We start from the raw sequence: 53,920 nt of genomic DNA, 5'->3' as shown, positions 1-53,920 counted from the left end.
CAACAAGCTGCACAGACAGCATGGCCAGCGTGGTCTGACTGCAAGAGTGTTCACCCGCCGAGCGGCCAGCGGGAAGTCTGCTGGCAAACCCCTGTGCTCAGCGGGCCGTGCGCTGACACTGAAATTATCTGTGCTTTGCACTGACAACTGCTTCCTTCCGCTGGGGAGCTCTCAAATGATGAATCTCTAACGGTAATTGCTTAGTCTGTCATCTCCCAGCTGTTTCTGTTCTCCTAGGCACCAAATCCTTGTCCTATTTTTATTTTATCCTCAGTCAGGGATGGCTGCAGTGGAGCTCTGGTAGTTTGCACCTTTTTCAACTGTGCTGTTCAGCTTGAATAAAATTTGTGCCTGAGCAAGTGACCAAAAGTGTGTGCAATTTAAATATGCATGTCCTGCAGAGTACTTGGTGTCTTGGGTGTTTAGAATAGAAGTGCAGTTTTTGATAACCTCTTGCAGAGGTTCCTCCTCATTGTCCTCTTCCATAGATTCTTAACCAGGGATTTCTGACTCTTCTTGTTCTGTAATACTTTGTGATGGCTCTAATGAAGTCCCTGTGACTTCCCCATCTCTGAGTAGTAGCTTATTTCAGTTTCTTCTACCTGCAGAGTTTTTTTATGAAGCCAGGCAATGATCTTATAATTCAGAGATCCTTCCCCAAAATTGTTCAAAGTCTTTCTGCAGTTTTGCCCCACCTTCATTTTCTTCAAGAGTTGAGTCTGTGACATAAGAGCAATGAACTGATGAACTGGCTGATAACAACTAAATAGGTAAAATGTCAGTTGGGCTAGATAACATTTATGATTACTCCTCTAATGAGATGTTACATTGCTGCTGCTTTTTCTTATGCCCTTCATTTATCTCTTGTCATCTGTAAATTCTTCAGGTCACAGTAATAATATTTTCAGAGACAAATGTCTATTAATATGAACCTATAGCTAATTAAAGATGTGTATTTAAATTCTCTGAAATGTGCAATTTTACTGAGTACTAATTGAGAGGAAGATAGTGTTACACTTTTTGAATGGTTCTTTAAGTAGTTCCTTATGTAGTAGAAGCTGGAATTGATTTCACAGTTCAACTTTAAAAAAAAATATATTTTTTTCTCTAGTAAACAATAAAGTTGGATTCTGACATTTTCTACCAAATTCCCTTTTACTTGTACTGAATATGAGAATGTGGGTTTGGAAAAAAGGTATGAAGCCTCTGCAGACAGAAACTGTCAAAAATCACTGAGTAATAATGGGGAAATAAATAAATGGTGGTTGCCCAAATGTCAACTTGTGTGAGCTTCTCAGCTGAAGGTGTAACAGCGCCTCTGTTTTTTTAACTGTATGTATTGCTCCAACTGTCAGTTGCCTTCAAAAATGTCTTAGAAATAGAGTTTCAAACCTTTTCCCAGCATACAGTAGCTTGTGGGCAAAATTGAATGATTTATTACAAGCATTTTCCAGAAAACTCATGCTGAGACACTTCTTCAGCAGTGTCTTATGATTTCCAAGAGTGCTCATTATCAGGTGAAGTCATTAAAAATCTGCCATTGCCTTCTGATAAATCAAGTTATAGAAGCAGTTTTTAAAACCTGATTTTTCAAAGCATAAATCAAATCTGAGTCAAATACTTAAGGTATTGAATGGAGTTTTATAAATGTCTGCAGAGTGCTAAGAAAACAAAGCGATCATGTCAAGTATTCTTGCAGTGGGTAAATGCCCAGCTGCCTTACACATGGCCCCAGCTTCCCATAGCCAGGTGAGAGAAGCCAGTGGCACTGCCTGTGGTCTGAAGGAAGAACTACACGCATTTTAAGAGCTTAAAGAGATTGGCTCCTGGTCTCATGTTTCAATTAATCTACAAGAAAATAGTTACTTATTCACTGATATTCAGTTTAAATGCACACAACAGAGAAGATGCACTGTTCTTTTTTCAGACCGTTTATGTTCAGTGCCCAGATGGATCACGTACAGCTTTGAACACTCCTGTAGCTGTGGAAGAGGTGAAAGAAACAGATTGATCTGTTGGTTTAGGAAGAGACACAGGAATGCAGCATATCACACTCTAGGGGCATTGCTCAATCCACTTGCAGAAACTTAAATGCAGTACATTAAATTACAGCCTATTTATGGATTTAAAGGTGTCCATGTGATTAAAGAGTAACTCCAACACAGTGAACTTTGAGATCTGATCCCCACAGTGAGGGAAAAACAACACGCAGTTCCCACACTGGTTTACCCAACTCCAATGAACTCTGCTTAACCCAGCATTTTCTCAGCAGAAGCTGTGTGTGAGAAGAAAAAACCCAGATTTTCCTAGTGTAAGGCAGTTTGTGTGTAAAATCTAGTGGATAGCTATTTTGAATAGAATTAAACGGGGATTTGAATGATTGTGAATGATGTAATTGGCTGTTGTAGGTTGTAAAGCCAGAGGGGATTTATACAAGTTAAGGACCTTCTCCCCAGTACACTCTACCAGCTGTTGAGTCTGTGGGAGATGCAGGAGCAGAGAGCAGCAGGAGTGAGAGGAGTTAATCACATACCTGAGCTGGCTGTGTAATCCAGGCTTTGGTGGCTGGCAAGACAGACTGCAGATGTGCAGTCTCCTGGCTCATGCATTCAGCAGTCTCTGTTGATGGTTTCCTTCTCATTCCTACTTGTGGTGTTTAGTTGAGCATGGAATTATTAAGTGCTGGTGGGCTTCATTCTGTGTGCTGTTGTAGCGCTGTTAAACCAGGAGTTAGAACCAGTTCCACTACAATAAAGCCAGAACAGTGACACTGGGGGGTTAGGCACTTCCTGTACTGTCTCTGATCACAGCATAGATTTATTGGCTGTTGTTTAAGTCTACCCATTGGAAAAGCAAGAGAGCTGTGCCTGTGATTGTTTGTTTTTATGTTCATTTGGCACTGTGTTTTGCTGCTGCAGTTTGCATTCCTCTCTACATTGGCTCAGAGTACTCACACTCTTCCAATGTCTGACACTCTTCCATTCTTATACTCCTCAATTTCCCATACATGAGAGAGTAAGAAATAGAAGAAAATGCGCTACATATCCAACTTTCATGTGAGCCACTTTTAAATGGCTATTTAGTATTCAGTAACTGCTGTTTCAGCCTCCTCAGAGAAAGTTTTGGGAAGTGAATTGGACAGCAATGCTCTGGCAGCTTTTATGCCACCAACTATTTCAAAATTATATCTTGATGAAACATGTTGGCAACTGCGTGCATTTGACCTCTGTTTTTTCTTCAGCCAAAAAAAAAAAAAAAAAAAAAAGCTGGTGGCAGCCTGAACCATTGTTCTTCGTGTTTAGAACAAGTCTTTCAACTGGGAGCCAAAAAATTGCTTTTCAGTACAGCTTTGAAAAATCATCAAAGTCCAGCAGCTTATAAAAATTTTCCATTGCTTCACTATTCACAAAGTAGAATAGAAATTTTCTGTAGTATCCAGACAATTTGCAGCTCCCGAAGATTGCACCTTGTCTTGTCAAATGAGCCCAATATTTAATACTTTTTTTTTCATTTTTATTGGTGTCTTGAGTAATTTATAATCTTGGACCTTTCTGATTATTCCTTTTTTAACAATATACATCCATGTCCAACCCCTATCCATAAATGAGTAATTTCTCAGTCTTTATTATTTCTGCTGTCCATCATTAAAAAGTTTTTTTGGCATAACATGAGGTTAACATGAGGAAGATATATCTTCCTTCAGAAACCTCTCACCTGCTCAGTTGAGTTTCTGCCTTTTAATGTAACTAAAGTTTTCAAACCAGTGGTTTCTATACTATGGCATCAATTGTCTCATTTAAATTGGGGATTGTTAGATGAGCAACTTTTGCTGTTTGGTTGAGAAAGAGAAGGACAAACTTTCTGGTTAGTAGGTGTTAAAAAAAAATGGCACCTTGATCCATTGTGTCTCAGTGCATTTGTGGCACAGTGCTCTCTGAGCAGGCAATAACAGTAACAAGTAGGCTGTTCAGATACAGGTACTTCACAATTTCCAGTGCTTCTCAAAGGCAATTTATTATATGGCATTGCACAAAAGCCAGGCTGAAACTAACTCTGGTATTTTATCAGCCAAAATTAGTAGCCTGCCCAGATCTTAAAAAGCTTTAGGAAAAAAACATTGTACACATTTCTGATGATTTCATTCACTCATTCTGCATCATCTCACAGATCTAACCTTGAGTACTGTCCTCATGCCTGAACTGGAGGCAGACATGTACATTTCTTGGAAGATCTGGAGCAGTCTGTCATCTTGTATGTTTGAATCTGAGAGTGGCAAAAGATTCTGGCTAACTGGCTATTTATTTTGCTCTTCTGAAAGTCAGTATTTTGCTGTCTTTTTGCTTATACAGATCTTTCCCCACTTAAAATTTAGCTTTATTTTCAGAGGTTTCTGAATTTCTTCATTAATTCTTTTAAAACTGCATCTCCCCCTAAGCTGAGGGTGCGTATATATTTAGTTTGTTCAGATGTCCTTCCATCATCTTTCTGTTCAGTTCTTGTTCCTCCAGCTGAGTCTAGTAATTTTCCTGAATTTTCCTGTAAAAGGTTCTTTGATGTCCTCATCTTCATTGCTCATTTTACTGCAAGCTGAGCCAAAGTGGTATTTAAAATCTTGGTATTTTGTGTAAGTATGATGTAGTGTATTTTGTCTTAGTGGAAATATAGAATCAAAAAACAATTTACATTTTAGCCATGGTCCTGAATATTAATGAGACTTCTTTTACTCACAAACTGGAGCAGTTTGACAGCCTGGTATTATTTTTATCCAGATTTTCCCAGGAAGTTGGCAACAGTATATGGTGGAAAGCAGTTCTTCAGTATCTCATTCACTGAAATTGGTGGTTCATCAACAGTGTCTGTAATTTCTGTTTCGCTTGCACAGCAATAGAATTCAGTGTGAACTGCAAATAAAAGGAATCTCAATATTATGCAGATTTTCGGCACATGTAGTTGAATTAACTCTGCTCGGTTATATAATGTTTTTCTATGATGTAGGAAAATGTAAAGAATTTAGGCCCTTACCTAAGACTGATCACATGTTGTCTGAAGTTGAAGTTTTTCCTCACTGTTCCAATACAGTTAAGCAAAGAACCAACATGGTAAGAAAACTTCAATCCAAAATAGGTGCTTTTGAACACAGGTTTTAAAAATTGTAAAGTCTTAATGTAAAGTGCCTGAGATCAGGTTCTGCCCCTGGTGAAGTCTATCAGTCTGGTAAAAGGGGAAATATGGGTGGCTTCAAAACATGTGCTTGGTCTTTTAATGTTCTTCTCACAAAGCAGCATTTCCAGAGGCCCAGGGGCTACTTCCATGGCCAAGAATCACCAGAGCATAGATAAGCTTTTCATGCCAGGAGCTGAGACATGGGTAAAGGCCTTTATTATTTTTCTGTACAATCTAGAGAATTTGTCTTGGTTGATTCTAATTTCAAGGGAATAATTCCACTTATTGGCCCTTTGTACATTACAGAATTTTAAGTATCTTAATTTACAGTGCTGCAACAGGGTCTCTGCTGCACACAATTTAACTGTGCAAAACCCATCTGTATCTTTCAGAATATGTTCAGAGTTTATTTTGTCATATACTCAAGTTACAATATACTTAAATCTGTAGGAGAATGATGATTTTCTTGAAAACTTGGTGTTACAAATACATGATATTGGCGATATGCCTAAATACATTAAGCAGCTAGTTGCAGATTTTAGTTCTAAGAAACTCATGGGTGATTACTTGGTTTGATTTTCTTAATTTTGTGACTGGCTTAAGTATGCCTGCTTTGCTGCATTCTGGCATATTTTTTTAGAGTATTTTCAGAATATCTTTGCAGCTCTTCAAGGTGTGAATTTAAACGTTCTTCAAATTCTCTTTCATGTTTCTCTTCCTCTTGAAGGAACTTTTCTGTTGTTGAAAGGAAGGACATCTCAGGGGGAGACTGAGCAATGAATAGAAAATCATGGTTAGGAAAAACCAACAAGTGCTACAACGTGTTTGCATTATTAAATTCTAGATGTGAAAAACATATTGACCTACAGCAGCTAATAACACTATAATGCTTTACACCTCTTCAAGCAAGCACCATTTTTAAAGGCATGCATTTTTAAAGGCAGCCATGCCTAAATGACATGAACTGAACATTGTGTTTGATTATCTCTGATATTCATGGCATTAGGATGTAGCTTGGCCATTAAAAATTTAAATATCCCACTAGACAGAATTAAGCTGCTGCAGAACCTCCAAAATCTATCAACTACAGGCTATGTTAGTTATTTGTATAATATAGACCAGGGCAGAGGACAATAATCTTTTTTGGAATGACATTGAGTATAATTATGTTGGATACTGCTGATTGTCTCCTGTAATTTTAGCTCTCTGCTTCTGTGGTATTATACTTTCTAAGGAAAGGAAGAAAACTTGAGCTCATTTCAGTACTATTAACTCCAAGCTCTGACATTCTGGCGAATATACTAAATTTTTGTTCACTGCAAGTAATTCGCTGAAAAATCTTCTTTTCATTTCATGAGCATTTAGTAGACTCAGACACAAACCATACCAATAATCAGCCTTTAGATGGTTGTCATGGGATGCAGAGCTGTATGAAAATGACATGTGTGAATCTTTGCTGGAACAAGGTCTAAATTTTTCAGCACCAATTTTTGTTAATTTTCTTGCTAATACCTAAGATGAATTCATTGGAATATCTTTATCAAAAGAAATATGAAATAATTTTTCTTTTACTAATGACACTATGCCTGTTTAAATACATTCAATGCTTTTTTTGTAGAGATAAATGCAATTTTATGACATGAATTTTTGAGTTTCGGCTGAAAAAAACTTAGTATAGGGGCTTTAATATTAAAAGAGAGGTAATCTTCTATTTTTATATTGTCATATATTAAGAAAAATGATTGACATCTTTAATCTTAGTTAAACCATATCTTAAATAGTTTTAGTTACTGGTTAAGTTATTAGTCTAGAATTTCAGGGTTTTTTTCTAGAATTTAAAAATGTTTGAAGTTTATGTGTTAGCACATCAAACAGGAATTCAAATATTCAGATTGTCTGTGGAAAAGGCCAATTATATTACATCCAAAAATTTTTACTCCAGGCTCCACCGTGTCAGAATGGGGTATTCCCTATTTTCACAGCAACTAGAGACAGATTTGGACTTTGTTTTCAACTTCATTGAAAACTGCTCTCTAGCAGCTTTTAAGGCTAAAAGATACTAATTGGAAAAAATGCTCTAAAGCACCAATCCATTCAAACTCTTTGTACAACTCTGAGATAAAATTTAGAGAATTCCTATAGGAAACCCACTTTCTTTTCAAAGTGCAGAAGTGAGTGACAGCTGGAAATAAATTCTGAGTTTAATACCATCCTTCTTGAGTGAGAGAGGCCTTCTGATGTATAGGGCTCCTAAAATGAAATTCACAGAAAAAGCAGAATCTTCCTTTTCTCAATCCCTCTAAAAGAATGATTTAAAATGATGGGCAAGATAAAGTGACTTAATTCGACATGTATGAATAAGAAACCTAAAGATATTGGGTCACTTTTTGCCATAACACCCCTCTCTCAATCCTTGTACTAGCAAGAAAAAGAATGCCAATCCTCTAAAGTTTAAGAAAATGGAGGGATATCACCTGCCTTTGATTTTGTGATTTCCCATTCACAAATTATCACTGTTTCCATATGAAGAGTTTTCTGAATGCCATGGCTATATGCCATTCATGGGCTAGGTCACAAATACGTCTCCTTGTGTTGTCAAGATTCAGTGACAGAATTATTAGTACTATTTTGAATTATTTGAAGAAGGCTTTTGTATTATGAAGAATACATTGGATTTGGAGGCTTAACTTAAAAAACCACTATGTGTCTCCCTTACTAGATACCACCTATAAAATCACTGATTCAATGCTGAGCAAATAAAACACTTTCACTGAGAAGCATGAGAAACTGGGATAATCTGAATCTGAAATACAAATTTAACAGGTGTCATCACCTAGAGAAAATGTCGTGTTAGACTTTTCCTTATGGACTGCAGATTTACACAGGTACTAGTCTCAGAAACTTTACATCAAGTTAGAAAAGATCCTTAGAAATTCAGGATAACAATGCTAAGAACTACTGACTTCTCATTGGAAAAAGACTGGCCTTACAATCAAGCTATCTTCCCAAACTGTTAATGTTCTTTGCTTCAACTGGTACTTTGATGTGTTTCTTCTTGAAATACACTGTAAACTCTGAATGAGATATTTCATCTCTCCGAGTAGAGAGAAGAATGTTTATCACTTAGAATAAGCAGGTCATGGCCCCCCACAGCTCCTTACCCGAGGGTCAAACATCACAGACTATGATTTTAGATAGGTCCCTAATGCATTGTTTTTCATGCACTTTGAGAGAAGGTTTTATGTAAGCAAGTCTAAAAGGCAACATTCCTTGTTAGCAGCATTTTGCATTCCAAGCCTCTGGTCTGTTCTTTCATTATGTTCTTTATTGTCTTTACTTTTGGCCTCTGAGGAAGAAAAACCACAAAGAAAGTGCTTTAATCCATGTCTCAGATGAGAATCATGGTCCTTGGTTTTGAATTTCTTTTTCTCAGATATTACTGCTTTTATGTTTTTTGGTTTTCTAACTGCAGCTGGATAGGGATGGATTCATCATAAGCTTTCCATCTAAATTGTTTGGGCAATAAGGCAAGGAGGACTCTATTTTTTCATTTCTACAGTGCCAGCTGATCTTATATTTCTTTGGTTTATACCAGTAATGAAAAACACCTTTTTGCCTCATCATTTGCTGGAAATGAAGGAGTGCACCTGATAGAGATGCATATTTCAATAGATGAAATATGTTGTAAGTATGTCTTCTCCTTAAATAAGAGCTACCCAACATGGTCAAGAATTCATTCTGGATTGCTGGGGGGGAGCCCTTCAGGAAGCTAGATCTCTCAAAGAGAGAGAGAGAGACAGAACTGCCTAATTAATTGCCTAGAGGCAATCTCTTACTTGCCCCATGAGTTGACCCAGCATTCTTGGATACACCTTCAGCAGGGCAGCAAGAAAGCTTTAACATGTGGGATATTTTAACATTTGCCAGCTAAATCATAAGCGGTCAAACCGCAGTGTTAGAGTCTTCTCATGCTGAGCTGCTTCTACTTTCCAGGGAATATTTCATAATACCAAGAGTAGTCTGGCTGGATAGTCTTAGTGGTCTGGCTAATTTTAGTCTCATAGTGACTAAATTTGGGATGTTTAGGGACCAGTTTCCTCTAACCCTACACTGCAATACATCTTAGACAGAAGGTGCTGTCTTAAACTTGCTTCTGCTCATATATGAAAATTAAATTTGAGATGCTTAAATTTCTGAGTGACATAGGAAGATTTTTAGACGGCCTAAGTAATAGTAATACCTAAGAGTGAGAGGCATGGACTTTATAGCTTGCCTCGGGGTAGTATCAAGACTGTCAAAATAATTCCTAATGATGTCCAGTGGTAGAATTTCCACAATTTTCCATTGCAATCTATTTATTAAGCAAGTTCCCATACTAATGTTAGAAAATTTCCTAATGTTTATTTTAAATTTAAATTATTAAAGCTTAAGTTTTGTATTTCCAAGCCTTAAAGCCAGAACAAACAACTGTCTATCATCTGAAGAGAAACATGAGAAACTATTTATGACTAAAAGATCAACCAATCATTTTCTGAAGTTGTTCATTTCAGAGAGTGCAGCCTAAAGTACTGTTTAGAAGAAAAAGTATTTCCCTAGATTTGGAAACCCTTGAAACAGGAATTTTTGGGGTTATGGGAATTTCCAATGAATCCCAGCTGAGCTTTCTGGCTTATTATAAGGCAAGAATGACTCTTTCTATACATGTCACCTCTAAGTAAGAATGTGAGAAGACAGAGGTTGCAATGGAACATTTACTAATCTTCGTCTGAAGATTCTTTACCAGGAGGAGAGATATAAGTCACTGTCTAAAGCCCTACAGATTATTTTCTCTCTTCCCTCAATACCAAGAGTTATTTTGGTAGGTATCTGGCCATCACCTGGAAATTTGATGTTTTCAATTTGAAGTACAAATATTCTTCAGCAAACTAGTGCCTTATAGGATTTTCTGAAGTTTTGAACATAGTGGAGATTTCACACGAGTCCTGCCCCTGTGTTCTATACCCCTGAAGACCTCAGAACTCTGTCAAATAACTCTAGTTTAACATATTGTGTATTTCCCTCCCTCCTTCTCCTCAATGGAACAGCTTTGCATTTGAACACAGAACTCTGGAGTAACAGACTGTTGAATGATTTCTGCACTAAAGCTGTGGGATCCAATGTCAGCCTGAGTGATGATTTAATTTCAGAGGTCTGAACTTGTACCTGCTTCAATTGCACTGATTTGGACCTAGACTCTGCATGAAAAATATCTCTTGCTTAATAGTTTTGTTATGTGTTTGCCCACACACCTGCTGTAAAGTCTTGGCATTGATGCTGGCCTGAGTGCCAGCTGGGAAATAGTTTCTCTGCAGCTTGTAGTAGTGTCTCAGAAGGGACTTTTTCCCCAGGCTGTCTGGAAACAGAAGCTTTGCAATTTGGTGTCTCTGTCTGACACTTCTGACAGAAGAAAGAAGAACTGGTGTTTATCAGACTCATCTGAAAAAGTCCAATGACTCTTTTTATGATTAGCAGTTTAAAGAGGAAAACTTTCAAGCCATAAGAACCCAAAAGCTGTTTACTTAAAGTTCCTGTGAAACATAAGAATATAAAAATGCAAGTGAGGTCAAACACCTGGGACTACATGGTTCTCACTGTTCTCAGTCCACTGGGACAAAGCTGATGGGACCACAGTCAGTGAAGGGCTGCACTGCAATCCCTGCTTCCCAAGCACACCATCATTACAGCTCCTCCTATCAACAGTGAGATTCTGGACTATGGAGATAGCTCTGCAGCAGCCATGTCTGTGACAGGAAAGGCTGTGCCTTTGTTTCTGAAGTGGACAGCAGAACCGGGGTACAACAACCACAGGTACAATTGCCTGTCAATCCCCCCAGTAAATGCTGAAGTCTTCCCGCTTCTCTCTCTAAAGGTTCAGCCCGAGCCCTGCAGCTGAGAATCTCCTGGTTACAAAGATCCATGCATCACAGCTGGACAGAGGGAGGCCTCTAGTTCATTCCTCACTTACATTCTTAGTTTCACTGCTTACTGATGGTATGGTTTCATGGTTTGAGATCAGGAAAGTGCTAATTGTCAAGTGCAAAACAATAGTTGCCTTTAGTGGAGGCCTAAGGAAGAAGAGAAGATACTAAGGAAGAGGATAAATCTCAAATTTAAAGGGAGGTCTAAAGCCAAATAATTATGGAAAATTTTTCCTAAGTAGTCCTAGGCAAAGTGGGATTTGTCCCACTTGTCATGGAGGGTGATAGTCTCCAGTCTATGAAGACAAAAAGAAAGAACGCTGTCCTATTACTCTTTCACTTCAAGAAAAGTAAGAATCACAGCACTTATAATTTCTGTTTCTTTTCAAATACAATAGCTAACATATGGAAAATAGTTGCTATGATTTTTCTGATTTCATCCATCAATCAAAGAGATGTAGATCAAATAAGAACTTGATTTGTCTAACAGCACTTAAGGCAGTAAGTTTGCAGGCATTATGGAAATACAATTGAAGCAGCGTGCTCTTATATAGGCAATACACAGCAAAGTGCCCCAATATAGAAGCCAATAAAATGTAAAAATCTTTCTCACAGTCACATAATGGCAGGTAATTACCACCACTGTTATTAGAACAGAGGTATGGCTCAGTAGGGGATGTTTAATCTCCAGAAAAACAGAATTTGTGTTAGGATAAGCTATTTCCATTTTTGCTGGGCTGGCACTGTATAAATAATAATGACAACAAGAGTGATCTAATTTTTGGCTCCTCCAAGGCTACATTTGGTCCACTGATGGATTTTTGAGAATATACGTGTTATAGGAAAATAGTTACTTACCAATAATTTGATTTCTTCTGCATTGTAAGCAGGGCTCTGAAAGCTGCCTGTTCTGCCCATTGCAGGAAATGGCTCAGGAAGGCCCAAAGGACACCCCACTGGTGGTAATGGAGTTTTATAATCTGTTTTCTTTTCATGGCCTCTGTGAAGTGGATGAGAAGATAAAGTGCTATCACTTTTTGAACCAGTGATATTGCCTTGGTCATACAAAGCAGGACTGCAGTTTCTGTGGCATCCACCAGCAGTGAGCATAGCAGGCTGTTGACATTCCACTTCCCATGAATCTTTATTTTGGAAGGATCTAAAAGAAAAAAAAATCTACTTATGAAACCCAGTTAAAACTCTTAAACTATCACAGCAAAGCCAAGGATTTTTCATTTTACTTGTTTACATAGTTTCGATTACTTAGCTGTTCAAACTGCTTCATGCATGAAGTTATGGGCATAAGATCCAGCATTACCAAATTGCAGCAATTTACCAGTTTCCACCTAGGTTGCTGTAAAACTCTCTGTGTGATTCAGCTTTGAATTAAACCTCCCTAATTTAAACCCTTTGCCTGGAGCTTAGGTTGAGGAACCTTGCCTTGCGTGGTATAACGTGACTAGAACGAGCTAAAACACATACTCACTTCAGGTATTGAAAATGCCAATACTCCTTAAGTGCTTGTTACTTATCCTTTGCTAATGGCCATCATTTCTTTTTCCAGTGGAAAAAGCTATGCAAGCAATCTATGGCCATGTCTAGGGACCAGAGTGAATTCAGCCACACAAACAGAGGAAATGAAATATGCAAGTATGAGAGGAGAGAAAAAACCTATTATTAGTGATTGGAAAATTAGTCAATTTTGATCTAATAGCATCTTAAACAACTACATTCAAGTGGCTAGAATTTAGAATAAATACTTAAACAAAAAATAGTACAGGAATCTTTGATTCTGCATTTTTACTGCAATGATAGTTTTGCCACTGATTTAATGGCAACACTTTGGAGATTAATATAAAAAATTATTAGCTTTTTAAAATGCACTTTTTAAAAAATTGTACAATAACATGCTTTTGTAACAATAAATGAAATCTTCAATCTTAAAAAAATAATTTTTAAGCACATTATTATGATTTTCCAAAACTCTTGTATCTCACTGATCAGAATTGATGTGCAAGTATGTATTTCTAATAATTTGTATTTCTGTAAAGCAAAAGCTATTAGGGTTAATTAGCTATTAACACCTGAAAAATAAGAAAAAGAAAGCCATTTTCCTCCCATTTCCAAAATAGTTAACTGAACAATTCAGATACTGTATTGATAAAAGCAGACAATTTTGAGACTTGCTTGCCCAGATGTTTTCAAAATTACACTAATTTTCAATTGCAGCATTCCTTGTATTATATACCAATACATGCAAAAAAACTTATTTCAGATTCTATTAATTTTATGTTACAGTATTTTTAGCTGAGATAAAAATTTCCATTGTATTGAGGTCTTTGCTTATGATGAAATTTTAATCTTGGGAGGTAACTACTAAAACATGACAGCAGTTTGAACAGATTCTATCATTGCAAATATCCTAAAACACACTAGTAATTTGAAATGCAGCTATAAAAGCTTTTTAAGAGCATGTTCTCTGCCAGTAAAATATAATTTAATAAATATTCAAGAGTATGCAGTGCTACTCAGTGCTATCTTTTTCTTTTTAAATACGAAGAACTTGCCAAGTACAGGGAAAAGAAAGTATTTTCTGCAGAAAGATCCCACCATCATTTTCTAATCTTAATTTAAATATTTGGTGTTTGGAGAGAGTGGCTGTGGAGCCTTGGTGGACCTGCTTTTACATAAACCCTTCTGATGGTTTTCACAGAGACAGAGTTGATTTTCCTCACAGTAGTCTGAATGGGGCTGTGTTTTGAACTTGTGCTGGAAACAGTGTTGGTAACACAGGGATGTTTTAGTCACAGCTGAGCAGAGCTTACACAGAGCCAAGGCCTTTTCTGCTCCTCACCCCACCCCACCCCACCAGAGAGGAGGCTGGGGGTGCACAGGGAGTCAGGAGGGGATTCAGCTGGGACAGCTGATCACGGCTGACTACAGGGATATCTCAGACCATATGGAAGCATGCTCAGCAATAAAACGCTGGGGGAAGGTTGCCTGGGCATCACATGACAGGTGGTGGGCAATTGTACTGTTATCACTGGTTATCACTCCTTTTGTATATTCTAATTATAGAATTTTATTATTGTTGTTATTGCTATTGTACTACTACCTTCCTTTTCTGTCCTATTAAACTGTATCTCAACACATGAATGTTACTTTTTTAAAATTCCAATTCTTTCCTTGTGAGTAGGGGAGTGAGCAAGTGTGCTGTTTACCTGCCAGGTTAAACCACAACAGCCCCAAAAGAGGAAACTGAGTATTCAGTACATGGACTATGCAGAACAACTCAGAGAACTAGTGAAGAACATACTTTTTCCTCTGATTTTAAAAGAAGCTGTGATTAAGATAATCTGAATGTTAAAGCAAAGCAAATAAAGCATGATGCTTTATTATTATTTGTTATTCTAATTTTATTTTTACTCCAATCATAATAGTATTATTATACATGTTAACATATTCTCCAAACCTTCCAGTTTTCTAAATCACCTAAAATGTTTACCTTTATGGATGCAGAGTTTTCTCCTTTCTTTCATACTTTTCTTTACATGAATATACTCTGCTCTTTGGGCACTGAAGAATAATTTTTTCTTTATTTTTCCCCCTATTTTAAAATCCATGCTATCTATGGTTTGGATGAAGAGCACTGTGAAAAAAAGCCTGACACAACTGAAGATAGATGGGATGAATAATAAAATCACAGGTTTTTAAATTTTTTTTTAAATCTCATGTTTTGACCTTTTTGGAAGTAATTTTCTCTCTAAACCCATAGTAAAGTCTATGTGATCTGTGTTTTTTTTTTTTCCCAGAACTGGTTATTTATGTATTTAATACAAATTATTAATGTTGTGTTATAATTCCTCTAAGATCAGAATTTTCAGACTTGAGTGCCTACTTGACTTGGGTTATGGTAGCCTTTAGATAATAAAAACAGATATCGCACCTCCCCTCCCAGAAAAGTAAGTAAAAAAAAATAAAAAAAGGACTGATTTTTAAAAAGGGACTCCCATTCTCCCATTCCTAGTGTGATCCATAGTATTGCTGAGGCTTCTTGGTATTTTGGAAAAACATGAAACCTACATCGAGGTGCTTTGATAGGGATACTTGGCCTTTACTTTGGATGGTGTCCACAGTTGTGGTTTAAACTTCTACCAGTTCTTGTGCAAAACAATATCTAAAAACATAGATCTACTTTAAATACAATCTGCAAATTTGTGAAAAGCTGTCCATTTGTTAACACTACCAATGCAAATACACTATTACTGCAGCTGAACAAGTAACGCTTTTGGTGGGGTTAGTCATAGAGTATTTAACATGTACACATGCCACACAAATAATATCACTGTTGACATGGTGACACAGGGGACAAGTAGTGAAAGAACAGTGCTCTCACAAAGGCAATTTAAACAGGATCTACTTTTCCTGACTCACACATAAAATCAGCCTGATCTCTGTGCAGTCAATGACTTCAGTGATGCAAAAACCCCAAATTCCTTACTCAGCTTTGCTGGTGACATAACCAGTCTTGAGAAAGAAAACTACAAATCTTTAATGACAGAATGTCTTCAAGAATTTGAGCTGTTGCTTTTACATGGCACGTATAACGGCTAGCTTGATTTTAAAATGGATAAAAAGCCATTTCCTGAAGAACTGTTTTTACTTTTTCCACTTTATCTGTTGCAATAACTGATACAGTGGTGTGACTAAGAGTTGTATGATCTCCAAAAACCTCCTTAACACAGATACTCACTGCAAACACACATCCATTAAACGATCCCCAGCTACCTTAGCAGGCATTAAATCTCAGAATTTACCCTTCACTTTCCCCACATGATGAAAGTGCACTTTGGCTTGATCAGTTATCTTTTTTGTGCATGTTTTTGTGGAAAATAAATAGCTTTTCATTTCAAAACTCACAGGCATGTTTTAATTTTGGAAGAAACAAACTGAAATGATCAGCTTCATCGGAGAGTCCTCTTCGACAATGCAAACTTAAATCAACTGCATACGGTCAAGGTCTAAGTAAAGGATTGAAATCTTGAGAGTGGGGAAAGCTTATGTAAATGGCAATTAGAAGTAAGATAATTAAATAAGAAAACAGTAATTAATTAAGGTGGTTATAGGTAGAATGTGGGCACAGTACTTTTTGAGCAAAAAGATGCTACTTTTGCATATCTTACTTTCTAGTATTTAGAAATGCCCTGTATACTGAAAGAAGGAAGAATCATGCTGCTTTTTGGATTGCCAGTATAACTTCCTGCAATTTCCTGTGTTTTCTCTAGAGGTCTCTTCTCTAAGACATGAGGGTGCCTGTGCCCAGGATTCCAGTACTGACTGAGAGACACAACTGAAAAATATTATAAATTATACACCCATCCCTTGCACAAACACCATGTTTTCTAATTTTTTACCCTATAAAAAAAGTCTTTTGTGCCCTTTCTCCAGTGCCATAATTACCATGGAAACAGAACTGCAAATTAAAGCAGAAATAACAGGGTTTACAGTCAGAATAAAATAAACATACCCCAGATTTTAACTTAACCAAGATCAATTTCCTACTTTATCTGTGATGATCTGATGGTTGAAATTTTAATTTTAGTTTTCTGGAAAAATCCTGAGGTAGTTTCTTGCTTGGGAACAGAGAACTGATAGTACAGAGAGGGCCCTATCATAAAAACACTGGCTAAGTGATGTGCATACACAGTACATGTCAAATTTGCAAGTTTTAAAATCTGTTTATTTATTTATCTGAATAGCTTTACATTTAGAAATTCTAATGAATGATTTAGATTCTGAAATCTAGGTTCAATATATCTGTTTCATCATATAAACTACAATAATAATAATAATTTATATTGTATTCAGTAGTCTGGCTGAAATTTCTGTTGGGAGAAAGGTCAATTCTCACAGGTGTCTCTCTCACAGTTTTGATTGATCTTCCAACAGCTATGAAATCACAATCCTGCAAATTACATGCATAATTCTATTGTATAAAATATTTACGTTCTCATAAATTAAATTTCACAGTCTCTTATGTACAGCGAGTGTAAATCCTGAGAAAATGGGAAAAAAAATCTTACTTCTTCCTGACTTTGGAGGAGTTGAAGCATGAGCAAAAATGGCAATGACCAATTTGTGAAGTTATGAGACCTCCTGGTGCAGAATAATATGTATCTTGGTTTACAAGTATTTGTTTCAGCAACATCTTCAGCATAATTTCAAACTTCATAGGAAATCAGCCATACCTGCTACTTCCAAAGATAGGTGTATGTGTGTGTGTGTATATATATATATATATATACATATACTCATGCATTATGTATATGCATATATATATATAAATACATATATCTATTTATTTTTATATACACATGAATGTTATCTTCAACACAAAACAGCACACTTTAAAAGAAAATTTTAGGCAAAAATGGAGCTACATTTACTGGGACACCACTCTATTTTGCAGAAAGAAAATAATTTTAAGTTCTGCCAAAACCTAAATGTATGAGTTTGAAATCTTAACACATTCGATTTTGGCTCCAACTATTTCAACTTTACTTCACAGAACTATTTCATGTTAGTGCTACCATGTCAGTTCTTTATTACAAATAATCAACATATACTGTTTAGCAGGGTGTTTATTTATTTTTTTTTTTATTGCAATGCTATGATTATTATATGTTTGAAGGTAATTCAATGGCTCACTGAATACAGGGAAATAAGAAGAAAGTCATCACTACAATGATTTTTATGAGTCTGAATATTCTAAAGTTTCATTATTTTTCCCTAAGAAGGAGTTTATTGTAATAATGATTTACTCAGGGCATCTGAAATTATGTTTCTGTTAAAAATCAGGTCACCCAAAACCACTGAAACCAGACAAGGCATTAAAATACATTTAATGAAACTCCCAACAAATGAAACTGGAGGACACAAAGCTTTTCAGCAGGGCCTATAGTTCAAACTGCTTATTAAGAAAACCTCCCGTCGAGAAGTTTACCTCTCATGTTGATTTTTCTAGCCTTTCCTTGTCTTGTTTTTATTTGGTAATAAAAATAGAGTCTGGTCTATCTTGCAAAACCTGGAACTAAGAATAGCTTAAGTGGCACATAAAAGATTTTTTAAGTGTCATGTGCTAAATACTATAACAGATATTAAACATTTCTGAGACTTCATTTATTGTCCATTTCCATTATCCATCCAGAAAAATGTAGGAAGTCCTTACAAATATACTAATTAGGTCTGCTATTTATATTGATGGGAGTTCTGAATGAACAGAAACAGCAAAATACTGGACAGTTTGGCCCTGTCAGACCTTCCAAATCACAAGAAGTTTCATAAATGTGTACAATCGAAATATTACCTACCTCTCTTCCTTTTTTTGCATCTTTGAATGAGTTTGGTAGCTGTGCTCTGTTTCTCTACATGTATCCATGCAACCCAGTATCGATGTTTCTGTGTAATTTTGTGGTTTAACAAGGCTATTTTGTAGTCTTAAATTCTCATGTTTCATTTTGTGAAGAGAAGCTGTGAAATTTCCATGTTCTTTGTTACATAAATCTATACACTGTGAAAGGAGATAATACCATCATTAAGTAGTTATTTTTTCCAGAATAAATGGGTATATTTTTAACAAGCAAACACAAAACAATGTTCTATGCTAAAGAAAAGACCTAGCTACCATATATAATCATGCACCATTTAGAGCAAACCAAGAGAATTGCCTCCAGAAAAAAAAAATCACAGTAGATAAATGGAAAAGAAGGGATAACAGCCTTTACAACACAATAAAACAAATTAAAATTTCTCAGCAAACATGCATTCAAAATATTATTGTTGTAAATTTATCGCTTGCTTTGTAAAACTGATGACATAAAAGCGACCATAACAGCTATAGCTGCAGACTGTATTGCTCCCTCCAGTAACAATTCCTTCAAAAATAACAAGCAAAATTGTAGGAGTTCATTACTACAGTAGATATAGTATATGTGTACAGGCACAGTTTAATATGTGTGTTGACACAGTCACCTTCAGTTTCAAAAACAATGAGTAAAGCCACATCAGCACAGTGCTCTCTGTCCCTGTCACTAAACCCCAGTTATCAGCTGGGTTAACCCACATGGTGTGCAAGGCAAAATACTGCAAGTGCAAGCCACAGGTGCACTGTGATCAGGGGCTAAATACCCTTATCCACTAGGATATCAAGAAGGGAAGATGGAAATTCGCTCTGGAAGTTGTCTAGCCAGGATACTCTGCTCCTTTTTTTTCCTATCACTTAATCCATGAAGCCTATGCTGCACACCTGAGCCAACTATTTTGGAACTATCTCTCTGCAGAGTACTGCAAAACATTGTGTAATATATTTGCAATAACAGTATACTGTCATCACCAGGAAATTCTCAAAAGGTTAATCAGATTACACACAAAAGACTAAAACCCCTTGCATTTCATTAAGTTGTGCTTTCATATAGTCTTAGATTTACCTCATTCTTTTGGAACTCAGTAAATCATTACAGATTTGGTTCTCAGTACACTGCTGGCACAATTGTGCTCCTGTATTTGAAAGCTTGTCTATTCCGTGCACTGGTTTGATACCATCTCTTTCCTGTGAACCTCACCTTTCTCAGTTTTAGGGTGAATTTATGAGCCAAGCTGGCATGGAAATGCCAGAAGGTATAATAAAATTTAATATTTTGTGCAACTATGGGGGAGCAGGGGCTCAGCTATGTCTCACAAGTGGGAGGAGTGGCAGGAGAAGGAGGGCACTAAGTCATCCTACCACTAATAGCTGCAGAATCAGCAGTAAATTATAATGGCATGAACTCCAAAACTGAGCTAGCCCAGCTACATTTCTTTTGATATCTAAACCCTGAAAGTAACCTTGCCTGACTGACTAACCTATACTGACTTAGGCTGGCAGTGGTCTCAGAGGTCTGTGTAGTGCTCCACTGTACAGCACAAACATGTCCATAAAAATCTCTCCAGTCCCTGGAATCTTAATATCAAATATATCACAATCTCTAATGTTTAGATCCTCACAATACATTAGTAAAGCAGCAAAGAATTTTTAAGTCCACAAATCTACTGAAACATGTATTGACCTTGGTGTTTGTAATAACTGGATTTTACTGTTAAAATATAACAAACATGTGATGTCTCCAAGGACCCTTGTTGGGCAGCTCTTCTCAGTCTTCAAGAAAAGTGTCACTGCAGAGTTAGACATGCATACACACATCCATCTATGCTTCCACAATGATATATCATATATACACACAGAGAGATCCATAATAGTGTGTCTGTATGCGTAGGTAAGACATCACTGACGGCATCTGTGCTGTTTTAAGGGTGTGGATAAATGTAACATTCTTTCATGACAATTAACAGGCTACAAATCCCCCCAGAATGTATTTACATCAGTATTTCCAAACAACATTCCAGTGGGATTTTTTTTTAGTGATACAGTAACTGCAGATGTTCTATAAGCAGGGGATGTTTTGAAGCTTTTTGTGGAAAACAGCATATATACAATTTATTATATCTTCATAAACCATAGTTCTAGATAATCTTGTGGCACACTTTTTATCAATTAAATGTTAAAGCTCCGTTGTTTGGAGAGATATAAATACTAAACTCTGAAAATAAGCTGGGTGGGAGCAAAATGTGTCAGATTTTTACACTGCTATTTAAATGCCATGTGAACAAAGGGGTAAGATATTTAAAAAAAAGGGATATATTTTTGTCTGTGAGAATGATGACTGTTTAAACTTAAATAAGTGATATCACTTACAAAAAAATAAGCTCCTGGAAATTGTTTCATGTCTAGACAGTTACTGAAAAATTTAACTTACCTGTAGTTTAATACAATTAAGGTAAAAATTACTCTTAGCTATACTCATCTTCAGGTTGTCTGTGAATACCACTTGGTTTTGATTATGTTGCACACCTTATTTTTATTTACTTAATTAATGAAAGCAGAAATCTCTATATCTGCCATAATCTTAATCTACATCTACAATAAGTATAAGTAACTATTCTTGCATACTATACATACTTCATAGGTTAAAAAAAATTACCATGCAACTTTCACACTCCTGGTTTTCCACCATTTCTTTTAGATGTGTGTTTTCAGATTTGATAGCTTGGTAATGGAATTCCAACAACTAGGAAAAGATTAAATTCTTAGTTAAATACAAGAATAGTACTCTCAACTGGAGTAACAGTGAGTATAGATATATTTAAGCTTAATTTTACAAAATATACATTAGTAACTACAAAATTTACTATAATATTTTAAAATATAGCAATATCAAAGTAGAATTATTAAACCATCTATAAAAGATATACAAATACAATACCTCTGAATTTATTTACCTTTTTGAAAGAAGTAATGACATGAAAACAAGAAGGTCACATGCAGTTAGTACATAGAAAAAGGGACAGATTTTACAGGCCACTGAAACTGGAGGAAATCCTATTCATGATGTCTACAAATTATATAGATTCTTTTAGTGATATGGAAATACCTGGTACAGAGCACCACACAGCAGGAGGTATCATTTTCCCCAAACACTAACTTTACTATTGTCAAAAGTAAAGTATTACTTCAATCACAGTTGTCAACATGTAGTGACCCTCTCATAAAAAACAGAGATACTCAGAACCTCTAAATATGATGGTTATTTTGTTTTACAAACTAAGTAACAAAGATGACAATTTTTTTAAACAAAAATTTGCCATCAAAATTCGTACTGGTATCTTACAGTTTCCAGCTATAAAAGTACTTGAATTTTCTATGCAGATTTGTAACATTCTTCAAAAATTTTTAGAAAGCACTGGAAAATTAGAAACTTGAAGCATATGTAATAACCACAAACTGGAAGTTTTCAAGATCTTTTGCATGTTAAAATGATAACTAGATGTGATGGTCAGAATGAATTTCTATTTAGATATACAATTGACATTTACTGGTGATTTCTTGTTCCAGTATGAATTTGGCTGCTTTTGTAATACTTCACAGATATTACAGCACTGCTGATAAAAACTATAGCAAGAAACATGATGCCTTTTTTTCCCACAGATAATGAATGTCATCAATAGTGGAGCAAAATGATGTGGGCTGCTTTTGCCTACTTGCATACCTGCTGTTTTGTTAACAATTTGTGTTTTGTCTCTAGCTCCATTTTTAACTGTCTTTCCAGAAGACTAGCTTTCTCCATGATAGTTGCTATAGTGATCTCTTTCTGATGAAGCTCCTCTGTCAGGTCAGAGATTTCTGTCTTCATTCTTTCCTGCTCAGAGCAATGGGACCGCTCCTCTCGATAAACATGGTTTCTTATCTGTAGCAAATACATTTCAAAAAGAAAAAATGCTGTGCAGTAAATCTGATTGCATCACTTGCTACTTATCAGTGACTTTTCCTGCTGTTGCATCCCAGACACCAACTCTTCTAACTGAACCAGAGATTCTGAAATTGTAAAATAAACTGCCTTTGGAAGTCAGTGCACAGAGCTTTGTTTATTTTTACATATTTTTTTCACTTCCCTTGTACTTTCATTTCCCAATTTAATATTAGAAATGAACAAAGTACAATACACTTCAATGAACCTTTTAAAAGAATGTAGTAAAATCACATATAGAATTCCAATTCATGATAAAGAATATCCAAGGAAATATCCATTCAATAAATTTAAGTATGATTTGTTTATACTGCACTTAGGTTTAAAAAAAGTTTGACGAAGCTTAAATTAACTTAGGAGCAACAAAATAAATCAATCTAGAGGCTCTTTAATAAGAAACTATGCTAGAAATGGGTATATATGGAAAATAATTTTATGAGAATTTTCCCTGCCATTACATGTAAAAATTTAAGGCCAAACTTTCTTCAAAAGCTCCTGTGCAGAGTTCTCAAAAGTATCAACACAAAATTGTCTTCCTAATCTTTCTACTATAACCAAAAATTTAGTACTGAAAGATTTTTTTATTGTATAAGAAACAGGACGTCAAAAACCAGCATAACAACCTTTGTAGCCATTTTACCAACTTTTTGCAGTACTATGCACAATGAATAACAGATTGCATTCTGAAGTATTAGAATTGTAAAAAAATATATATAAATGCAAAAAAACCTATAAGCTAGATCATGGCTAGATCGTACCAAAACTGATGAACCCAAGTCAGATGCATCCAAAGAGAGACATTCCAGACCCACTTGGCAAGCATTCCCATAACCTGCCCTAGGTGGCAGGGGGTGACTCTTCCAACCTAACAATTCTGTGATTTTGCTTACATTGCTAATTAGCAAAACCACAACATGCTTCTGAGTTCTGAGCATCCTCTACTTCCAAGGTATCTCAGCCTCCCAAGCCATACACAGTTCCACAGTGCCATGCCACAGCTGCTTGCTCACAGCACTTCTGAAAGGTGCGAGCAATGCGGCGCGTAGCTCCAACGAGAGAGCTCTGCCCTAGACCAACCGTGCTGCAGGCACCTGAGCAAGCTCAGCCTTGTGTGGGTACCTGCCACAGTCACTTGTATCACTTGATCTGTTTGCATACCCTGCCTCTGAGACTAGCAACAAGTTACAGCTTATCTCTACAGGTTACCAGTTAATCAGAGCTTTGGAGGCTTTCTTAGCTGCATGGTATTATCTGAATCACGATAATCTATAGGCATGGTCTCTTCTATTATTTCAGTGAAGTAGGTAGGCACAGAATCAGAATGTCAGTTTTACAGCTACACAACTAAATGCAAACATATACGAAATCTTTCCCATGTAAAAAACTTCATGTTCTCCTGAACCTACAGTGTATCCTCCTGCTCCCTACAGTATATGCACATACCCTAGGTCAGTATTCTCTCCTAAAATTCCTATACTGCAATTAAGATATGGAAATTATAGGAAATACCTTGTTCAGCTCTTCTTCTTGGTGTTCTCGACTTTCTGCAAATATCAGTAATTCACCATTTTTAGTTTCTAGTTGCTCAGTAAGATAAACAGGAGATGACTGATGCCTTCAAGTAAGAAATAAACAAAACATGAAAGATTCAATACTCTTTACCTTGCAGTATCCTCTCCACAGTGTAAAACTGTAGAACATCTGCTCGCTGATGAAAAAATACCCCCAGACATAATCAACATTTGACCTAAACCAGGCTGGATTTTGGGAGATGTCTAGGAATCAAGGACAATACAACTATGTGCAGAAAGACTCCTGAAAGCCCTTATAGACTGGTATTTCATATAATTTGAAATGGCTACAGCAGATTACATAAGCCATAAAACCATGACAATTTTATTCAAGTGTTTTAATGCTGAGAAAAGGAAAGACTGTAAAGATACAAGTAGAAATACCTGAAATGCATTGATTTGTAAAAATTTAGCCATCATTAAAGCTTTTTACCATAGCCTGTATCTATTGCCAGAAATTGTCTGATACAATTGTCAATGAAAATATCCAGTCTAAAATTTAGAAGCTGACATTTGAATCCAGAGTACCTTTTCAGACTTAATTTAAAACAAATATAAGAAAAAAACTTATTAGCCCAGAAGTACTTGTTAATTTAAATATGTCTTCACCATCCATACTTTATTTGAATTTCCCGCATATCTTTATACTCCTTGATTTTCAATAATTCTGTATACAACTTTTGGCATTCCAGTTGTATCCTTCTCCAGAGACCATCCCTTGACTGAAGCTCATTTCTCATTTCTGAGATGTCTGCCTCCATGTTCTAAAGAAACAAGCAAATACACAAAGAGTTAAATAAAACCAGACAGCTCAAAATGCTGGTTTTTAGCACATCATATTCAATACCTGTACATACATGATTTTAATTTCAGAAAAACATATTGCTTCCATGTCAGTTCCTCTCATCTAAAAATCAGACTCATAATATTCTTTAGCCTTTGCAATGTTCCAATGCATCTGCCTCTAAAATTATCATAGGAAACATAATTCAGAAGTTCTTTATTGTACTAAATGCATCTAAAATATATAGTTGGCTTGTTTTAGCAGGTTTTGCATCCTGGAACATGTTTCACATGGTGGAATTGGTGCCATAAGTCACTTCCATTTTCTATTTTACTAACAGCATTTCCAAATTTATAAACTTTAGAAATGACTAGGCTGCATAAATCTTCTTCAAAACTAGTTCCATCTGCATGGAGTTCATTGCTTATTTAAATAAGCATCACAAAAATTTCGAACAATTGAAAAAAGATTTTTCTTAGGGACTTGACAAATGTTATTCTGCTTTATTTTTATTTCTGATTGATAGCGTGTTAGACAACCTGAAGACACATATTACATTTGGCATGATAAAACATGAATTTAAAAAAAAAATCAGAATTTCACAAAAATATACTGAAAACATACTAAATATAAGAAATTGGAAATACAACCCACAAATAACAAAAGTACCACTAACAATCAATGCTTCAAATAGCAATATCCAGAGCATATGTATTGTTTCTCACCTAAGATACAAAAGCATGTTTCAGATTAAAAAAAGAAAAAGATTTTTCCAAGGATATTGATCCTTTACCTTTCAAACTATTCCACTAAAAACATTCACATTTTTCATAATTTCTTAATTTTATTTGAATATAGCTTCCATCTTTAAGAACATAAATAAAGCCTTTAAGATTTTAAAAGAGAACTGGATTACAGAAACTGCACTGCAAGGAAGAACTTCACAGGTTTATTTCCCTTAGAGGCTCCTATGAGAATGACCCTCCTCCCAAGAAGCCGGTGGTCTTCTTCTGGCTGAAAGGGTTGCTAAAGACAGATACGAAGTGCTTTTGCATTTTTTTTTGAGTTTTTTAGGGGGAGGCTGCATAGACATTCATCTTATCCTTTGTTACACTAAGATCATGAGAGCTTTTTTAAACACCAAATGCAATTCTGTGTATATTCAAGTGAAAAAAAATCTTAATGAATTGTTAAAGTTCTTGCTAAGACTTGTTTATTCTCATCTTCATGACTCCAACATTTAAGAAATAGCCACAATTGTTTTATAACATAGGAACTTGGGAGATTGTTACCCCTCTGACTTCATTCTGGGGTGGATAAGGGAAATGAATTCTACACAATTTTGTGGCAGAAGTAATATTTTCTGTGATAAACTGCAGTCAGCACACATATTTACATAAATTGTATTTTCTTGTGAATTAAAATACTAGCAGGAAGAACAGCAGCCACAGCAGCAGCTGCAATAATAATTGAAACAGAACTTCAGGTCAAGAGTTTCACAGTTTCACATATCAGTTAAAAAAATAAATTAGATATGCATCACTTACTATTTTAGAAAATATCTACCCCATCTGGTTAAAATGAAAATTAATTTAGAAGCAGAAACCTTTAGGATTTGTTTAGAAAATATCTCATATAAAGAGTCTATTTCAAGTTGAAAAAATCATTACATCTTTTCTTTCCTTCTGTGAAAAGTTTTGCTTTTACTAGCTTGCCAATCAAAACAAAGTCCCAAAAATTTCCTGATCAGCTCTTGTTCTAATTCTACTCAAAGCTGTCTGTGGTGGGTTGACCTGACTGGATGCCAGGTACCCACCACAGCCACACTGTCACTGCCTTTCTCTTTGTTTCTTGAGATAAAGACAGGGAGAAACCATTCACCAGTTACTGCCAAAGGCAGAACAGACTCAACTCAGAGAAATTAATTTATTGCTAATCAAATTAGAGCAGGTTAATGAGAAATGAAAACAAAATCTTAGAACACCTTCTCCTCATGGCTCCTTCTTCCCAGGCTCAACTTCACTCCTCATTTCTCTACCTCCTCCCCTCCAGTGCTGTAGGGGTATGAGGAATGGCGGCTGCAGTCTGTTCATCGCACCTTGTCTCTGCTGCTCCTTCCTTCTCGGGAGAACTCCTCGCACTCTTCCCCAGCTCCAGTGGGGGTCCCTTCCAAGGAAGATGGCCCTCCATGAACTTATGGTGAGTCCTTCCCATAGGCTGAAGTTCTTCATTAACTCCTCCAGTGTGGCTTCATTCTATGGGGTGCAGTCCTTCAGAAACAGGCTGCTCCAGTGTGGAACCCCAGTGGGGTCACAAGTCCTGCCAGGAAACCTGCCCCAGCGTGGGCTTCCCTCTCCACAGGGCCACAGGTCTTGTCATGAGCTTGCTCCAGCACAGGCTTCCCACAGCCTCCTTCAGACATCCACCTGCTCTGACCTGGGTTCCTCCAGGGGCTGCAGGTGGATCTCTGCTCCACCCTGCACCTCCACGGGCTGCAGGGGGATCTCCGCTCTGGCACCTGGAGCACCTCCTGCCCCTCCTCTCCGCTGACCTTGGTGTCTGCAGGGCTGTTCCTATGACATTCTCACTCTTCTCTCCCCACTGCACAGGGCTCCCCCGCCTACCTTTTCTTAAATACATTAACCCCAAGGTACCACCATCACTGCTGCTGGGTCCATCATGGAACTGGCTGGCATTGGCTCTGTCAGAGATGGGGGAAGCTTCCAGTACTTTCTCACAGAGGCCATCCCTGGAGCGTCCCCATTACCAAAACCTTCCCAACACAAATTCAATACACTATTCCTTTTAAATACAATTATATGGTGTATTTTTACATAAATTTGTAAAAATACAAATTTACATACATTTACATATATCCAGCAGCTGACCTAAAGCTGACTTTTCAAGAACCAAGCCCCTTGTGTGATGTTTTCAGGTTACCTCTCATGTTAGGGCTGCAGATAAATTTGTCAGATAATTCACAGGGTAGAAAAATAGAATAGACTGCAGTCTCCATTTTGATATTTTAAACTTTGCGTTTTCTGTAAAGTCAACAAACTGCTCTTCCAAATATTTCACTTTATTGTTTGCTAATTAATAGTATAAATAAAATAATTAGAAGCTGAAATTATCATAGGCATAAAGGAATATATGAGGCTCAACAATTCTTGTTTTAATTGCCATCAGGGTTCTCCACACCAAGATTCCTATCTACTCCTTCCTCTGTTACCCATATCACGTCCAACTATTGCTATCCTCCAACCTAATTCTCCTTTGCACAAACCTGCTTAATTTTTCTGGCTGACAACAGGCCTTGTACTTTCTTCTTTCTCATACAGACATTCCTAAAAAAATATTTTCCCTGAGCTATCCCTTTTCACCATTCATTGACATCAGTGTTTCCCTTATGCAGCTATTTCCAAATGCAGCTTTTCAAACTAACATAACAGCATTCCACACCACCAACACAGTTATTCTGGAACTTTCTGCCCTTCAGATGACACTGTTATGTACATCTATCTCCACTTCTACTTAAAGTGTCTTCAAGCATCCTACATCTCCTGTATTCTCTTGAACATATGATTCCAAAATTCTTCCTGCTTGAAGATTTTCTTCAAGGCGACAGCACAATCTCTCTGTCATACAGCACGTATCCATTTGCTGCGACTGCCATGATTTGTTCCACTGCACAGTCTAGTCCCTGCTTTTGAAGACAGCCTTTTTAACAGGCCCCAAAACAGAAGTTTTGTTTGCACACTGATAATGTGTACACAGGCAAAAACTCAGTGAACTAATGTGCAAATAGCATATATAAACTTGGCTCTTCTGACAACACCTGACAACACAATCTGAAATTAACCTCTGCCACATATATGCTAATTCTTATACAGTATATTGCATATACTGTTAGCACTCTGCAAGACTGTCTATAAACAAACAAATCTTTCTCCAAAAGGGTTTGAAGTTTCTATACACCATTCAATATATTACTGAACCTAGAAGTGTTTAAATAAAAAAGCAAAAGCATATGGTATATGTCACCAGAAAAAAAAAAAAATCAACTACAATTTAATTCCTGATATGTTTCAAACACAGATAATAAAAAAGGTTGTAAAGATCTTATGTTATCTCAATCTTTTCAGAACTCATATACCATGACCAAAAGAAGAGGAGGAAATGGCTGTCTTCATAGATCAGTGCTATACTGAAAAACAGGGAATTGGGGATAAAACCTGATGGTTATTTACAATAGCCACAAACTTAAAAAAATTTAAAAATTGACTGCACAATCTCCTTTCAAAATAAACAAAATATACCACACATGTTTGTGTATACTTCTTTACTAGCTATATGGCACAATGAACAGCAAGGTGTAAATCAGATAAAGAGATTTCACAGAAGTCATTTATATACAAGGAACCAAACTAGGAGAAGTTCATGTTAGGAGAGTTATAAAACCCTAGATACATAGACAAGAGAAAAAATATATTGCTACAAAACAAACTTATTTCTATTTTACTAAAAAAAACATCCCATACTGCTCCCAGATTATTCTGTGTCCATGCACAGAATACATCTAATGTATATTTATGCAGGCATCTCATCTTGATTTTCCAACCTTAATTCCACAGTTATCATAAAAATCCATTACTACCTGGCACTGATTTTGGTACATTTTTAGATCCTCATGGAGTTTCATGTTTTCCTCTACCAGTTTATTCTTGTTTCTTGCTATTTCATTCACAATTGCCTTTAGTTTTTCAATAATTGAATCATCGTTTTCATAGTTTTCACTTTTGGGCTGGGTATAGGTAATTAGCTCTTCTTGGCTTTGTTTCTTATTGCATATTTGATGTTGATAATTTTGGGTCTGCTTCTACAAAACAAACAAATATTTTAAATTAAATTCAATAATTGTATGTAAATTGCTAGGACCAAATTGTTATTAGTGAAATCATAAGATTATTCCTGTCTTCAGCTGGATTTGCTTAGAAAAGATGACATAATTCAAACAGTTTGAATACTTTCCCTCAGTTAAAAAAAAAGTTTCAAAAGCCTTCAAGGACACAGGAATTGATTTCAAGGATTTTTTTCTCCTGTGCTGTGTATTTTCCTAGTATTTAATGTTAATGAGACTCAAATGTGAAAAAGGTGATTATGATGACCTATTCAAAGCAGTTACCTGTGAGAAATAATTTGAGAGAAATGTTCCTCTTTGATTCATTGAACTCAGCAGGAGCTGTGTGTGTGTGTGTGTGTGTGTGCCTCAGGATAGAAATTAACCTTTGACTAGAGGGCTACATTACACAGGTCATCTACAAACAGCTCAGTAACTTCAGGAACTGCACTTCTTTGAGATCATTATCCTTAAACTTGGGGAAGAATCATTCGTACATTTGGCAGAGTCCTACACCCCATGCAGCTTCTTGTACCAATTAAAATTCTAAACACAAAACTTCAGAAAATTGGTATTGCCAGTATTTCTGAATCCACAGGCATTGTGAAGAAGCATAATTACTATAGCAACTGTTTTTGCTGTTTAAAAAAAATTATCGACATGAATCCCACTACTGGGAGATTAACAAGCAGCACTAATATTTCAGAAGACTGAGAATTACTTGAAAAATTACAACAAAATATGACCTGGAAATCATATATCATGTGCAGAAAACAAGTTGGGCAAGAAAATATAAAGTAAAAATAAATAGGGTTAAAAACACTATATTTCACTGACAAGGACTGCAAAAAGTCATACTTTAGACAGTTTTTGATGTTATTGCAATTTGTGTTACCTGAGAACCTAAGTAGAATGGACCACTGGCTGCATATCAAATAAAAACCCCAAAAAATTTTGTAGTTCAAGTTTAATTTCTATAGATAAAAATTAAGGTCCCTTTGATATCCAAGTTATGGACTCTGATATACGAAAGTGTCAATACATCCTGCGAAAATATAGTGCAAGACCGCAACTGGAAATCAAAGATGTCATGAAAGATGAATTTGAGGCAAAGATGCAGGAACAATTAACACTTTTGAAACAGCTAAGGGTAACAGTCCCTCAGACTTGGATTTTAAAAAATAGCTGGTGCTATGTTACAGTTGTGAAGGAAATTGTCTTCAAAGCAAGTTCACTGATGGCAATGAAAGCTTCAACAGAAAACTGTGAATGATCACCCTGAGTACTCTATTTTGACTTGTCTAACTGTACAATCAGCATGTCATCAGTCAATAGTTAAACCTAGTCAAAGACTTGCTTTTAAAACACATTTGTATGAAAGTTTAATTGCTGGAATATAATGCTCTCAGCAGCTAAACCCAAAACAGCTGTTGTCCTTGGAAACTCTGGATATGTGTAAGGAGTCTCACAGGAATTGTTAAGGAAGTGTTTCACTAGATTAAGATCCAATGAGCTTAGTAACAGTAGAGAAGGGAATTACCAATGAGCAACATAACTGGCTTCCCCTTACTTAATTTTCAAGCTCTCTTGTGGTGCAGTCAATTTGTAAGTTATTTTCTGGTGTTATTTTTAGAGAAGGATAGGTCATCACAACATCATTAAATAACATTTTTTTTCTGGAATAGAAGGAATTAAAAAAATAAAAATATATAGTATCAACAGTCTATATATAAAAAAAGCAATAAGCAAATTGGCAAATCAAAAAGAATCATAGAGTCAACCAAGGAACTGCATGGTAACTAGAAGGCTGAAAAATATTTAAAAAAAGACTAAGTGATCCAACAAACAACTCCAAGAGTGATTCTGGAGTAGCATATGAAAATTCATTTTTCTGCATAAATGATACTATTGTATATTTATGGTCTTCCAAAAAAAAAGAAGGCTATCAGATTTGAAGGAACTTTATACTTGTACTAACACCTTAATGGCATGCACTATTTACCTGCTGAGATACTTTTTAATAACTTGTCACAATTAATTGCATAATAGCAAATAACATGGAAAAGTATATCTATAATATGCTTAAAAAGTAAAAAGGAACATTCAGTGGGTTTTGTAATTGTTTGGGTTTTTCTTTTTAAGAAATATTAACATTTTCATCATGATTCTTATTAATTTTCTCATTTTAATGAGAAAACCTGAATTAAAATAACTGCATGTATCATTAGATCTTCCAGTATGGTTCTACCTTACCATAGATTCACTATCAATATAGACATGCTTTGTAATATTCACCGTAAGCTTGGTTTTTAAAAATTAAGTTTAGGTAAGCTCTAGCTGAGTAAAGACTTCATTTTCTTCCTAGAGCAGGAATGTAGGAATTTTACCTGAAATAAATTACATTTCTCGGGAAATAATTTGGGTTACATATCTACAAAAAAAGGGTTATTTACATAGGTTGTCACCGTCTTCTCCCATTGTTGTGATTTTGCCTTAAATTCCTGAAAGACAGCAAAACAAGCCTAGTAGACATAAATATCTACTTTCTTCAATTGAAAGAGATTTTGTAATGTGCATTGTTCTAAGAAATACCTAGGTTTTTAATTAATACATAATCTTTCCATAATTTTGGAAAGAAGTTAAAAAAATAACAGTTCTATAAACCAGCCATCCAGTCATCCCCACCAGAGATAGACTAGTCTTAAAGGCTGTTGAACAAAGAACACTGAGTGTAAACATAGTAATTGAATAAAAATAATAAAATATTAGAGTTATTACTATGATACAAAAATTGTATTGGATAGAAATTCCTGTGGCTTTAAAGCTGTATTAGTGTTGAGAAGGGTAATCAGTAGGGAATCAAACCCTTAATATTCAGACAAAAAGTGCTCACTTTTCGCCTTTGTTTTTAATGGGACAGCAGCTTCATTGAATAAATTCTACTTCTTGTTCTCTTTAAAATTGCTGCTTCAGGTTCTCAGTTCATCTAGTTTAAACAAAAAGCTGTTTAGGAAATTCAATTATATTAGATTTATCTAATTTTGTTTTTGTATTTGCACTTACATTTATATTTATAGTGTATTTGAATTTGCTTTAAACTCATGCCAAACCTTTTATGTTCACAAATATATTTTAAAGGCAGTATACTAAAAATAAGCAGAACTTCAGTTACTAGAGCTGTTGCTCTTTTAGTTTGAAAATTCAGCAAAATAACAGTACACTGATTTATATATTGAAAACTAATGGAAATGTTGTTCCAAAAGACAGATGATATTTTATAATTAAGCTAAACTGGAATATTCCCCATATTTAAAACAATAAGGGTTTTTTTATTTTGCTACTGAATAAAACCTGACTATTTCTCAACACAGATTAATAAAAATCTTCTCTCATAGCTTTCCTGACATCTGCTTTGGCATTTAAAACAATAAACATATCCCTATTTTATAAAACATGATACAAACAGAGTTTCAGACTATTTAGTAAGGACTGCAAGTTCAAGGCCTTACTAAAGCACTGCTGAGCTTAGTAGATTTTCACCACGGTAATTATTTCCTGAATACTCAGATTTGCTGAATATATTCCAAGTATGCATTTTTCATACTACATAATTAATCAAATTATAGCATTGTCTTACATTATTTTCACATTTTAATCTTGAGTAAGGTTATTCTCAAATTAGCTGACAGTAGTGATACATCAATGATAGATGTACAACCCATTTATTATTCTTGTAGTAGCTAATGTTGGGAGTTATGCTGCAGTCCAAAGCATTGTAGCTTTTCTGATGGTGACAACTTCCATGTGGAGGAGACAGCCAACATCATATAGAGTTTGGATGTGTCTATGTGGAACCCAGAGGTCTCAGTAGTCCTGTATCTCACAGAATGCCATAAAAGGCAAGTCCAAAACACAGATCCTAAGACACTGCTTAGTTTGGGTTGAAAGTAGGAAATTACTTAAAGTCTACTAGTGCTGAATTTCTTGATTGCAAAGTCCTCAAAGTGTCCAAATAATCTACATCATAAACATCTAAGTCCTCCCAATGCTTAGAGCTGGGCAAGCAGCTCCCATATCAACTAGTACCGATCTCCTTGCTTTGCCTACAGCACCCAGCCCAGTAAGCATGTGGAGCACTCCTTTATTATGGTCTTCACAAAGGATCAACAGAGAAAACATGGATTTTGTGATCATCCTATGCTTCATCAGATTACTGGTTAGACTGGTCTTCCCATAAGTGGAGGACTCGGTGTAAAAATCTTTCAAGACAGAATCTGAAGTGTAATCTTCCCATGTTAGTTTTCTAACAGACAAATGTTATTTTTCAACAAGCTCCAAAATTCTTCCTTTTCAAATTGTTTCGTTTATCTCAGGATATGAGAAAATTTGTTGGATAGGTAAAAAAGAAGCAGCAAAAATTAGCATATCCAGAGATGATATTGCTCAGTTATAAGAAATAATACTGGATATCAGTTTCTGCCCCACTGAATGCAGGCAGAGGAGTATTTGGAGAGAAGACACCACTTGTGGGCACACCCTCTACAAGCTCTCTATCTTCCCTAACTTTCCTGTTTGTCCAATAAACACCTGTTTATTCCACAGACCATAAAGTAACCTCTGAGAAGTCAAGGCTGGGAATTATGAACAAAAATCAGTGTCTTCCTGTATTCAAGAATAAGTCCACTAAAATCCAGCCCGTGACCAAAGAGATAGGGAGTATGACTGATCCTGTCCTCAGCATCTATTATCTAGTCCCCCAATCAATATGCTGGATTCTGCAGGATGTATTTTTAAGTGCCTAATCCTTCCTCATACATTGCCTAGGGAAATTAGGCACTGAGGTCAAGGTCATGGATTGCTTCAGGCATATGGGTGCTGACAGGATATATGTGTAACAAGCAGTTTTCCAATCCTAAATCCTTTTTTCTGTGTAGCCCAAAGTGATCAAGGTTGTCCTGAGGTCTATAAAACTTGAATTAATGATAGGTATTATGTGACAGTATCCTGCATATGTAGAAGCTCTCACGCCTCAAGAGATTGTGTTATCCAGTACACATCTATTCATCAGGAAAAAAGTAAAATTTATTTATAGCTACATTTACAAAAATTTTGCTATTAAATAATATTAAAATTAAGAACTGTTCTTGCCAAAGACAGACAATTATATAATTTTTGTAGAACTATGAGCAAAATAAATCTCACAATTTTAAATCAAAGATTAGTTCTAGAAGCACATTAAAATATAATGACAAATATTCTTACCTCAAGTTTCACGTATAAATTCCTTGGGTTAGATGATGTCTCCAGGTTTTCCTCACAATTTTCTCTACTTTGGAGCTTTTTTGGTTTTAACTGATGTGACTGTAGCTTTTCGTAACTATGTATCAACTTTGAGAACTAAAAACAAAAGTAGAGTTGAACATGCAGAATCTATCAAGGAGGACCATATGGCCAAAGTTTTGTTTAAACTAGAATTACCAACTCCAGCTTTAGCATTCTAAATGTTTAATCAGTGTAACAAAAAATCAATTAATAAAGTTAACTTCAATTAATAAAGTTATTACACATGAACAAGACTAAGCTCTCATATAGATGTTAACTGTTCAAGTGGGTTCATTTGACAGCTTCTGAATTCTGCTGTAGTTCTCCACTGGCATTGCTATCCACAGAGTAATTTCCTCTACAGTGCTCATATGGATTGTTCTATACTTGTTTACTGCCATCTTGTGTTGACATTTTTAAAGGGTGCTTCACTAGTCAGAATGCAAGATTATCATCAATGTACTCTAAACTTGCGTGTTTCTTTCTTATGATGAAAATTGTTGAAATGTTTTGTGTGTGATGATTGGCACTCTCTGGTACCAGTGTGTGGGTCTCAGAATTAGACACTAAATAGACAACAGCCACTGCCTACTGATGTCACCATGAAAGTCTTAGGAGTCAAAGGCACAGAAGAAAAGGTAGCAGGAGAAGGACCAGCCTCTTCAGAAAAAGAGCCATTTTTCACATCAGTTCATTACACTGCACAAAACAAAGGGTCTGTCTAGTGCCTGTTAACAGATTTGATACAAAAAAGCGATACTGTTTGGTAGGAATATGTACATTTGGTTTTGGAAAAAAGCAAACTCAAGGATATTAATAAAGGAAACACTAAAACTATGGCCTTGAGGAAAGTTGAATGGAAGAACTTTGGGAAGAATATTATGCAGGAAAGAAGCTTCCAATAAATACTGATCATGTGTCTTGTTGTTTAGTTCCTTTATATTTAAATATATATAACTTTAAAAAAAAACCTGACTCTCACATAAAGTTCTCTGTATATCCAAACAAAATCCATAAAATATTATATATTTTTTAACAGCTCAAAGTGAACTACTGTTTGGAAATGGAATGGAATTCTGTTGAGTCAACACTGAATGAGCAATAGAGGTCTGTTCAGATAAATACACATGGCCAAAAGAAGTCCGGAAGAAACAAATTAAAAAATAATCTGGAAACTTTCTAGACACATTCAAGATGAACTGGAGAATCATAATGAGACAGAAAAGACTAATTGAAAAGATGGCTATAAGACAGATTGTCCTGGACTAGAAAGTTTCATGACATGAAGAGGCCCAGGCCCAGATTTCACCAGCTTGGAATGTCTGAATAGCAATTCTGTAACTTGGGCATAAAAGAGATGAGTTATCACCTTTAAACCCAAATCAAAAGCTTTGCAGTAAAGCTGCCTATATTTGAAATTGTCTTTGTCAGAGAACAGAGTTAAGATAAAATATTTAAAATTAGTCAGAGTATCCAGCTCAAACAACATGGAACTCGTTGACCTTGGAAGAAAGATATCCTTTTTCAAATAAGAGTTTTGCTCTTGAATATATTATGGCATATGTGATCTGTCTGGGAAGACTCAATGCAAGTAAGACAGGTATTGGAATGCTTATGCTAAAAAGGCTGGGAAATACATGATCCAACAATTTGGCAAATCAGTCTAAAATGGAACAGAGTGATATAATTTAATTTGAATTAATGAACAAAATGATATAATTTAGTTTGAGTCTTAGATATTTAATGACAGTAGGATATTAAAAGCAAATTATTGTCCGAATGTTATGATGACTGGAAACAAGACTGAAGGACAAAAATCCTTCTATTTAAGCCCAGACATTTGCTTTAAAAGGTCCAAGTTGTTCTGTTCACATGTTTTGCATGTTAAATAAAAAGGAGGCATTTTAGTGAGTTCTGGGGTAGAATCCATCTTAGCTTAGATTTCTGAAAGTTAGACATACAAGCCTGAGATACTCTGCATCAGAAAAATCTGCCTGTAAATGCTTAGTCATTTCAGCTATCTTAAATTCTTGTCATACACTGAGATGAATTGTATTCTGGGGGTGTCCATTTCTTTCTGTTGATTCTAAAGGGAGCCTGGGATAGCTCAGAAGTAGCTTTTATGTGTCAAAGTGAGGAAATTAGTTGCAAAGTTCTTAGAGCAAGAAAGGATCCTTGTTCTTTTGCTAAGAGGTTTCCATCACTTTCAAAGTGAGAATAACTACTAGACATTAAAAAAAAAATAAAGGATCAAAGTAATGCAGATGAACCTCAGAAGTTTTTGCTATTTGGTTATGACAAAATGCTGCATGTTTGAACGAATTCAACAGTGTGGCCTAAGAGTTTCAGGTTACATACTAGGAATTATATCCCTAATACAAGAAAAATATAGGTTTTACTGCATTAAACTGGCACACAATCAATTCAGATGGACTATAGCTCATCAAACAGAAAAGAAATTAATTCTGAATAGTGTAGCATTCTGATAGCTAGCGAAAGTGATCCTTACTATTTCTATCAAGATTAGGAAGGAAGAAATCTTGGGTGGGATTTTAAGAATACCTATGTAGAAAAAGATACAATGCTATTGGTCACACAATTTGTGCAAAACTAAATTAGCTCATAAGATTCTACAGTTTAGAAGGTGGTATAACTTCCAAGTGAGAATAAGAACCAAAAGAAGGGAATCAAAGGAAACAAGGCAAAAATTAATATTGTCACAGAAGGTCTATATATTAGATATGAGTTTGTGTAGCTCAGAATTGGCGACATTAAAGCCATTCCATTGCAGACAATGCAGCACTCTTATTTAGGAAAGAAATTCAGTAAGGAGATGTGACAAAAGCTGGAGGAGCAGAGTGGGACAGTCCTATTGTCTAGCATAGGTGCTAGGAATTGTTCTGACAGGCAGATTTCTCTTTATCACATGGAGAATCAAGGTAGTCCCCTTAACGCAGACATTTAACAGTTTTCTTTTTCAGTCAAGGTGAATGAGGTGGATATTTCATGAAGAAATATGGTTTGGTCAAAGGAGAGGAATGGGGACTTAAAAATAAAATGCAAACAGCATCAGTGCTGGAAGCTTTAGAAAAAGGAATAGGATGACTGAGAGAATGAAATGTTTGGAGACATGGATTGGGAAAGTGACACATATTCTTAAGAGCTAGAAATCCAAAGTTCTATCAAGTTTATCTTGCGTAAAGATAGAAGAAGAAGCAATCAAGAAACCCAAATAAAGGTTAAGTAGTCTGAGCAGTAACTAAAAGGGAGAATTTGGGGAAAAAATATATCCAGGTTTAAAGAGAAAAGCTTGTAGGTGAGAAAATGTCAGGTTCTTTAAAAAAATAAAAGAGAAAACAGGTTGTATTTGCCCATGGAAAGGACTTGTAGGGTAATTAAACACTCCAAAATAAAAATCTTGATGAAAAATTGCCTGGACTTTCAATTTCAGAAGGTTCAATTTCAGTGAAGATACTAGCAACAACACGCAACATAAACCCAAGCATTTTTAGCATGGGATAAAAAAAAATAATTAAGTGAAAGATATTGCAGCAAATGTTATAAAGAAAAAAAGAGCTTTACTATATTTTTGAGAATAATTCTGCACTGCTAAAAGACACCCAAATACTTCTGCATAAAATGTCACACTCCTTTTCATTGTCTGATGTTTATCTTCTCAACAATCATGCTAAGATGATGCTTTTCTGTAATTTGTGTAAGTTATAAACCAGCTTTTATTTCTAGCTACTTTCTCAAATGATTAGAAGTGTTAATTACAAAACATCCAAAGCATTCACCACCTACTTACAGAATTGTTTTCTAAATCTGTTTTCAATTGTAAAAGAAAAGATAAATTAAAGACAACATAACCTCAAAAATAAGTAATACATTTATTCATTTGATGGACTCAGGTATACTATCACTTCTAAATGAAAATAATGATATCCAATTTATGTGATCTGACATCACTATATAAGTGTGCTGACTGAACATTCTGAATTACAACACTATGTCTCTGGTAGAAGAATCCAGTGAAGGAAACAGCAGGAAAAACAATGCAGAGTTGTTAAAAGCAGAGAAACAGAATCTACTCAAGTTTGCTACGAGTTTATATCCATGACTGAAGCAGAAAATACTGAAGAAACAAAAAGACAGGTGCAGAGCAAACATAGCCAAACTGCATCATGAAACCATAGAATGGTTTGGATTGAAAGGGACCTTTAAAAGATCCTCTAGTCCAATCCCCCTGTCATAAAAGGGGGCACCTTGCATTAGACCAGCTTGCTCTGAGCTCCATCTAAGTCTGGCCTTGAACACTTCTAGGAATAGGGCATCTACAACTTCTATGGGCAACCTGTTCCAATGTCTCATCATCCTCAGTAAAAAAAAATAATAAACTATTCCTCAGGTACAGTCTAAATCTGCACTCATTCAGTTTAAAACCCTTGTCCTTTCTCTCAGTCTGTCTTCACCAGAGAGATGATCCAGACCCCTCTGATCTTCTTCATGGTCTCCTCTTGACTCACTCCAACAGGTCCAAATTTTTCTTGTTCTGGGAACCCCAGAGCTGGACACAGCACTGCAGGTGGGGCCTCACCAGAACAGAAAAGGGGGAGAACAACCTCCCTCAATCTTGTTGGCCACATTTCTCTTTATGCAGCCCACATTTCTTTTTATTGTGATCTGCATGAACACTCAGAAATAAATAAAGTCAGAACAAACTCACAACATCATTAATGTGGGTTACTCCAGTTTTGATACAAAGGAAATCTATACCTTATGGAAAGCTATCAGGCCACTTTAGCAGTAAATCAAGGAAACTAAAACCAGAAAAAGATATAGCAAAGACATGAGAAGCACAGTATAAATCTTAAAATCCCTAATGTGCATCAGACTCATATTAGCATGAATCCAATTACCTATTTTATTCATTCACCAAGGCTTTAGTTTATTAGTCTGGAGTTAGGAAAACAAGTATCTTTCTTCATAGCAGATGTCATATCCACATCAAAATCCATCCAAAGAGTTTTGACACGACAGTACATAAATTATAATAGAGCCTAGTAGGCAGCTGTAGTCATCATCATTTGTATGACATGATTGATCTTTCCCAAATTCACGATGGCACATCTATACAATTCGGCATGTGTAAGTTTTTTATACTGCAATCACAAAATAATGAAACTGACATTTTTCTTACTTGAGATTTCAGTGCTTGAAGCTGAGTTTCGTAACTCTGAGCCATTTCATTTTTAGTTTTCTGTAAGTTTTCCAATTCTTGTTGAAGTAGTCCCACCTAAAGTTAAAATAAGCATTCAAAAGTACCTTTTCTGACATTTTTCAAAATATGTAATTTTTGGGAAAGTAATTTGAAACTCTGAAAGAAGATCACTGCTTTAAGAAGAGATATTAAAAATAAGTATTAAATCACTAGCTTGATAACAGAATGCATACCACAGACCTAGATTGTGACAACATCAAATTAGGGATTTTATTGTAAAAAATCTCATTACACGCTGATTTAGTCATAATATTGTACAAATGACCATTCCCAAAAGCTTTTAAAACCAAACTACGCTGTTGCCCATTGTGAAAATGTCCCTTGCATGGCTTATAAAATGATACTAATTACCTTCCCATATTTATGTACAAATTACCAGGAGACACTGTGAACTCCCTAAGTGCAGTGCCATTTGTGATACCATGAATTATTACTGAGTTTCACAGAGACCTGAGAAATATGACAGAGAGCATATATGGCACCTGTGCTTTCCTGGAGGGGCAGCTGGAAGCTTGGTAGAATATGCTGAAGTATTCCAGATAATGTCTCTGTACAGCAAATAAATTGATGCTTTCAGGATGGGCTACTTGAATTCTTCTCTTGGTTCCTCTGACTGCAGGGACTAAGGGCGAGTTCCTTAATTGCTCATTAGGGAGAGTCACTCCATTTTCAAAACTCCCACAGGCAATTTAGCCACTGAGCTCGCACAAGGATGCCCTTGTGTAAACACTTAAATTCAGCAGGTTTGAACTAGAATTGAATGCTATGCAAGGATTTCTTGATGCTTCTGAATAATTATTCAGAAGAAAAGACTGTGAAATACAGACAACATCAGGTACATTGGGGCTTTAAGTTACACAAGAAAGTCAAAGTAGTAATACATTTAAAGTCATCACAATGAGTAAAATTATCATACAAAGACAGTATAAAATGTAAAACACTAAAAATCAAGAGTAAAAAGGAGTAACAAAGACATAATGTTGGGAACCTTTTTGAATTGCATTCTTCCATTTAAAACTCCTGATGAAATAAGAAGTGCTGGCATTTAGAAAAAACATTGAACTATCTTTTTACAGCTAACCTGAGAATATTTGATGTAGACTTTAGGGAAATAGAAGAAATATGAGATTTTCAATGACATTTTTACAATCACTTTTCAGAACAGAAGCACACTTTAAAACAAAACACTAAGGATAATTAGTGACCTTTAAGAGGTGTTTGGTATTTTTACATGATAGAACAAATGGTCTTATGGAGAATTTAAAGCATACTAATAAGAAACTACCAGAATAAATACTTTCTTTATAGAATGTGATATTCCTAAATACCTCTTGACCTTTTTGATCCAGTTTGCTTTGGGCACTTGCTAATTCTTGATCCTGGATATCCATCTTTGCTTCCAAAGCTCTCATCTTTCTTTCCCATTCTACTTGCTTTCTGTTTACCATGATGTCAATTTGATGCACTAATTCCTGAAGTTCAGCTTCACACGGAGAAGCTCTAAAAACGTAAAAAGATTTTTTTTTCATATAAAGAACAAGGGAGAAAACAAATTTTTATTTACATTACTTCAATTCTGTTTTAATTGTGACCAAACTAACTACTTTTCAACAACAGAAAGAAAGAAATGGGAAAGTTAAATGATGCCTTCAAATGTAGGTGGAATCCCACTTCATCAATCTTGAATTTGCCTGCATGCTCAACTTTTGACTGTACTAAACTGAAAAAACAGCTCTTTAATGTGGATATGGATTTATCACAAATCTTTTCTTTGATGCTTAAATTATACGCATCGCTTGTTCTGATAATTATTACAGGAAATTTAAGATAATTTCTTAGATTTATAACATTGTAATTAAAACTTAGCATGATTTTTTGAAGTTAAATTCTTTAAAACTTATTTTACATCCACAAATCCTTGAAACTGTAATGGTATCAGTGCTAAGCTTGGAAGGACTTTTTAAATGCATATAAATCTTAATGACTTTTTAATGTTAAAACTCTTGGTAATGATGTTTTGAAAGTTAATATGAATCATAGGATGACAATAAGCAAAGTGTAAGCAAGTGATGTATATCACTCAAAACAAAAATACCCCTCTCAAAAATAGCATTAATGATGGGTAAAATTTGAGTGACTCTGGGTGGAATATAAAATGGGATTTTGAAAACAGAACATAAAGCGACACTACTTTATCAGGTCTACCAGCTACATCAGGGCTACCTTTTCCTTGATACTGCTGTAAAGGCCTGTGCACTTCCAGCCTCCTCTAATGTTACACAGCAACACTTTGGTGAACCACCAGCAATGACTCAGCTGCGTGATTTTAGCCTTCAGAAACACGTACTTGCTTTTTTGTGTGTCACATGGATAATCTAAATACTGTTATGCAAGTAAGAATGCAACTTCTAGCCTAGATCATCAGATTACCCTTTCAGATCCAACCATGGCTGACACCTTTCACTCTTAAATTTCATCTGCTTCTTTCAGATCTTTCTGCACATGGCAAATTCATCATTTGTTGCTAGAAAAAATTTCTCTTAGCAGTTCTTGCACGCTTCTTGAACCTAGAGCCATCATTATATAAAAGGGAGCTGTTGAAAGAAAAATCGCTTCTGAAAGAGCTTCTCAGTCTACCTTCATTTTCTCAAATTCCTTACACCTGGATCCTCTAAGCACATTTGCAGCTGCAAAAGGAAATCTGTATGTGAAGTTGTAGATTACTGCCGCTGTTCTACTACCAAAACTATTCTGTACCAAGGCTCTGGTATTGAAGACAGATCTGCAGTCGTCCCCACCTGCTTGCAGGGAGTAACTATTGCTTTAGTCCACTAGTGTTTTGGAAAGAGTGCAAATTAGCCCCCTCAAAATATGGCAAATTATATGGCACCAGAGTCATGAGAGTTTATTTTGATCACTGGATGTGGAATGCAATGGCTTATTTTGTTTAGTAAGGCACATGTAAACACACAAAGAACAAATTTTCTCATAAGCAAAGAAGCATGCATGGTGTTTTTACCCATGTGGATTCAGTATTCCCAGTTTGCTGAATGCATACAGTGAACTGATTAGTTATACAGGGAAGTAATGACTTGTACTTCAGCAAGTGGGAGCTACTTTTTTTTTTGGTTCATTTACTTTGAAACAGCTCAAAACTCTTAAAGTTATCTCATTTTAAAGTGGTGTAGGCAAGCTCTTAGTCTTCTTTTATTCTGCAAATGATTTTCACTCCATATAAGTGAAAATAGAGATGAGTCATATTCTACTGTCATTAATAACTATTTATCTTCATGTAAAACAAAATTTAGGCAAAAATCCAGATAAAAAGTTTTACCACCTCCAGGCCTTTATCACAAATGATTTTTGCACTATTTAGACCTTTCTAGCTCTATTTATCCATCTTTTGCTTTGGAGTTCTGCACAGGTCTGCATTTTTCTGATTGTTTCTTAACAGACAGAAAAATGAATGGTAGAAAGAATGGTATTGTCCATACACTCTAGAATAAAGTTTTTATTTAAAAACAGATTATTTAAGAAATCTAGGGTTCATACCGTCTTTCTTGAATTTATACTTTCTTCCTTATTATTTACATTTGCTCACAAATTGGAAAATAAGTATGGCCATATTTATGCAAACAAAAGTAAAACTTATTCAATCTTACACAGTATATTCATTAGGTTGGATATTTACCACAGCTTCTACAGTCAATTCATTTAATTATTGCAAACCTTGCTCTAAAAATAGGAAATATACAAACCAGTTGTGATAGAATCTTCTACCCCAAAGTTCCATTCTAAGAACTACAACCAACTTATTTAACAACTTTCAGCCATACTGAATCAACATAATAACATGGATGTTATTACATCTATGGATGGATAATTTGTGATTTATGTGTCTTTGCAGCTGGAATGTAATTGTCATGATTTTCACCACCATTATTCAGCTATATTACCAAGTTTTAGAGGCACTGCATTTTCCCTGGAATACCATCAGCATAGAATGAAATTGTTTTCTTTCAGTGAAGGTATATCCTAAACTACTCTTTCAGATTCTTTGTATAGTTAATGGAAATACCTAGATAGCAAGAATTATGGTTTATGATGGGACAAATTCTTCCAGATGCATCTGCAAATAGCCTGAAATTTCATAAATTGATTAAAATAAAGGTAAGGCAGAATCCTGGATTTTTGAAATAGGCTTCTGACTTGTAGCCAAAGAACAGCAATACCTTTGGGGTATTCTAATTCAAGTTTTTATATGACTACTTTTACAAATCATGTAACTATGATATGAAAAAAGAATTCCCTCAAAGCAAAGAAAAAACTTAAATGTGGGAGGAAGGGGGCACCACACTAATCAGAATATTCTACTGCAGTAGTTTATATCTACCATGAAAAGTGCATGCATTATTCTTCAGTATGGCATGGTATGACACACCACAGTTTTAAATCCCATTAAAAACTTTCTTGGGCCAGAATAAGGTATGATAGATTATGCCTCTTTTATTTTAAGAAATACTTTTAATATGCAACATATCACATTGTGTTGTTTCTTGGTAATAATGGCAGAATAAACTGGTTTATTTGAAAAGTAGTTAGTAAGTTTACTTATGAAATTATGATGGATAAATATTCTGGTTTAAGTCATTAAATGGGGAAGTTCTTATGTTTGTGTGTTCCCTGAAGATGCTGAATGGGATGAGGTCCTACATAAAATCTTACTCATGTTCTCATTTCTTTAGAAAAACTTTGTGCTAACATATTTTTTTAGATTAACATTAAAAGAACGAAACTTGGATTATGTAAAAAAAACGATAATGTGTTCTTATAAAAAGAGCACTTAGTAATTGGGGAGAGCAGTTTTAGTTATTATCTGTGCAAAATAAGGCTAGGGCTTTAGCAATTAATCTTGTTTTCAAGATTCTTAATGTTTTAAGAACTGTGATATATAAGTTTATATTTCTGTAGCCTAGCAACTTCAAGTACTTTATAAAAAACGTTTGAAACAACATTTCTTAACATCTTAATAAAACCCTACATAGCTTTCATTCTCCCCTCCACCTCTGGTTCAGGTATGAATATTTAAAACATTAAAATAACTAACAGAAACAGTGAGTAGAGTACTAGTCAAAGCAATAAGATACTTTGTCTTGTCCAGTTTGCATGGAAAGGAAAAGAAATGTAGATTCAAGTTTTCTTCCAAAATCATTAATATTTTGTGGTTAACATTTTTAATAAACATACATAATTCAAATCCATCATATATTCAACTCCCAAGAGAGTAAGTCATCACGTACTTAGTCACAGCTTGTTCCTGGAACACTTCTAAGTCCTCCTCCATTATAATGATTGTCGTTTTAACCTGTTAAAACACCAAAAATCAAATAATTCTGATTCTTAAATGCATTCATTTACATAGCTAAGTAGTGCAAACTGGATAGTTCTATGCTTTTCTTTCATATTATGTAATTTTCTCATTAAAACCAACAAGGACAGGGGGGTGCAGCTCTAATTACAGGCTGGAATGGGCGAGACAAAAACTTCGGGAGATAGCTCAGCTCTCTGACAGAAACTGGAGAATCACTTGGTGCAGCACCGAGATACCAGAGGTGGTGCTGAGCTTGAACCTAGCCCTGGGTCTCCATACAGAAATTTGTTTTGGATCGTTCCCTGTTGTGTGATGTCAATGATTTGAGAAGACACTCTGAAGCGCGTGAATCTTAATTTGCCACAGATCCATGGCAGCGCTCACCAAACATTTTTTTGCTCACCGTGATTAACTTCCACCCCGGCCATAAGTGCTCTCGAACACCATTTCGGATTGCTACTGACCGGTCACTCCCTCGTCTGGCAGGTGCAGTCCGAGACACGCAGCCCTCGAAGACCTCGGCAGGGCGATCAGAACAATGCTACTGCGGAGACCAGCCCGGTTCTGCAGGACACAAGGATGGGGAGCATGCCTGCCTGCACGCAACAATGTTATGGGTGACGGGAGAGCCTGAAACAGCCCTAACTCCTGGTGGGGGAGAGCAGTGGGCTCTCAAGGGCACGGGTACCAGTGCCCACAGACGTGTGGGCAATGACACAGGGCACTGCATCCTTGGCTGCACAAGGAGCAGGCACTTGAGGTGACATTGCCAAAGCGGGACCCGCACGGGAGATGACACTGCCAGAGGGGCGCTGGCTGAAAAAGGACCAGGCACCAGAGGTGATGCTGCCACTGAGGTGACACCAGCACAGGGCCAGCCTTGGCTGTGCTGGGCACCTGAGGACACGGGCAGCACCCCCCGGCTTCCGCGGCCGCCCCCTCCCCTCCCGTTACCTGCCGTGCTCCCCCTCCGCTCCTGCCGGCCCCGCTGCCGCTGTGCCCGCGGTACGAGCCCGCAGCCCGCCCCGGCCCGGCCCGCCGCGGCGCCCGCCCGTCGCCGCGGTAACGCGGAGGGCGGCGGACGAGGCGGGAAGGCGGCCGGGACCGGGGCAGGGCCGGGCCGGGGCAGGGCCGGGTACCGGGGCAGTGCCGGGTACCGGGGCAGTGCCGGGTACCGGGGCAGTGCCGGGCCCGGCCGGGTACCGGGGCAGGGCCGGGGCAGGGCCGGGTACCGGGGCAGGGCCCGGCCGGGTACCGGGGCAGTGCCGGGCCCGGCCGGGTACCGGGGCAGGGCCCGGCCGGGACCGGGGCAGGGCCCGGCCGGGTACCGGCCCCGAGGGGCGCCGCGGGAGCCGCCCGCACATCCCGCGGTCGCTCCCCCTGCGCCCCTCCTTCGGCGCGAAGGAAGCCGGAATGAATTTCACCACGGGAAAATTTCCCCCCGAGTAAAGAAGGTGTACTTTAACATAATGTAAGAAATCAGTAGGCAAGGTGTTTTCTTCTTCTTCTTCTTTTTTTTTTTTTCCTCCTCTTCCCCTTAAAACTCTGTTATTACTAGATAATGAAAAGGCTGAACATTACCCTTTCCTCCCTGAATGACTACCTATGCTTTTGTAAAAGAGCATCCAACGATTTTCAGATTATTTTGCTAACGACCTTGGTCTGATGCCTTTCCATTCTTGTGGCCTTCAGTCCGTCTTACTGAACAACATAATGCTTTTAGGAATCACAGCTATTTCAGCTTTTTACAGTCATAATTTGAGGGAGTTTACATTTCTTCAAACACCAGTCAGTTTTTCTACCAGGATGGCACCATTCACTTGGTATGTGTTGTCCTGAAATTTTCACGGAGCACTTTCAGGACCTGCTAGTCTATTTCTGTGCACTACATGTCCAGCTTTGGCTTTGTTTTTCTTGATATGTTTACTGAAATTAGCAAAGTGAACAGCAGTTTTAGTACCAGTTCTAAGGTATAATCTATTTCATTGGGTTCCTACATACTGTATTGTGGCAGATGGTTTTCCTGTCAGCAGAAATGCTGTTTCAAGTTGTGAAAAATGATTTTTTTTTTTTTTTTTATAAGAGACTGAAACTATATGCAGAGTTTCAGGAAAGTCAGAGAATGATGGAAGTATTAGGACTGGAATGGGCCTCTGGAGATCATCTCTCTGGAGATTATTTTGTCCAACTCCCTGGCTAAGGCAGGATCACCTAGCACAGGTGACAGGAACTCCCTGATGAGGTTTGCCTATTAATTCTAGAAAATTAGAATTTTCCCTTGTAGCCAGGCCCATCAGGATGACAGGAGAAAGCTGTGGGACCAATTGCTGCACTCTGAGCCCTGAAAATGTTTTCTTCATTACACTTTTAATACTTCATTATGCTTTTCTTCATTATTTACTTACTGTAATTGAGTTAATGTTTCAAATATAATTCTTATAATTTAAATAGTTTTGAGATTTTTTTTCTTTCAATAGTGAAATTTGGGGTTATTTTTTTTAAATACTGAGCTTTGAGATGATTTAAAGTATTATATACTAGAAGTAATTTTTAATGCAACTGCCAGCAAATTTCCATTTTTTCATTTGCTCAATTGAAATGAACTTTTCAGCCATATTCCCAGTGTATATATTTTAATTTCCTCCCTGTCTTACCCTATCTCAGTGGTAATCAGTTATTCAGAAATTTAGCTTCATCTGTCATGCCTAAATGGAACTAGGAGGGGGGCAACTTAGAAAAATACAGTAAAATAATGTTTAAATTAGTTATCTACATTTTCAAAGCTTTTTAGAAAGACAATTCCACTGCCACTAGCTGTAGTTGTGTTTCTAACTCTCTTATGTATATCCAAATGCTTCTCCCGCTATATTAAAAAATCCCATATCAAATTTCTGACCTTTTTATTTGCTTATGCTCATCCAATCATCTCCTGACTAGATCTTGTCTTATGAGACTCAAAACTGTTATTTGTTGATTTTATAGAACATGCCTTACAAATTGTGACAGCCAGCCAGCCGGCAAAAAAAAAAAAAAAGTTAATTTTAAATCAGATTTTAGATTAAAATTAATGGAAAGCTATAAGCACATTTCTTTAGGAAAAAAAAAAAGGAAAGTAGACCAGGGCAATTACACAATGGAGTGTGAACAAATGGCAAACAAGACAAAGTACAACACTGATCTATTCACAAAAACAAGGGGAACTAGGCATTACCTAGGAAGCTGCCATGCAGAGGGATCTCAGATTGGAGCATTGGGCAATGATTAATGGGATGGAATTTAGCACGTCAAAATATTGGATTCTGTATCTAGCAGGTGAGAGTTTCTAATAACAAAGCAATAATACACAATTCAATATAGAATATTTTCAGAGCAGAATAAAAGTGGTGGTGTTAAAGGAGTAGCATAATTTAGACATAATTTCTGTGATAAATGATTATATACCTACTAGTTATCCTTCCTAGGTATTTGTCACTTGAATTCTTCAATATGTGTTGGGTTTGTAGTACAATATGTAATAGCAGGTAAAACCTAAGTGCATTTGTGTATTTAAATACAGATTGTATTTACAGGATATATTCACAATTTTGCAATCTCAGATGACAGATTTGATTGAACATTTTGTTCCAGTAAGCTCAGTATAATTTTAATAAGAAACAGACTCATTTCTTTAGCATAGAAACCACATTATTTTAGTGATATTTATGTGATGGATTCATAGCAGCTCTATAGAAGTTTATTAATTGCATTCTGTATGTTAGTTTGAATACATAGGAACACCCCAACTTAATTTATAGAAAAGGAAAGGAATAGCTGAGTATAAGCCATCCATCAACAACTATGCAGGAGTCACTGAGAGACAATAAAATCTACAAAAAAGATCCTTAAGATGTAAGCAATAACAGAAGAATGACATTTTAAAAAGAACCTTTTCAAGAGGGATTTCTGCTTGTGAAAATGAGACAGGCATAAAATGTGCCTGAAGATTCTAAAAGTGCCTAACTAATTTACTGGCAGGACTGATAAATCCTGGCACAATACAGACATAGATGAAGAGTACTGTTTCTAAGTATTTTGTTTCTAGTTTTAACTGAAAATTACTCTTTTCTTAAGCTGCTTATGAAATCACTGAAGGAAAGGACAGAGTTTGGATTTAGTAGGATTTGCCAGGTAAACCAATTGATATGTCACACTGTAGGCTGAAACGTTGGAGTGGAGAATTTTAAGAATTTATCCTGTAAGAGGAAACCTGAAAATTAAGGGTAGTGCTCTAGGAGAATGCAGACAGGATATAAAGGTGCCATCACACCTGTTTTTTTGTTACTCTTACAAATGAGTCTTTCTCTGTCAGTCTCTAAGGATGAGAAAAAAAATAATGGTAGAATTGTGTAGGCTGGAAAAATCCTTTAAGATCATGGAGTCGAACATCTAACCCAGAACTGCTAAGTCCACCACTAAACCATGGCCCCAAGTACCACATCTACACATCTCTTACATACCTCCAGGGATGGTGACCTTACCACTTCCCTAGGCAGCTTGTTCCAGTGCTTGACAAGCCTTTCAGTGAGGAAATTTTTTCCTAATGTAGGATGTAAACTCACCTGGTGCAACTTGGAGGCCATTTCCTCCTGTCCTATCCCTTGTTATTTGGGCGAAGAGACTGAGCCCTACCTGGCTACACCCTCCTTTCTGGCGGCTGTAGAGAGCAATAAAGTCCCACCTGAGCCTCCTTTTCTCCAGGCTAAACACCCCCAGCTCCCTCAGCTGCTCCTCACAGGAATTGTGCTCCAGAGCCTTCCCCAGCTCCGTTGCCCCTCTCTGGACATGCTCCAGCCCCTCAGTGTCCTTCTTGTAGTTAGGGGCCCAGAACTGATCACAGGATTCAAGGTGTGACCTCACCAGTACAGGGGGACGGTCACTGCCCTGGTTCTGGTGCCCACACTATTCCTGATAAAGGCCAGGATGCCATTGGCTTTCTTGGCCACCTGGGCACTCTGCTGGATCATGTTTAGCCATTCATTGACCATCACCCTCAGGTCCTTTTCCACTGGACAGCTTCCCAGACATTCTGAACCAAGCTTGGAGCATTCCATGAGGTTGTTTTGACCTAAGATCTTTGTTGAATTTTATCTGTATAGTGCTAGATATTTTCCACACAAAAGAACAATCGCTTGTTTAAAGCTTGCTGCTAATATTTTTCTGGAAAGTCATAATAGTGTTTAGCATTACTGCAAAATCTTTCGGTATGGCATAGTCTTTCCTTTGTAGTTATTCCTACTGAAACATAAAAATATAAAAATATTTTATGGTTTGGCAGCATATGGATGGTTTCTAGCTCTACCGACAAAAATACTTCTTGGGTAACTTGTTTTTACTTATCAAATGTTGTCTGTGATCTTGTCTGCAGTTAAAAAGAAGACTGTTAAACTTGAGACTGTACATTTCATCTGTGGCTTTATATTCTGCCACAGTTGCCTCAGTTTCTATATTGTATCATAGTGACGTAAGAATTTATTAAAAATTATTCTGGCTAAGATAGGCAAGGTATAGAAAAAAAAACACTCTAAAAGCATACATTTGACTTTGTACTGTCTGAGGGGATTACAGGAAACAAACTGGTTTGTTTTCATCCTGAAGGTAAATTATTTTATGATAGTTTGACAGTTTTAGTTTTCAATGGCACAAATATGCTAACAATTGTACTAGCTGCTTTTGGTCATATTTAAATTTAATTATGGAAGAGTAGATAATTGGAAGTTTTTTAATGTTGCATAGATTTAAGTTTTTATTTTTTAAATCAAGCACATTAAGTGAATATTCTGTTGAAATACCTTGTAGAGAAATAATTAACAGTGCTGACATTTAGGCTGTCATTTGGGGTTTCAGAGATAGCAATTGAGTAGATGTCATGAGAATTCACATTGCTCACTTGCATAAAAATGTATTCATATAGAATACAATGCTATATTGGTTATATTAAGATGATATTTTCAAGTTGTACTTGGGTGATCAGGTGCTCTGCCTTAACTAATTTTATTTCTTTTATCTTTGGAATTCCTGTTTAGTTTTCTAATTAACTGAATTTCATTATTTTCAGAATTAGTATTGGAGTACAGTGGTAGAGCAATTAAAAAGTATTGCTGTGTTACCTTCTATAGAAGTGCATTATGAGGCCTGAGCTTTTTGGCTTGCCTGGAAAAGTTAAACCCCCATTTAACTTGACTGTAAAGAGGTATTTGGCTGGGGATTCAGAGACAGGCACATAGGATACTGGCTTTGTCATTCTCTTGCTTTTTTTCTAGAGACAGAAAAGAGCTTTTTATCAACCTAACATCTAAACTCACCCTTCTGACCTTGAGAGCCATAATTCTAATCAGAGTGCAAATAACAGTAGCACAGTATTTGCTTGCTGTCTCTGCCTTCTGCAGATGCTTGTTCTGAGCATTTGAATGCTCAAGGCTGAGTCTGGGCTGGGCAAATACTGCATCTGCTTGAACATCCTATTCTGCTTAACAGTTGGCAGCTCACAGAATGAAACTTGGGTCAGTGTGAATGCTTCTTGTGGGGCCAAGTGCTTGCAAATATGTAACACCACCAGCAGCAATGGAAACTTTGCTTCACCTTCCAGGTACAAAAAGCAAAAGCAAGCAAAGCTTTCCTAGAAAATTCAAGCTAACAGAAATACTCTACATTTTTTACAAGCTGAAAATGAGGATTGTTCATCAGAGTAACCCAATTGTTTCTAAGGGTGAGGCCTTTATCCTTGACTTTCCCTCCCAACCTGAACACTGCCATCTCATAAGACTACATTGCAACTTCGTTGCAGGCATATCTAATTATTATATTATAAGCACTATGCTATTATCCAAAAGGTTAACTGGCCAGACAGATATAAGCCATGATCAGTTTATTTTTTATTTAGGTAAGCAAATAAATAATAAATAAATTTTTATTTAATAGCTAAGCAAATTAGTGGGGAAAAATGTGCAGGACCCATGGAGAAAGACACAGACACTTGGGTATGCAAGCATGCATAAACACAGATGCCTGAATCTTACACTTATTTTAAGTGTTTGACTGTCTAGAGCAAAAGATTGTTGGAGAGGTATTCTTGAAGTATTCCATCTTCCAACACAGTGTGGCAAGAAAATTGCTACAACTGACTCAAGCCTTTGCCCCTTCATGACTTGAGGGTTGCTTGGCCAAGTTTCTGATTGGCATTTCTGGGGTGTAAGGCAGAGTTCTCCTCAAAGCAGCTGTTCTTGCTGACCTCCCTGCCCAATTAGGCTGAGCCAGCTGGGATAGGGGCTGTGTTTTTCCTTACTAGTACATTCAAACTTGCCTTCTTCTGCTACTTGCTAGCTTCAGCCTGACCTCTATCAGGTCTTAAGGCAAAGCAATGAAGATACCAACAGTAAAGTGTATATCCAAGGAATGGTTTCTTCAGGCTACTGGACATTTTCAAACTGTATGTTTTTCTCAATAATTTGCCAGGGTTTGAGCCTATTTTTGGAACAAGGAAACAGGAAACATCACTGTTGAATGTCATGAACTTCGACCTCTGACAAGTTACCTTTTCCTTTGCCCTTTCTAGGAAGAAGCAATTAGATCAGGATTTTCTGTGTATTTGTGTGTGTGTGTGTGTGTGTGTGCGCACTGTAGATGCTGCTAATATTGCTGTAAAGTAGTAAACAAAAAAGTAGGAGAGAAATCAGCTCTGGTTTTAATTGTGTCTCTGGCCGATGAGCAATGAGATTTATCTTCTGCTTGCTTCCTCCTATCTGAAATACAAGACCTAAGAGTGAAGATGTTTCTTTAGCAGTCCTTACAGATATCACTGTGGTGTGTGAGAAACAGCAGGATAAAAGGAGGAGCTGAGAGAGTCTGAGGAAGGACTAGGTAGATGAAAGACAAGAAAGGTGGGGAGCACACGAGGAAAGGATTTGGACAACAGTAGTTTTTAAGTAAGAGGAGTGAGATTTTGCCAGCAAGGACCCAAATCACCTTTGGGTATTGGGAGCTGTTTGGGATGCTAGTTGCTAGCTGTACATACACTGATGCTGGAGGAGAATTGGAAGGAGAAATCATATCCACTACACGATGTTTATGCTTTTTTTTTTTATGTTTATGCCTTGCTACTGGAGCAGGAAAGGCTTACAGTTAATCTGAAACAGAGAA

At 36.5% G+C, this 53,920-nt stretch overlaps 1 protein-coding gene across 1 annotated transcript; it reads right to left on the bottom strand.

The window, feature by feature from the left end:
• Positions 1-5,542: 5,542 nt before the first annotated feature.
• On the bottom strand, positions 5,543-46,263 carry DEUP1 (deuterosome assembly protein 1). The gene is given in 14 exon segments (XM_077781328.1): positions 5,543-5,932; positions 11,979-12,279; positions 18,491-18,690; positions 21,197-21,283; positions 22,262-22,459; positions 24,029-24,134; positions 24,709-24,854; positions 29,529-29,750; positions 32,159-32,272; positions 35,034-35,168; positions 40,294-40,389; positions 41,703-41,874; positions 45,675-45,739; positions 46,210-46,263. Coding segments are annotated over 13 exon segments (1,992 nt in total). The 5' UTR covers positions 45,719-45,739; positions 46,210-46,263; the 3' UTR covers positions 5,543-5,761.
• Positions 46,264-53,920: the final 7,657 nt, after the last annotated feature.

This window comes from Lonchura striata, chromosome 2 (genome assembly GCF_046129695.1).
Source record: "Lonchura striata isolate bLonStr1 chromosome 2, bLonStr1.mat, whole genome shotgun sequence".
Lineage (NCBI taxonomy): Eukaryota > Metazoa > Chordata > Aves > Passeriformes > Estrildidae > Lonchura > Lonchura striata.
Note: the sequence above shows the minus strand (reverse complement) of the source record. Positions and strands in the feature narration are given on the sequence as shown.